At 35.0% G+C, this 72,089-nt stretch overlaps 2 protein-coding genes and 1 pseudogene across 2 annotated transcripts; 2 read left to right on the top strand and 1 right to left on the bottom strand.

Moving 5' to 3' along the window:
- Window positions 1–25,613: 25,613 nt before the first annotated feature.
- Window positions 25,614–28,865, top strand: LOC131177305 (GPN-loop GTPase QQT2-like; annotated as a pseudogene).
- Window positions 28,866–31,834: 2,969 nt separating this feature from the next.
- LOC131177304 (C2 and GRAM domain-containing protein At1g03370-like) lies at window positions 31,835–38,779 on the bottom strand. Its single transcript, XM_058142268.1, has 9 exons — window positions 37,775–38,779; window positions 36,188–37,429; window positions 35,818–36,000; window positions 35,353–35,636; window positions 35,119–35,235; window positions 34,689–34,951; window positions 33,538–33,706; window positions 33,114–33,386; window positions 31,835–32,969 (listed from the first exon to the last, which is right to left on the bottom strand). Exons 1-9 carry the CDS (start codon window positions 38,121–38,123, stop codon window positions 32,778–32,780), a joined length of 3,072 nt encoding a protein of 1,023 aa, XP_057998251.1. The 5' UTR covers window positions 38,124–38,779; the 3' UTR covers window positions 31,835–32,777.
- Window positions 38,780–59,862: 21,083 nt separating this feature from the next.
- LOC131177306 (uncharacterized) lies at window positions 59,863–60,333 on the top strand. Its single transcript, XM_058142270.1, has one exon. The coding sequence runs from the start codon at window positions 59,863–59,865 to the stop codon at window positions 60,331–60,333; it is 471 nt and encodes a 156-aa protein (XP_057998253.1).
- Window positions 60,334–72,089: the final 11,756 nt, after the last annotated feature.

The raw sequence follows: 72,089 nt of genomic DNA, 5'->3' as shown, positions 1-72,089 counted from the left end.
TAATTCCAACAAGTTTTAAATGCAAAATGTGATACATTGGGAGTGTTAAAACCAATACACCTATTTTCTATCCAAAATTCAACATTTTTGTTGACCAATGAAGTGAATAGTGACACCAAAACTTGAAATTCGAGAAATTGAAGAATTCAAAAGTATCAAATGCCCTAGTATACCTAACAAGATTGGTTTGGATAGTTTGGCATGCCAATAGGGTTCAGTTAGCAGTACTGCACATGGCATTATGCCATTCTGTGATTTCATGGCTTTTAGCTATTCTGACCTTGTGTTGATATTTGGCTTTGTGCCTATTGTCATTACAGCTTATTAGCTGCTCATGCACAATGGAGATGCACATGTGACCGATGGTGTGACGGCCCAGGTACTAGATACCCAGCGGTTTACCCGCTTATCCAATTAGCCCCAGTCAAAGATAGGTTACTTGGGCAACCAAATGAATGAAAGTGAACAAAGTTAACGAAATAAATGGATATACAAATACAAAACAAATAAGACATATACATTCAATGCATATTTATTTCTGTTATTTCTTTCTATTTTATTATTTGCACCACTAAGCATTATTGCTTAGCGCGTTGCTTTTGCCACGCGTAGGTTCTGGAGATACTGATCGTGAGCCCAGTAGACCGCAGACTGGGTGAGTTCATCCTGCAGCTCTGCATAGTGTCCGTGTCACCTCACCCTCCACAGTGCATTGGTAGGACACTAGATTTCATTTTGATATTTTGTAACTAATTTTTATTTTCTCATATGTAATTGAACTTATGAAATGTATTTTGATGTTCATGTAAATAATGAGAATTGTGTTTGTGAATGGAAAAGTGAATATTTATCTGTGATTTATACATGATTATCACATGAGACGAATGATTGAGAAATGAAATTGAAAAATGTTGAGATTTTGATATTGGAGTTTGGGATTGATTGAATATGAATATTGGAAGTGTTTTTTTCACAGTTCAAGAACTGCTTTCTCCATTTTTAGCCGCTATTCGAATTTTCTTTAAAATCTTCTAACCTCAATAAATTATAATTTTGAAAAATGGCTCAAAGATATTATATTTCACAAGTTATATTCAAAAGCATGATAAAAGTTAATTAAGGTATAATAGAGTGTGTAATACCGGTGACATTGCTTACTTCAGCATACTATACACGGGTAAGGGGTGTCACATTTAGTGGTATCGAGCACGGTTTAGGCGCTTCGGGCCTAGATTGAGTCCATACCATGCATTGCATTTGTAAGAGTCGAGGTGAAACTAATGCAGATCTGTTTGTCTTTGTTATTTTGAATAGGATATGGACCCTACGCCACAGAGCGCTTGAGGAGGAAGTGGAGAGTCATGCTCCACTGCGCAGCACCGAAGTGGGGTATGGGAGAACCTGCTCACGCCACCTCTACAGCCATGTTTCAAATGGCGAATTCTTGAGACAAATGGTCAGGGTAATGCCAGACCACCACCACCACCTCCACAACCAAAATCACACCGGAAAATTGAGAAAGTTTGGAGATGGATTTCTTTGGCAAGAGAGAAGATGATTATGTTGGCAAAAATTGGTTGAAACAGCAGAGTTTTAAAACAACTCCACTGCACGAGCAAAATTTGGAAGCCAGATTCTGCTGCAAGATGATGCATATGAATGGTGGGACACGGTATCCAGTGAAGTGCAGCCAGAAGTTATAACTTGGGACTTCTTCCTCTCCGAATTTAAGAAGAAAGATGTGGGGAGTGTATACCTGGAAGAGAGAAGACGAGAGTTCATTAACCGAGGCGCAGACACCGCCGGTGGCCGAGTATGAGAAGGAATTTGTCCGATTAAGCCGCTATGGAAGGGAGATAGTTCCTAATGAAGCTGAAAGGTGTAAGAGATTTGAAGAAGGACTAAATGACAATATAAAGATCATGATTACTGCCTTGGGAATCACAGACTTTACCAAGTTAGTGGAAGCTGCAATAAAGGTTGAAAAAGTAAGAATCAGTGAGCAGACTAGAAGGGAGAGACAGCATAAGAGGGGCCTGTGAGTCTAGTTCATCTCCCCGCATTTGGGAAGAAGTTTAAGGGTCCACTGCACAGAGTTCAAAGCCGTCACAAGGTCGTGGTCACCTCAGGGGCCTGTGCCACGCTACCCCTAGATAGGTCGATCCACACCATCAAGTGGGCAGCTCTCCAGTGATGGGGTTCAGTGGACCAGCCCGATCTTCTCGCATGCCCACACCGCTTGAAATGGCATAAGGGGGAGTGTTGGAGAGTGACTGCTGCCTACTTAAGGTGTGGGTCAATAGAGCATCAGTTGAAGAACTGTCCAAGCAGAACTACTACAGCTGCTCCAACACAAGCAGACAGACCTGCTCCTACACCACAAAGGGGTAGGAATCGCAAATCTAACGAGTGGGACCATCACGCAGGCTGCATCCGAGCCAGAGAGGCCGATAGTAGACCACCTGCGAGCTTATGCCACGAGCTCAGAGGAGCAAGATGCCCTGCACGTCATCGCAATACGTTCTCCTCTACAATACATCATTGCATGCATTGGTGGATCCAAGATCTACTCATTCATACATCCGCATCAACTTACCCGTAGAAAGGGGGATACTAGTAGGAGAGTGACCAAGACATATTCGGTCACTAATCCATTGGGCCACAGTGGTAGTGGACAAAGTGTACAAGGGTTGCCCGTTAAGCATCTGGGTATGAATCTTGGCAGACCTAATTGAGTTGCCCTTCCATGAGTTTGACGTGATTTTGGGAATGGACTGGTTTCACGTCATCAGGCAATAGTTGAATACAAATTGAAGAGAATTTCTTTAAAAACTTCTGAAGGTAATGAGATCACCGTGGGGAAAGGGATGCATTTCTTGTCCAATGTCATCTCAAACGCTTGCAAGAAGAATGATGAGAAAAGGTGTGAAGCCTACCTAGCACATGTGGTGGATACTAGGCAAAGCTAAGCCAAACTCCGAGTGACATACCCATGAAGAGACTTCCCGTATTTCCTAAAGAGTTGTCCAGTTTGCCACCGTAAAGGGAAGTTGAATTTGCTATTGAGACAACTGGCATAGCACCCATTTCCATTGCTCCCTTATAGGATGGCACCCATGGAATTGAGGGAGTTGAAAACTCGATTGCAAGAGTTGCTTGATAAGGGGTTCATACGCCCAGTGTGTCACCATGGGGAGCTCAAAGGTCGTTTGTAAAGAAAAAGGATGGGACTTTGAGGCTATGTATCGACACGATGGGCTTGAATAAAGTGACTGTGAAGAACAAATATCCGTTGTTTAGAATTGATGATCTGCTTGATCGATTGAAGGGAGCAGGAGTATTTTCTAAGATTGATCTCGCATTAGGGTATCACGGCTGAGGGTGAAGGATGTAGATGTGCCCAAGACTACATTCAGACCCGTGATGGGCATTATGAGTTTCGTGATGCCCTTTGGCCTAACAAATGCACCAATGGGGCATTTATGGACCTTATGAACCGTATCTTCCATCCATACCTAGATCGGTTCGTAGTGGTCTTTATTGATGATATTCTGGTGTATTCCAAGACCAGGGAAGAACATGATGAGCATTTGAGGATTGTTCTGCAAACCCTGAGAGAAAAGAAGCTGTATGCTAAGTTGTCCAAGTGTGACTTTTGGTTGAATGAGATTGCATTCCTTTGACACATAGTGTCAGCTGATGGGATTAGGGTGCATCCCAAGAAAATAGAAGCTGATGGAATGGAAGCCTCCCAGAATACAACCGAGGTCAAGCTTCTTGGGGCTACCTGGTATTACGTAAGATTTGTGAAGGGATTTTCCTTAATAGCTGCTCCAATGACCAAGTTGTTACACAAGAATGTCGATTTGACCGAATGACAAGTGTCGACTGGCTTTTGAGAAGTTGAAGGCTATGTTAACAGAGGCACCAATGTTAACACAGCCAATGTCAGGAAAGGACTTTGTGGTCTACAGTAATGCCTCTCATAATGGGTTAGGGTGTGTATTGATGCAAGAGGGGAAGGTGGTCACTTATGCTTCCAGACAGCTAAGGCCACATGAACAGAATTACCCTACCCATGATCTAGAGCTTGCAGCAATTATCTTCGTGATCAAGATATGGAGACACTACTTGTATGGTGAAAAGTGCTACATTTACACGGACCACAAAAGCCTGAAATACTTGGCAACCCAGAAGGAGCTCAACCATAGACAGAGGCGATGAATTGAGTTCCTGAAGGACTATGATAGTGTAATTGACTACCCTCCCGGAAGGCAAATGTAGTTGCCGATGCTTTGAGTAGAAAATCCATCACACTTTGAGATCATTGAATGCCCGTCTATCTTTGGTTCGAGATGGAGCTATTTTGGCCGAGTTGCAAGTGAGGCCAAACTCACATGCAGATTTTATATGGGCAGAAAGTAGATGAGAAGCTAATGGCTATTATGAGCAAAATCTCTAAGGGAAAAGCAACTGACTATGAGGTGAAAGCAGATGGGTGTCTCTACTACAAAGGAAGAATATGTGTACCAGATAATGGGGAATTGAAAGCCAGTATTCTGAAAGAGGCACATACCAGTGTTTATGCTATGCACCCAGGAAGTACAAAGATGTATCATGATCTGAAGCTTCAGTATTGGTGGCCTGGTATGAAGAAAGACATAGCTGACTATGTGACTAAAAGTTTGACATGTCAGCAAGTCAAGGCTGAACATCAAGTTCCATCAGGTTTGCTACAGCCTATACGCATACCTGAATGGAAATGGGATCGGGTCACCATGGATTTTGTAAGTGGTCTACCTCTCACCCAGAAGAAACATGATGCAAGATGGGTGATAGTAGATAGATTGACGGTCAAAGACACTTTCTCGCTAATTAGACCGACTACTCACCAAGAAGTTAGCAGAATTGTATATCAGTGAGATAGTTAGACTGCATGGAATTCTACTTTCCATCATATCTGATCGAGACCCAAGGTTTACATCGAGATTTTGGAAGAAGTTGCATGAGTCCTTGGGTACACAACTCCACTTCAGCACAGCTTTTCATCCTCAGACGGATGGGCAATCAGAAAGAGTAATCCAGGTAAACAATTGAATCAATTGAATTAATACAACTATTGAACTAAAATGATAACAATAACATGAAATATATGTCAGGTCCTTGAGGATATGCTGAGGAGTTGTGTCATTGAGTTTGAGGGAAGTTGGGATAGATACCTCCCACTGGCAGAATTTGCATACAACAATAGCTACCAAGCTAGTATCCAAATGGCCCCATATGAAGGCACTGTATGGGAGAAAATGTAGAACTCAGCAGCTGGACTGAATGGGCGAAGTTAAATCGTAGGGCTGCACTGTAAACAGATCGAGGAGAAAGTAAAACTAATCAAAGCCAATCAAGGTTGCCTCGCATGCACAAAATCCTATGCCGACTTGAAAAGAAAAGAAATAGAATATGCGTTGGCGATAAAGTGTTCCTCAAGGTGTCACCGTGGAAAAAGGTCTTGAGGTTTGGTTGAAAAGGTAAGTTGAGCCCTAGGTTCATTGGCCCATATGAAGTCATTGAACGTGTGGGACCAGTAGCCTACAGGCTAGCTTTACCACCAAAGTCCGGACAAGATCCACAATGTGTTCCATGTGTCTATGCTAAGAAGATATCATTCAGATCCTTCACATGTCACCTCCATGGAAGAAATTGAAGTAAAACCGGATTTGACATATGAAGAAGTACCCATACGGATTCTGGCTCGGTAAGTGAAAGAATTGAGGAATAAGCAGATTCCACTGGTGAAAGTGCTTTGGAGGCACCACAACACCGAGGAGGCAACTTGGGAAAGTGAAGAGATGATGAGGCAATAGTTCCCTCAACTGTTTGCATCAGGTAAAATTTCGAGGATGAAATTTAAATTAGAGGAGAAGAGTTGTAACACCCTCCCTGTAGCAACTCCGTACATTCCACTGCTCGGGTGATCGGTGTCGGTCCTGACTAGAACGTCCTAAAAATATTTAAACTAAAGTCAGGAACCATAATTAACTCAAATATTAAAAAGAAAAATTTAGTAAAAATTTTAGAAAATAAAATACAACTACGTCAAATGAGCCGGTGCCCAAGCGATGGGTAACCCAGAGGGAAGTTGCGGTTCTTACAACTAGGAGCCCTAGACCCGGGGAAAAATTCATAAAATAATTTTTGGGACTTCAGAGAAGGGTCATTGAGGTTCCTATGGCATTAGAATGCCAAGAAAATATTTAGAAAAATTTTTCAATCAGACAGACAATTTTGACCCGTAAGTTTAACTGAGGGCATTTTGGTCATTTCGCCTTCAGAGACGATTTTTGGCCGACTTGTCCAGTTGAGTAAATAATTAATATGACATAAAATATGAATAAATATTGCTAAAAATTAAATTGAAAATAAGTAGAGAAGAAAAGAATAGAAAATGAGAAAAAGGGCTCATTTATGACATTATTATGATGTCATTTGAAGTTCCCTCCAATCACAATTAAACAACCAACTAATTAACTAATAAAAAGAGACAAATGTGACCTAAGGAATTAAAAAAATACAGCTGCCTTCTTCTTCCCCAAATGTAGCCGAAATTCATGCCCTAGACCCAACCTCCATTAAAACCTCAAGCAAGCTCCATTTCTCTCTTCTTTTCACCATAAATCTTCCTACTCTATTCACTAAAAACTTATCTATACCTCTTGGGAAGTGTTTGGAAGCCTAGAAAAGGAAAGAAAGTGAAGATTAAACTTGGAAAATTCTGCCCTACAAAAGGTTAGTGCCTATTTATATTTATACTTCTTTTATTCCATATTAAGGACTTAAAATAAGTAAGGAATTGTGAATTAAATGAATGAAATTTATGTATATGTACTCCTTGAATTTCGGCAGCCCTAAGGAAGGGATAAGAGTGATTGTTTTGATGGACTTAGAGTGGACTAAAGATGATGTTTAAGGTATATATACACATGTATAATGAATTGGTGTGCTAACTAGGGTAATTGGTGTAAACCTTGAATTTGAGCTAGGGTTTGGGAGTGAAAATTAGACTTGGCTTATGAAATTGTTAAAGTACATTCTAATGGTCAATTAGTGACCATTTGGGGTAAGTTGACCATAATTTGGAGTGAGCTATAGCATGGCAAACTGAAATGGGTAGGCTGCCTAGTGACAGCAGCAGGGAGGCTATGAGTCCAGCCTGTTTGGACTGTCATATCTTTGGCTGTGTAGGTTCAATTAGTGTTTGGCCAATTGGGCATGAAACTAGACTTATAATGGCACAATTTTGCTGAAGAAACCATGCCCAAAAGACCAAAGCAAGTGGACCAAAAGTTGGCCCCAATCCGGATACCCTGCAAGCAAATTCTGCAGAATGACCAAATGAATAGTAACTATTCATTTGGCCATAACTCACTGTAGAATGGTCCATTTGACCTGAAATTTTTACAGCAACAAGATGAGATATAGACAAACAACTTTCATGAAGAAGCCTATCCCAAATTATGACCAGAACCTATTCAACAAGGCAATGGAAATCACTGTTCATTGTACTGTAGAATTGGTAAATTCTGCATATTGGAAATCCGGCCAGCTGTGGTTTTTGGACCATATCTGGAGCTACAAAACTCCAAATGGAGTGATTCAAAAAAAGAAATTCAACTACACTAAATAAGGAACAACTTTCATGTTTACCATTTCCTCAAATTTCCACTGTAACAGTCCCTAATGGAACAGTAAATTTATGGTACAAAAGCTGAAAATTCTGCCCCTTAGTGCTAAGCTTAAAAATGGATTTGGTGATTAATTCCAACAAGTTTTAAATTCAAAATGTGGTACATTGGGAGTGTTAAAACCAATACACCTATTTTCTATCCAAAAGTCAACATTTTTGTTGATCAATGAAGTGAATAGTGACACCAAAACTTGAAATTCAAAAATTGAAGAATTCAAAAGTATCAAATGCCCTAGTATACCTAACAAGATTGGTTTGGATAGTTTGGCATGCCAATAGGGTTCAATTAGCAGTACTGCACATGGCATTATGCCATTCTGTGATTTCATGGCTTTTAGCCATTCTGACCTTGTGTTGATATTTGGCCTTGTGCCTATTGTCGCAATGGGATTTTGCGGTCGCCCGGACGATCACTCACCGAAGTGGGAAAAAGTGAGGAGTCGCCACCTTAGTTTTGAGGGGAACTAAAGAAAACCCTTCAGGAAGATAAATTAAAAATGAAACCACTTCAAAACAGAGATTCTAGGTTCGGGGTCCGTAAACGGGTGGGGAAGGTGTTAGGCACCCCACCTCGTCCCTTGATAAGGGTAAGTAGATTTAGTTTTGCGTCCTTTGTAGATTAGTTAGGAGGGCTCGGATGGGAATGTTAGTCCTTTTGGTAAAAGGAATGTTTGATTTTTCACTGATTAGGATCACCCAGATACATAAGTAAATGAGACAACCTTAGTGAATTACTTTTGTATGTTAATTTTACTTGAAAAGGAATGTTTTATTTAAAATTTAATTTAGAAGATCGGATAAGAACTCTCTTCCGAACCTCTTTTAGATATTCATTAAAATTTTGGTTGGGGATCGGATAAGGACTCTCTTCCGATCCCTAATAAATATTTATTAGAGATTTTAATTTGAGATCGGATAAGAACTCTCCTCCGACCTCTTTTAAGTATTTATTAAAATTTTAAGCTGAGACCGGATAAGAACTCTCCTCCAATCTCTATTAAGCATTTATTAAAATTTTAAGCTGAGACCGGATAAGAACTCTCCTCCGATCTCTTTTAAATATTTATTAAAAATTTTGAATTGAGGTCGGATAAGAACTCTCCTCCAATCTCTATTAAGTATTTATTAAAATTTTAAGCTGAGACCGGATAAGAACTCTCCTCCGATCTCTTTCGGATTAGTAGGAGCCTGGAAGGGGCTTTGCCGATCTCCCGAATTTCAAGTTCATCTACATGTCACAAGAACCTAAAACTAAGGTTTCTGGCATTCAAAAATGCTGGAGATAAGGTTTCTTGATACCCTATGACTAAATGGGTAATACTAAACTTGATTTACCGACCTTCCATGTAGTCATTTCACGCATACCTATTAATGTCCGATCTGCTCGCCTAGTTTATTTTGGTTTTATTCCTCTTCATGGTATCTTGCCGAATTCTGCTCACGTCACTAATAGTTTGGCTATTTTCTGACGTGTTATTCAAGCTTTCTTTTAAAAGAGACCCTTAAGTTGCAGATACCTATATTTTGCCTGACCACTTACACGCTACTAGGAGCTAAAAGCTCGTATTCAGAAATGACGAAAATTGATGAAATGATGGACCGATCACTAAAGAGATAATTCGAGAGTAACGTTCTTTGAGATTTTTTTGCTTAGAATAAACTTAGAGAAAACCGCGTACGTAAAGAGAACAAAGAAAGTGCGAAAAGTAAACGCAAATACTTAATAAAACAGTAATATGAACTCTTACCTGTGAGGAGCCAAATATATTGAAATAACTGTGAGGTGGTAAATAGTGATGAAGATGGCGGATTGATCAGCCTGAGAGTTGATGTCTGTGAGGAGCCAAATGTATTGAAATAACTATGAGGTGGTAAATAGTGATGAAGATGGCGGATTGATCAGCCTGAGAGTTGATGTCTGTCGTGAAACCGAGAGATGCTTTAGCTAAAAGGTAACCAGGTAAGAACCAGGTGGAAGGAAGTTGAGCTTGAACAGAGGAAAAGAAAGCAGAGATGATGAGAGTATGACCAGATAATGAACAAACTGGAAATGTAGAGTTCCAGTATTCAAAATCTTTTTCAAGAAAACACTCCTGAAAACTAGTTTCAAAAGTCTTTTTAATCACTACAAAACAGCAGAGTAACAAACTGAATGAAGTTTCAGAGTTCCTCCACGATAATAGCAGCCTCTTGTCTATATTTTTTTCCGTCCTTGAACAGTTTTTCATGCAGGTATTTATAGGAATCGGGTGCTCCCCATGAAGGGTCAGGATTTATTTTGAGGGAGATGGAGGGTCAAGATTTTGAAGTACATGATCGGATGTTCAGGAATTAAAGAGAATCAAAACAAATGGCTGAGATCGCTTCTCAGAATATTTGTCCTTTTCCTCTTTTAATCTGACGGTCTTGAATCCTCTTGTCCGGAACGATCTGAGGGCTAAGAGTGAAAAACGCTGGTATTGTCGTCTTCTCTTTTGATCCAAGGGTTCCGGATTCATCCTTACAAGTGAGATCAACGGTGGAGATTGGGATGTACAGGACTGTCATGACATACCCTGGCACCTGTCAGCATTGCGGGCGATTCTTAGGCGTGCGGTGGAGATCTCGTCTGCCACGCTTTAACTACCTCGGCTCTGATTCTGACGACGGTTATTGGGATTTGTCTTATTCTTTTTGTCTTCCGATCCCTCCCCTAGCTCCTATTCCGATCTCTCATGCTGATCTCCTATCTCCCGATCTCTTTTATCCCTTGATCAGTCTGGATTCGGTCCAAGCATTAATTGCATCTCGATTCTCTAAGCGCCGCTTGCTTTCCGCCAAAGAATAAATGCTCATTTTCCCCTATATATACCCCTGTCGACGGAGACATTTTCTTCATCTGACTTTCCTCTCTTCATTTCTTACTTACCTTGTTCTAGCTGCTCCGGTAGAAGTTCTGGCTATAACTGAGGCTTTGATCTTTTTCCGATGGATTTCCTTTCTCACCGACTGAAAATTTACGATCCCGGTGATTGGATGATCCTAATTGACGATGGTGAGAGAACTGGATTTGACCGATCCGTATTGCGGGCCTCGGTTGTACCGATCTCGAGTTGCTCAACTGAGTTCATTCGGCTTCTCATCACATTGAGTGTTCCGACAGCGATTCTGATCCACATTGGGTGTTCCGACAGCGGATGAAGCATCCGGTCGGCAATATCCTTGGGATCGCTTATAACCGATCCTTAGATCTACTGGTGGTATCCTTGGGATCGCTTATAAACCGATCCTTAGATCGCCCTTCAGATAGGATTTTCGCCTCTCAGAGATCGCCCAAATGATGTAATTCTTCAATGTAATCAGATCTCTAGAGATCTCCCAAATGATGTAGTTAGACCTTTATTGTAATCCGATCCCTAGAGATCGCCCAAATGATGTAATCCGATCTCTTGAAAATAAAGACTTTACTTTGTCGGTTATCATCTTATTATTTTGCATTGATTATTTTCCTATCTCGATGTGATTATCCAACTGATTCTTTACGAATGACCCTTAACTATCCTTTATTCAAAATTTTTAACTCATTATGCCGATCTCTAATTAACCGATCTCAGAACATTCGGTTATTTGAGAACAGCTGTCGAGTCCCACCAATCGATGCGCTGCCTAGAACTTCGCGAGCATTAAATGCTCGGACTAGTATAAATAGGGGTGGGAGGGTTAGCCAGTTGTTCTCTCATTCCTTTCTCAGCCTCTTGTTCGCAACTCAAGTTCTCTCCTTTTCTCCAGTTCTTCCGACGATCGACTCGGTAAGGGCTTTAATCCTCTTTTAGTTTAAGTTCTTTGTTTTTTTGAAAATGAGCGTGCCGAAGGTCGAGAGCGCAGCCCTCCTTCCATTCAGTTCTCATGGTCATCGCCCGATGAAGAAGAGGCATCGGGCCCAGCGTGCAACCTAAACCCCTAGGTCTCTCGCCAGTGCCTGGGGTGGGTCAGACCATCAAGGCTTGCACCACCTTCAAGGAGAGAGACCCTTCCTATAGACGAGCTTCCGTCGGTTCTTCGGGAATCCGATCTGCAATCGTTTGTTCAAGAATACAACATTTGTCCTGATTCATATGAGCTGATCAAGTGCAATGGCGATCTTCGGGTCGATCACTCTTTTGAAGAGAATGACATGGTTATGGTGTACGAGGAACAGTTAAAGGCCGGTCTGAGGTTCCCTCTAGACGATTTCTATAAGGAGGTCCTAAAATTTCACCGAGTATCCATTGTTCAAATCCACCCCAACTCGTGGCGGATCTTGGTTGCTTTCCGAGGTCTATGCCGAGCTAAGGGAATCAGACCTACGGCTAAGGTGTTCGCCGAGCTACACAGACTAACTCGCCGAAAGGATGACGAACATCGGTTCTTTCAGCGAAGCCTCATTGCGGACTCTTTTCCGACCGCCTCATCCCTTAAGAATTGGAAGAACCGGTTCTTCATTCTGAGGAGTAAAGATCCGAGCTGCTTTGAGGACTTTCCTCGTAGCTGGTGGTACCAGGGGCCCCTGCTTCCGAAGCACATTACCTTGAGTCAAGAGGAAAGCTCAATAGTGATGGAGCTGAAAAGTCAGGCCGCCACTCTAAAATATTCCTGTCCACATGCGGTGACTGCCGAACTGCACCATTGGACCATGCAACTGATCACCGGCCAAGCTCGCGAACTTCCGCTCTCTGACCTCGGCATTGGTATTTTCTATATCTCAGTTCTCAGGACCTTAGAGATCTCACTAACCTTTTCTTTGTGCAGGTATGGCGGGTGGTGAGGGTTCTAGGAAGCGGAAGAAGGACAAAGAGATCTTCCGGAAAGTAAAGGAGATGAAGCGTTCGGAACGACTTCAAACACCCGGTCACGAACCTGGGGAGATACAAAGAGACCCACCTCAACCTTCGGGTCCGCCGACCACTGAAGCTGTCAGATCTCCTCCTAGATCGGAAGAGCAGCCCCCGCCTCTCTCAGTTATTCCAAGCACGGAAGGGGGGCCTCCTCAAGCTTCTGGGAGGACCTCTTCTCGTGGCGCTCAAATACTGATGGACTGCTTGAAGAATAACCGGACCGTCAGGGAGAACTCCGATTTTGCCAAAGTCCTGGGATCTACCATCTTCTTTCAGGAGGATCGGACAAAGTATCCCGGAGTGGTCTCGATGATATCTTGACTCGAACCATGAGCCTAACGTGGAGTGTCCGTGAACCGGACCATGATTCGGAAAAGATTCAGCGCTGGTAAGGAGGTCGAGAAGAAAAATCAGGAATTGGCTTCCCTCCGATCCCAACTCTCATCCGCCGGATTATATATCTCAAGTCGAGGGACGAAGTACCATGAAGACCGGTGGCCGAAAGGTCTCGTGACTTGGTGAAAGTGAATGGGCTCTCGAGAAGTCCGTGCACTTCGTGCCAACGGCTTCAGTCGCTCAACTTGTAGAGGAGCTTAACGCGAAGGATAAGGAGCTTTCGGAGAAAGACAAAGAGCTTAAGGAAAAGGATGAAGAGATGGTGTCGGGAATAGCCGGAGCCTATGTGAATGCTCATAAGGATCTCTTGGCCGAACTCCAAAAGCGCTATCCTGAAGAGGACTTCTCTTGGATGGACGACCTGGCTCCCGGGGGCGATGGTGAAGATAGTGAGGAGGAGGGCGAGGAAGAGAGAGAGAGTGAGCAGAATGTAAATCAGGCTGGGGGTGATCCCCCAGCCGAATAACTTGTACAAATTATGAAATGAAATGGAATATCTCTTTTGTTCAATGAATGGATGCGATTGGAAAATCTTTGAATTGCCTAAGTATTTGATTGTATGAGCATAGCGAAACATGAACTAAATGCCATTATTAATCTAAGTATAAAAGATCGGAAAGCACAATAAGCATGAGATCGGTGGGGAGAAATGCTGAACGGGACTTGATTAAAATTGAAAATTTAACTTGAACACTTAAGATCGGAACCCTCGTTAAACCGAACCAAAACTTTAGCTCTTAATCTTCCGAAAAGGAGGTCGGCAATAAAACTGGTAGGAAAAGATCTAGTGCCAGTTCATTTTATTTATCAATAGAGATCGGAAAATACTTGACAGGTCCGAAAATTCGACAACGGGTTTGAGAGGTCGGTAAATGATTTGAGAGATCGGCGAGGCTTAATGAATATGAGGACTCAGCATTAATTCAATTCTTTGTGAGGAGAGATCGAAAATGTGACCGCCTATCAAAGAGGGATCGGAAACGTGATTAGCTGTTCAAAGAAGAATTTTTATTGATTCTAGGGATCGGCCAAAATATGGTGTCGACACCTATTGTCATTACAGCTTATTAGCTGTTCTGTTGCACACCGGGAGATGCACATGTGACCGATGGTGTGACGGCCCGAGGTACTAGATACCCAGTGCCAGTTTACCCGTTTATCTAGTCCACTCGTCCAGTATAGATTACTTGGGCAACCAAATGAATGAAAGTGAACAAAGTTAACGAAACAAATGGATATTCAAATACAAAACAAATAAGACATATTCATTCAATGCATATTTATTTATGTTATTTCTTTCTATTTTATTATTTGCACCACTAAGCATTATTGCTTAGCGCGTTGCTTTTACCACGCGTAGGTTCTGGAGATATTGATCGTGAGCCCAGTAGACCGCAGACTGGGTGAGTTCATCCTGCAGCTCTGCATAATGTCCGTGTCACCTCACCCTCCACAGTGCATTGGTAGGACACTAGATTTCATTTTGATATTTTGTAACTAATTTTTATTTTCTCATATGTAATCGAACTTATGAAATGTATTTTGATGTTCATGTAAATAATGAGAATTGTGTTTGTGAATGGAAAAGTGAATGTTTTTCTGTGATTTATACATGATTATCACATGAGACGAATGATTGAGAAATGAAATTGAAAAATGTTGAGATTTTGATATTGGAGTTTGGGATTGATTGAATATGAATATTGGAAGTGTTTTTTTCACAGGTTCCGAAGAACTGTTTTCTCCATTTTTAGCCGGTACTCTGCCGGATTTTCTTTAAAATCTTCGGAACCTCAATAAATTATAATTTTGAAAAATGGCTCAAAGATATTATATTTCATAAGTTATATTCAAAAGCATGATAAAAGTTAATTAAGGTATAATAGAGTGTGCCGGTACACCGTGTGACATTGCTTACTCGGGTATACTGTACACGGGTAAGGGGTGTCACAGAAACACCATGAAGGGGGGTGAAGTTCTAAGCAGGCAGCTATTGGAACCCTTATGCCTTGAAAGAGGGTAATTGTATTATACAGATATTTTTAAGCAGATTTGTATATTATTTCACAGCATTTAGATAAGTAATGTCATGCATAATCATCAATTTCATCAACTTTTATAAATTCCATTGTCAAACTCTAAATTCCATATTTTCTGCATTATTTTAGGTGTTTGGATAAAGTTCCAAGGCATAGGAGTGTAGAAGGGAGCTTAGAGCTTAGAAAGACCAAAGAAAAGAGAAGTGCTGCTAATACACTTTACACAAGTCATGTAATCAAAGCCACAGACTCGCATAACCTACTACCAAGGGAAAACTAAAAGAGTCAAGAAAGAAACACTGTACATAGGCCGTGTACACAGACCCGTGTAAACCATGGAGACCCATGTAAGTCTCTGCCTGGCCAGGATTAAGGAACTCTCTATAAAGCAAAAGAACACAGGTCGTGTACTTGGACCCTTGTAACCAGCAATGCCTCGTGTAATCTTCTGTGCCAATACAAGATGCAGTCTTCAAAGCTCTAGTAAGTTACACAGCCCTGGGCCATGTAGTGATACACGGGCCATGTATCAGCCGACAGCCAGTTTCCTGCTTTGGCTCTAGCTTCAATTTTTGATAGAGATAAGAGACTTCTAATACTTCTAGGACTCTGAAAACCTAAACCTAGGCACTGAATATAAATAGAAGTAGCAGAAAGCAGAGAAAGGGGATCCAGAGCTGAACAATAACACCTTTATCATTTTCTCACAGCCGCCTAGAAGAGTAGTATATCAGTATCAAGGAGGAGCCTTCAGCTGAAGTTCCACAAGATCAAAGCTGCAGATTCTCTTCGATTCTTTTATTCTATTTCTTTAAGCAGACTTTTATTATTCTTTTATTTTATTTTTATTATGTTTGCTGAACTCACCATGAGTGAGTAATTTCCATATTCTGGAATTAAGAAAGTAACACTTGTAATCATTATTATGGACAAATATTGAGTTTTATCTATTAGATTTGAGATTTTTTCTTTGATTTAATTTCTTGTGATCTTAATGCATGTTATGTATTTGTAACACCCTCACTTTAGCAAGTCCGAACATTCTACTATATCGGTGACCAGTGTTAGTCCGGACATTTAGAATATCTGGAACTATATATAGACTAGAGTGAGGAGTCATAAATAACTCAAATAATGGTAAGAAAACCAAGGAAAAAAAATTTAGAAATAAAATACAATGAAGTTAAATGAGCTGGTGTCCTAGCGATGGGTGACCTAACAGGAAGTTGCTGTCTTCACAGCTAGTAGCCCTAAACCAGAGAAAAATTTTGTAAAATAATTTTTGGGACTCCAGAGAAGAGTCATTGAGGTTTCGATGGCATTAGAATGCCAAGAAAATGCTTAGAGAATTTATTCAATTGGTACAGACAATTTTAGCTCATTAAGCTAAACGAATGGCATTTTGGTCATTTCACCTTCAGAGATGATTTTTGGCCAACTTGTCCAATTAAGTAAATAATTTATATGATATAAAATATGAATAAATATTGCTGAAAATTAAATTAAAAATGAGTGGAAAAGAAAAGAAAGGAAAATGAATTAAAATTGGAATTATAACATCATTATGATGTCATTAAGAAGGCCTCCACCAATCAAAACTTAACAACCACATTTAAAACAATTAAAAAGAGGAAAAATGAGTCAAAATTAAGAAAAATTTTCTGGTTCTTCTTCTTCCACCAGCCGATTCCCTCTCTCTTTCCTCTCACCATTTTTGCTCAAACTTCTCACTAAAATTTCTTGATAAATCACCATAAAATCTTAAACTTGCTTCATTAAAACTTCTCCTCACACCTTAAATTACCTTTAGGCAGCAATTTCAAAGAGAAATTAAGAAGATTTATCAAGCTTAGGGAAGCTCTCAAGTGAGGTTAGTGTCAATCCTTTCTTTTTCTCTTTAAATTCTTACTTACACACTTAATTTAAGTTAGAAAATGTAAGAATGGGAAAGGAAATTCACTTGTATGCCTCACCCCATTTTTGGCAGCCATGGACTTATTAGAGTTATAATGATTTTCTTTGATTTAAATGAGTGTATAAGCTACCCTTGATATGAATTTAACGCTTAAAACATTAAATTGTGAGTTTAGTGCAAGAATAGAAAATTTGGAAATTTAGGGTTAGGATTTTGAACCTAAAATTTGGGGGTTGATGCAATTGAGCATGAATTATTATTTTAATGGTCAATTAATGACCATTTGGTGTAGTTTGAACTAAATTTGGAGTGACTTGTGACATTAACTAAGGCAAAGGTTAGGCTGCCTCATAAGTGCATTCTGGACCCTTTGAGTCCAGTGTGCTCTTGAGGCTATAACTCAAGCTATGTCACTCCAATTGTCACACCTTACCCCTCTGTAAGGTATAATATGATCCCGTAAAATACCTAATGAACTATCGAATTTCACCTACCGATAACTCATTAAGTACCCTACAAGGGATTTTAAAACAATTTTCTTATTTTTGACAAGTGGTGAGCATTTTCTAATAAGTACTTAAAACATTTAGTTAAATTAAATCTAGTTGGAAATTTTAACCCATTTTCTTTTTCCGCAAATTTTATAAAAATTTTGACAGAGTTTCCTCTGTATTTTGAGAAAACAGTTCTTCAAATACCTGTAAAAAGCACTTCTAAAAATTTTTCTCAACAACTGCTTCAATTTTATACTCAATCTCAATCAATTTCTCAAATTCACAAGTTCAATAATTCTCAAAATACTGTCAATCAATATCATTCATATTTCATTAGAAACCAAACAATTTAGATACATCATTACAAAATTTACATTAAGAGAATTTCAAACTACAATAAATATTACAACTTTATACAAACTTTGTACAAGCTGCTCAAGACCGATTTTACATGTCCATACAATTACGTGCAATACATACATCAAAATGAATATTTACAGTCAGGGTATAAATTATACCCGATAACTTCTAGCAAGTAGCTCCCCTGTCCTCAGCAGCTCAATCTGCTATTCCTCTAGTCTCTATATCTGCGACAGCATAACAAGCTATCGCTGAGTGGTGAACTCAGTGGTGCACAAACTAATAATTTAAAACTTAATACAATTTATGCTTGACAATTCATAACAAATAGAATTTTAAAATTTCTAAATTCTTCAAAATCCATGACCTTCAGAAATCAACATTTTCATTTATGCAAATTATTCATTCGAATAACATTTTGATCAAATAGTAACTATTTATTTACATTTCTTTTAAATTCCGAGACAATGCAAAAATTTTTGAATCATTAACAAATTATTTATTTCAATCACAATTTATCAAATTATGCATAATTTAAAGGGCGTTGCCAACAATACACACAGTCGAACCCATGACCCAAAATTCGAATAGATGCCGTGTTGTACACCACGACATTTCACATTCTCCCAATAACCGAGGCTAAAAGGGAGAAACAAAGACTAGCTAGTATATATGAGTACTCATTCACATCATTCCCCAACTGGCAAGCCAGAGAGGAAGAAACTCGCCCCATCAAGTGGAGGAGTTATCTCACTAGACAAGCTAATGAGAATTCACAACATATTTTGTCATGTCAACTGTGGTTTCAAATCATATTCAAAATAATTTCTATTTGCAAAGTATTTACAAATCAACATATTTAATCATCATAAATTCATGCTCAAGGTTGGCAACACATCAAACTTAAAATTTACAATCCTCAAAACAATGCAATAAATCCTTAAATGTATAAGAAAATTTATATTCAAATTATACAATTTCATTCAATAAGTTAAAATTCTCAACACAACAAAATCATAAATCATACAATAAATTTATTTCAAATCAATTTGGAATTGAAAAGTAACAAAAGTGTTAGTTGTGCACAAACCTCAAGCGAGTCGCTTCTTGGCCTTGACTCGGTTCCTCGGGTTCTTTTCCAGTATTCTTTCCAACTGAAACACACAATTTTATAGTGTTTCAGTACTAGAACTTAAAATAAATCTAAAATAAATTTAGCTTCACTTTTACCTAGCTCTAACGTGCTAAATTCGATGTTCTTGAACTTTTGTGTTTCGAGTTACTATTCACTACACTATTCAAGTCAAATTGTTGACTTTTTAAGGCTTAATAGGTATGGGAACTTTAACTTCACCCACACACCATATTTTGGTCATTAACTTTGTTGGTTTTGGTCATTTTCTCAAAGCTTAGGTCTTTTAGGCAAAATTGCCAATTTTCGGTTTTGGAGTCCTAAGTTGCACTATTTCATTGGTCCTTTTACTGTTAGAATTTGGCAAACCTTCCTTCATAGAAAATGTTCCTTATTGTCTTAAGTGTATTCTTATTTTTGGATCACCCCAATTGGAGTTTTGTAGCTCAAGTTATGGCCAAAATACGCCATCAAGCACGCAATCGCTCATACTGCTATTTTGGTTCTGGCGGATTTTTTATCCAACTTCGTTCAGTAATTTGATCAAGTTAAGTCCATAATTTGGTCTAATTTCCTTCATACGAAATGTTCTACTATGTCTTAGGTTTCCACCGGTTCAAGAATCGCCTAAATTGGAGTTTTCTAGAGAGAGTTATAGCCATTGGAACTTTACTGTTCAAATGGAAATCTGCAGTTTTGCAGGTTCAGTAACTCAACTTTACTCAATAATTTGATTAGGTTAATGGCATAATTTGGGTTGGTGTTCTTCATAAAAGTTTTACATCTATATCTTATCTAATTACTGGTAAAATTTCAGGTCATTTTGACCTGCCTAGCTCGAGTTATGACCAAATGAACAGTTACTGTTCATTTGGTCAATTTGTGATGTGCATCGCTCTTACTCAACTTTGGTCAATTTGTTCACTAGGTTTTGGTCAGTTTTTGGGCATGGTTCCTTAATGAAAATTGTGTCATTTTATGTCTATTTTCATCCCCAATTGGTGGCATATCAATTGGACTTGTAAAATTTCTGTTTTGGTCCTTCAAAGTTGGCTTGGTCATGCTGCCAGCAGCATGACCATTTACCCTACGAATTTGACTTCACTTCTAATAATTCAAACACAACTCATTTGGTCACAATTGACCATTTTTCACTTCACAATAGGTCAAACATGCCATTTACTCATTTCTTACATTTTTTGTTCACAAACCCTAAGTCCCAAAACCCTAACTTGCTAAATTATTGTATTTAACTACATTTAATGGTTTTAATCCTAATCAATCAACTAAATAAAGCTTCTAAACTCATTTAACTCCATCAAACCATACAAAATCATACTCCCCTTCAACAGGCCGAAATTCAGTTTAGTCCTTCAACAATTGATTTCTCTTCATTTCCTTAGTTTCTAAGTTCATTTAAGTCACTAAACATGCACTTAAAACAGAAAATTAAGAGTTAGAATACCAACCTTTGTGTAGCAATTTCTAACTCCCCTTTTCACCAATTTTCTTTCTTTTTCTTGCTCCTCTATACTCTTCAAGATGCAAGGATGAGGTTTAGTGGAGAATTTTAGGGGAACTTATGGTTAATTTAGGGTGTATAAAGCTTGAGCTAAGAGCTCTAATGGAGGTTTGAGAGTGAGCTTTGGGAGAGGGAAAGAGAGAGTCACGTTTTTTTTTTTATGAAAAAGATGACTTTTAATTATTTTTTTCTTTTCTTTTATTTTATAAACTTGGCTTATGGAAGACCACAAAATGTAATTTAATAAATAATTTAATTAATTCTTTTATGACATCATGCATGAGGTCATGCATGATGTCATCACCCATTTACTTTTCTCATTTTTCTCTTCTTTTTTTTTCATATTTTTCTATTAGTTCTTCAATTTAATTCTCGATTCTGAAATTTTCTTTTCCCCAATTTTATTTGACAGTTAGGTCAGGAGTCAGCTCTCGGTGTCAATTGACCAAATTGCCCCTCGCCGGTTCATCCCGGTTTGCAAATAATCCAATATTTCTTTCGGCTCCCTGACCTAATTATTTGACTGACTTAACAGTTCTTTTTCGTGATTTTCTCTTTCCCACTGTGTTCATGAGGGTCCTAAGGACCGCAGCGTCACTTTTTAAGGTTCGAAATTTGAGTTTAAAACGACTTCGCAGTCGTTCCCGAGACGGTCACCCATCGTTGTGACTCTCAGCTCGTTTAACTTCTTATGTTCTGTTTTTTTTTATTTATACTTAACTAATTGGCAATTACTAATTATTTGTGTTTATGGCTTATTTAGTTGTCTTAAGTATGGTTTTAATCCCCTTAATTGTCCGGACCGACACCGGTCACCGGAATAGTGAAATATACCAGGCTATGCAAATGGGGGTGTTACACCAATTGGTGCAAAGCTAATTAGAGGTGAAACTAGACACATAATGCAACATTTTTTGTGAAGAAACCATACCCAGAAAACTAACTTAGGGTGACCTAAAAATTGACCTAATCTGGATAACACACATTCTGCCCTAGGCAAAATGACTAAATGAACAGTGTTTGTTCATTTAGTCATAACTCAGTGTAGAAAAGTCCAATTGATCTGAAATTTATATCAATGGAAAGCTTAGACAATTTAGGACAACTTTTATGAAGAACACAACTCCAAATTCTGACTAGAACTTAATGAAATTGCCCACCAAAATTAGGACACCAAAACTGCCAGAATGGGATTCTACCCATAAATTCTGGGTAGATACCAATCCGGCCAACCTTTCTAAAATTAGAATAACTTAAGCTAGAAAACTCCAAATGGAGTGATTCAAAAAGAAAATTAAAGAAGACACAATAAGAAATAACTTTGATGAAGAGAATTTTGCCAAATTTCTACTGTAGCAATGAACAATGGAATAATAAACTTAAGGCATGAAATATGAAAATTTTAAATAACACACAATAAGTTTTGAAATGGTATTGGCAATAAACACCAACAATTTTAGAATACAAAATGTGATATATTGGTGATATTAGAACTAATATACCTATTGTCTATGAAAAAGTCAACATTTTAGTTGATTAATAAGATGAATAGTAACTATTAAACTTCAATTGCAAAGAACCTCACATTTAAATTTGTAATATGCCCTAGTACGCCTAGTGTGATTGGTTTGAATAGGTTGACATGCTAATAGAGTTTTGATAGTAATACTGCATATGGCATCATGCTATTCTGTGATTTATGGCTTATGTGGCCATTTCGTGATTTTATGGCTTTTAGCCATTCTGACACTATTGTGATATTTGGCCTTGTGCCCAATTTCTGTGACAGCTTATCAGCTGTTCTGTTGCACACTGGGAGACTCATTGTGATCGATGGTGTGATGGGCCGAGTTACTTGGTACCCAGTGCTAGTTTACCCGTTTATCCAGTCCAGTTAACTAGTATAGGTTACTTGGGCAACCAAAATAAATCTTAATAAATTTTTAATCAAATAATCAATATAAACACTACAGAATTAATAATGCTACAAATAATTACCAGAAACTTATCCGTATGAAATATCAGTATACACTCTGCATGTTTATTTCATTCTAGTTATTTTTATATTATTATTGGCACCACTAAGTAGTATTACTTAGCGTGTTGCTTTTGCCATGTGTAGGTACTGGAGATACGGAGCACGAGCCCAGTAGACCCCAGACTAGGTGAGAGTCAGATATGCTAGTGTCCTGTGCCACCTCTCATCTGCAGTGTATTTTGGTAAGGCACTAGGATTCTCTTTCGTATTTTTATCAATTGTATTTTGTATTTAAATTTTCATGTTATCATGTAAATTATAAACACTTGTATTATTTTATAAATTTGTAAATTAATGAAATTAAGTATTGCCTTTATAAATTTGGGTTCGAATTTAATTATGTATGATATGAATTGAATGAATGAAAATTGTTGAGAAATATTGAGATGATGTTGATTATTTGGAGTTGAGAAAGATTGGGAATATATTTGGAAGTGTTTTCTACAGGTTTCGAAGAATTGTTTTCTCTATTTTTAGCCGACACTCTGTCGAATTTTCTGTAAAATTTTCGAAATCTCAAATTAATTTATAATTTCAATAAATGATATAAATGATATCAATTTCAAAAATTTCACTTAGTGACCCATAAATAAATAAATTAAGAAATGATAAATATCAATGAGATAATATATGGTGTTCTGACACACTGTGTGGCATATCTTGCTCGGCTATACTGCAAACGGGTAAGGGGTGTCATAGTATTGGTACCCACTTAGTATTGATTATAGATATTAATTAAAAAACTAAAAGGTAAAGATTAATATTAGAAAATCAAGATTTTGAATCTAGAAAATCTGACTTAGAGATAAGCTGATAACCTTTGTGGAGTTTCATAATTAATCATAGGTTTTAAAGGGTTTTTATTAGAACCGATCACCTATGAAAGTATAGTTGTAATTGAGACACACCTTAGGCGCCTTGAGAGAGGACCTATGATACTTCAGGATTAATTTCCATCAAGGCAAACGATTCTCAATCCAATGAATAGACAAGACTACATCCATAATAAGATTAAAGTATGCAATCTTAATTCGGTAATTATTTCAAAATAGATTAATCCATTTTAAATTCATTACCCTGTGTAGCCTGGTACGTACTAGTTACATTCCTCGTGGGACGATACTCTACTAACTACTTTATTACTTATTCGTGCACTTGCGGGTTGAAAAAGACCAGCAAACAATCTCTCTCCACTTTCCTGTTCCCATGTCTCAAAATGATAAATTTCCTTAACCTAGCTCGTATCTAATCCTTTATCTGCCTCTCTATCGCATTCATTGATTATCGAAGTGTTAGATGCTTGTGATTCTACATTAACAAGTATTAGGGCCCTGTTTACTTTACAGGACAGCAATTATCTTTTTTTTTTTTTAGGTTTAACATTTTTATATTACAGGCTGCAATTCTATCAAGGGAATTAGTATTTGGTCCTTTCTTTGGAGGAATTTTTTAGGGTATTTTTGACGTTCTGTGACTCCATACCTGTTGTGTTGTTATTTTAATCATGAATTGCTCTTGGGAATTTGAGTGTTTGTAACTAGATTAGCCCAGTGCATTTTGTGGGTAAAGGATATAGAAGTGTGATGAGCATTATTTGGATTTTACTGAAATACCAAACTGAATTGTCCTAATTTGAAAATTTAGTTCTGTTTTTTAAGGAAAATTCGGTTTGGTTGGATTTTATTTTTGTATTAAAAAACTGTGAAAATTGAACTGAAACTTATATGTTAATGTAATTGAAATTATTTTAAATAGAAAACTAAGACACTGCATTTCATTCAGTGAATGCAGCACTAAAATTTCTCCTCCTCTTCTCCTCTGCAGTTTTCTATTCCTATCTCGTGCCACACAATGCTTCTCTTCCTATCTCACATACCTAAGTTGTCCACTTCTCTTCCATGGGCCACCAACTACTAGAAGACTTCCCTTTCTCCTCTTCAATTCCAAGGAGACTTCATGTCAGCCATTATATCAGCTCAAGGTCCATCGCGTTGCCTACTGCCTGTGTTTTGCAACCTCTGACCTTTGTTTCACAAGCCCACGTCCTTTTCTTTGTTGCTTCTTCGCCCCTTTGCAGAACAAACATTACCTGGCCCATTTTCTTATTTCTCTCTTGAAACCTCTCTTTCTCTCTATATATGATTGTTCTCTTTCTGGTGCCAGATTTTCATATACATTTAAGGACTAAGGTACAATATTCTGGTTGATCATCTCAGCTTGATAATTCTGCCACGTGTAGCAATATTTTTTTATAATCTGGTTTGCTTTGTTTAATTTTGGTTAATCATTATCTTTTAATTGATTAGCTTTTGGTTTTGGTTTGAAGGTTTAATCATATAAATTTGTTTAATTTTGGTTTTCTGCAGCCTGATCATATTTTCTAGTTGATCAGTTTTTGGCTTTGCCTCTTGATCTTTTAGTTAATGTCTGCTGGCTTTCGGTGGTTGTCCTTTGGCTTGTTTGATCACCTAAATCCAGAACCAATGAACCAAAGGATGTTAAATTTTACTTCTATGTGTGTGTGTATTTACTTGTATTTCTGTGATATTGATTTCAATTGCTGAGGAATTATAGTATAGAAATAGTGCAGTTTATCACTTGGCCTAACCTAATGCACTTGTTTCAAGTGCTTGTTAATATTCTTTGTTTTATGGGCATCAAAAGTGACCTATTGCCCTTTTTTTTGGTTTCTACCCAGATTTTAGTGACATTGGTTTATGGTTTCCTGCAGTAGTAGGCTTGAACTTGTTGATAGTTGAGCGGTTCTGTAACTCTGCTAAAATGGCTAGTGATTCTGATTTTGACAAAATGAATATTAAAGCTGCTAATGAAGGTTCATCGAAGCAGTTGGATTCAAAGGTATGCTGGGCCTGGGATTGAAAATATCTATTCTTCTTTGTTCTTTATTTTTCATTTATTTAATCTCTGTCCCACTTTCATGTCCTCAGTCTTAACAAAGTAATCAAATATTAACTATAGTGGTTATTAATATTATGGTTAAAAATGGAGTGAAAACCTCACTTCAATATTACTGGACTTTTCTGTTGGGAATCTAGGTTTCTTTTTTCGATATCCAAATTGTGAATAAAATGGGATTTTCTTTTAATATATTTATATCCGGTTCCATAGTCCCTCTTAGCAATACTGAGCTCAGTTTTTTTAATAAATCATCATTAATTTCTCATCTTTCAATTTTGATATGAGGGGAACTGTTGAAGAAAAGGAGAAGCTTACTGAATCATTGGACAAACTAAATATTCAACAATCACCATCTGGACAAGCTGGGTCTTTATCATTAAATTTCAAAAGAAAGCCAGTTGTCATTATTGTTGTAGGGATGGCAGGTAGAGTTAATTGACTGCAAAATATTATTATCATATTTAAGAGATGCGTCTTTCTTAAATGTTGGAAACCATTTATTATATTTGGTTTCAATACTTTCTGCTTCCAACTCCTTTTCCGATTGTAATTGTTAAACGGAATGTGTTACTGAATGAACATCATGAAGATTGAGAATCATTACTTGAATTTGTGCAGAAAGTGGAAAAACAACTTTTCTTCATAGGTTGGTTTGTCACACACAAGCTACAAATATTCGTGGTTATGTACTCAACCTTGATCCTGCTGTGATAACTCTTCCTTTTGGTGCAAACTTTGATATAAGAGATACTGTCTGGTACAAGGAAGTCATGAAGCAGTTTAATCTTGGACCTAACGGGGGAATCCTAACATCTTTAAATTTGTTTGCTACAAAGTTTTATGAGGTGAAACTTTCCTTTCATATTCCTGTTTTAAAATTATTGATTCGACTGTATGTCTGTCTTTAGCTCCATGACAATCTATATTATTTGTTCATTATTGTGTATCTGCTATAATATATTCTCCATGGATATCTCGAGGTTATGTTGGGTTGGCATCTACCTTGTTTAGCGCATGCCTGTCAAAAAAACTGGATAGTCTTGTACCAGATCTTTTTCATTTGGAAAGAGAAATTCAATGCTCTCTCTTGTATTGACACTTTTGGGCGATCATACTGGATTATGTGGCAAATGCCTTTCGTGTTTATGAGGTAGAGCTAGACCTTTCACTGTAAATTATCTACTCTGTACTCTTTTTTTTTTTTTTTTCTTTTTTCGTCTCATATGCTATGCATCCTTATTTTTCTAATTCCCAATTTTAGGTTATTTCAACTATTGAGAGGCGAGCAGATCAACTTGATTATGTTCTAGTGGATACACCTGGACAAATTGAGATATTTACTTGGTCTGCTTCTGGAGCTATTATTACAGAAGCTTTTGCTTCAACTTTTCTGACTATAATTGCTTATGTGGTTGATACACCTTGTTCCTCAAGCCCAACTACTGCATGAGCAATATGCATTATGCTTGTAGCATACTCTACAAGACACGGTTGCCTCTTGTGTTGGCGTTCAACAAGACAGATGTGGCTCACCACCAGTTTGCTTTGGAACTATATACTTTTATAAATATTAGATGGTTATTTGTGAATATTTTATCTTGCTTTTTTAACATCCTTGTGTTACTAAAGTTTAAAGATTTATATCTTTCCTCTTTTTTGATGTATCGTTGTGCCTTCTTAACCATGTTGACCTGAAGGTTTATTCAAATACTCCACACTGTTAAAGTGGTGCCTGTAAAGTCTATTATGTTAAACCCTTAATAGATGAGGGTTATTCTTTGATACTAGAAGATTTTGATTTGCAATTTGAAAGGGTTGCTTCAGGAATTCAATTGTGGTCAGTTTCTCTTTATTTCTAATGACTAATTTTCTCTTTATTTCTCATGGCATTTAGACATTTTCTTCGCTTGTTTGTTTTATTTGCCAGCTTTGCTCTTGTCAAGAAACCACTCATTGCTTAAGCTTGTAAGTTAGACATCCAAGAATAGTTTTATATCTCTAACACATCCAAACACGAATGCCTATTAGGTTTGAAGCGTGAACAAACACAGACCTACTTTGCCTTGTGCTGAAATATTTAATTAATAAATGATGTTGTTAGGGTTCGAACTCTAAACTTTTTGGTCTGAGAGGTTCCGATATCATGTCAAGAAACCACTCAACCTAAAAACTTAGGCTTGTAGGTGAAGACTCCAATAATAGTTTTATATCACTAACAGCTCTTAAATCTGCCTACCCAATTTTAGGTTCTGCTTTGTGTGCGTTGTTTTAAATGCATCATCTTTTAACAACTATGATCTATGCAGTGGATGGAAGATTTTGAAGCCTTGCAAGCGGCAGTCAGCTCAGATCACTCATATACATCCACTTTGACAGCAAGCCTTTCCCTCGTGCTTGATGAATTTTATAAGAATTTAAAATCTGTTGGGGTATCTGCTGTTTCTGGAGCTGGAATGGATGCCTGCTTTAAGGCTATTGAGGCTAGTGCTGAGGAATATATGGAAACTTACAAGTATTGCCTCAATTCATAGATGCCATTCCTTTTCCTTGCAACTAACATGTGTTGCTATTGCCATAATCTGTCTAACTTGTGAAGCTTGATTGTTTAGGGCTGATCTTGATAAGAGACGGGCAGAGAACCAACGTCTGGAGGAAGAATGACGGAGACAGAACAAGGAGAGGTTGAGGAAAGATTTGGAGAAATCTGGGGGAGAAACTGTGGTCCTGAGCACTGGTTTGAAGAACAAAGAAGCCAGGAGAGATATTATGATGGATGAGGAGGAGGAAGATGATGATTTTGAGAGGTTTGAAGAAAAGGAAGAAGATGTTATAGATGAAGACAAAGATGAAGAGGTTGCCAGGTTCTCCTATTAGTGAAGCTGTTTTACAGCCATAAGTTTCTTGAGATCACTTAATACAGGACCTTTGGGAATGGATTATTAGTTTTGCACTAGGATGGCATGACATAATGATGATAGACTACTTCCTTGCTGCTGTTCTTGCCTGACTGTGAATGTACCATGCTCTGAGTTTACATGTGCATTAGTTTTGAGTTGGAACTTGGCAATTATTCACCTTATAATTGGACAATGTGTGCTAATACATTGTGGTATTGCATTGTCCAATTACAGTGCTAGATGTTCGTAGATATTTTATTTGTACAGGATTTAAATTGTAGAGGTGCTTTCTGATGGCTGAAGGAATGTTATCCGATTATTTATTCTGTTTCTGAATGCCATTGGTTGGTACCATGTAATCTCTGTAATTGGAATTTGTGAATTTGCTATCTCTTGGGCTTTTCTGTTGGCAGTGCTATAGAGAAATCGAGAAAAAGTTTTCCCCACGACACTATCCTGAGAGTTGAGTGAGTAGAAAAAAGAGCAGCAGATGTGAAACACTTCTACTTGGGAGATGTGTGTATTAATCAAGATGGAAAATTTTACCGCACGGGTACAATTTAATTTCTTTCTTTCTCATTACATGTTTCAGATGCAAAGAGAAGACTACCCAAAACATTTTTCACATTACATCAGAACCCCAACGCAGTTTGTAAGCACATAGCAAAGCATTTGATTCTCATAATGACTTGACGCATACGATACTGCATATAAAGAACACTTTCAGTTAATTTATCTCTTACAAGATTATCAGAGAAACCTGGACTTTGCAGAGCTGAAACTGCCTGAGAATGGAAAAATTATATCCCACCACGGTGATTTCATGTATACAAATCTACATAGAATGACAAATAAGTAAATGAATTACAAATAAGTGAAAATAGTTACTAAATTTTGAAAATAAAAAAAACTGTTGAGTAATTACTTAGCAATTATAATTTTCAGGGATCCACTTTTATATATATATATATATTTAATCTTTATTGGATTGCCATTCTATGTAAGATATCCTAGTAATCACAGTTATATGATATAATTACTCCTAAGAATGTGTTTTAGAGAGTCTGCAAAACAAAATTTGTTGTTTTTTATTTTTAAGAGTGGGCCCTGATGGGTGTAGACTTGGGTCTAGGATCTACAAATCTATTAAAGTTTGTGATTTTTTTTTCTTCATGAAAATCAAAGTTTTTTTTTTTTTTTGAAAAGTAAATGCTTATTTCATGCGATGTATTGTCTTAAATCATGGAAAAGGAATGACTCCATATTGAAAAGTAAAATTTGTAAAAATTTGTTCTGTGGTCAGGTGATGAACTTATTGATTACGGGAAAAAAACATCCTTTGCCTAATAATCTTTGATGGGTCTATTCAGTGGCGGACCTAGGGAAAATATTTTTCAGGGTCAATATATAAGCAAATTATATGATATATTATTACACTAAAAAATAATACGTTTAAATTTAGGAAGATGAGATGAGACTTTTGTAGGTGAAGGTGTGCAAATACACTCACACTTTCATGGGTAAAGATACACATACGTTTCAAACACACAATAATTTGCTCAATATATAGAGATTAATTAATTTTCTATCAGTAAAAATAAATTCTCTATTAAAAAGAATGATTTAATACTTAAATTTATGAGGGGTTAATTTAAATCGATATATAAATATGTGAGGATGACTTCAGATAAAAGAGAAATCTTTTTCAGAGGAATAGATTTGCCTTTGGACCTATTCTATCCCCTATTTTAAGCAAGGAATATTTTTCAAATTTAGCTCTCATCTTTTATTTTTCAATAAAGTATTAGAGTCTAAATAATCTTCTAGGCCTATTTCAAATCATTTTCAGTTGTTTTTGTTCAAAATGAAGCATGACTTCATCAAACATGTTTTTTTTTTTTTTTACTTCTACTTTCATCCATCTTCAAAGGTGAGACGCTTCGAGATTTTAGCATGTGAAGATAAGCAAGTCTCTAAACTATAAAAATCTTCTTAAAGGGATCCGTCGATGTCTATGAACTTCTGAAATTTTATTCAAAGAACCTAATCAAGTCTTATAACTTCGAAACTTTATTGAGCGGACTTATGCATGTCTATAAACAACATGGACTTAAAAAGATAGGCAAGTCTCTAAACTGCAAAATCTTGTTGAAGAGACCTGTCAATGTCTATAAACTGTTGAAAATTTGCTCAATGGACGTAAGCATGTCCTAAAATTGCAGAATTTTATTGGAAAGACTTATGCATATTCATAAATTGCAAAAGTTTTGAGAGATCGACAAATCTCAAAATTGTAGAACAGATAAAGAAACCAATACGTCTCAAAACTACAAAAAAAAAATATGAAAGGACTTACATGTCTATAAATTGCAAAGAAATTGTTAAAAGAGTTTTTTTTTTTTTTTATGAGGTTACAAGCACAAGAAATAAAATGAAGATACTTGAAGAAACGATGATTAAATTCATAACTCTGGCAAAAATCTTATCAAAGAGAAGTGTTAAAGTTCATGAAATGTTTTTGTCGAAATCAAATGGCTTTCTATGTTTAACCCTTGTTTAATTCAAATTTATCATAGAATTCATTTTATGGAATTCATTCATGATAGAATTGATTTGTAAATGAATTCCTTTGTTTAGTATAATATATATTAAATGTCAAATTTATTTCAAGCAAAATGAATTTTATGTTTGGTATAAATATAGAATAAAAAATATCCTTTTATCCACTATGACTATGCTCAAACTTCCCATTATGATGCAGATAAGCATTGCATATCTACAGTATATCTCTCAAGCATTTCATCAAACATACTCTCTACAATATTTAACTCATCAATTTCTTGCAAACCCCACCAACATAGCATTCCAAGTAATAACATCATAGTTTGAACTCTCAGCGTTACAACAAGAATGCAGCTAACTATTGTTAAGGATATCATGAAAACAATCACAAATCCCAAAGGATGAAGGTATGCCAAAGATTTTCAAAGAACTAGCTACAATGCTGTGGCCAATTCCATGGCCTCATTCTGCGGTGTAGGTGTTTCAACAGCAATTGGTACCTGCTCCATTTTTGTTAAAGTTAGGTGAGAGCATCCTAATAGGAGTATTTTTGTCTAATAAAATTTTTAGCTTTTTAAAATCAAAATTTATTTATAAATTCTATCAAAATGTATAGAAATTTATTATAATGAATTTCATAAAATTCTAAATTTAAATTTATAAATGAATTTTAATTAATATTAAATATGATATTAATGAATTTATAAATGAATTCTGTAATATTTTATAGAATTCATTTATACCAAACATGTTAAGTAAGATTTATAGGAACTTGTCTGTATTTGTCCATTTGAAAGAGAATCCTTAAGTACAGATGCTCTGATTACTAAAAATTAAAACTAATGTTAAAAGTTTAAACATCAAATTAATAAAATTAAAAGTTTTAAGTTAAAATTGAATATGTTCATATTTTTTATTTTTTATTATTTTTTTCTTTTACATTTGGTGTAAATAACAAGAAAGAAGAAAGCTAATTTGATCACTTCATTAGAAAATTTAAAAAATAAAATCCACTAAGAATGCAATCACTCCCTTTCTACTACAGAGAGTTTCCCTTCAACTGGCCAATGCCTCAGCAAAAATCTGCAATTTACAAGAAAATCCAATGAACTACACCACAATGCCAGTAGAGAAGGATCCAATCCAACTCAATTCACTGCCAACCCAACAACAAGAAACACTATAAACAGTTTCCAATCCCACTTCCAAAAGGCATCAATACAAGTACCTAACTAATACATTAACATTGACCCTGGAGCAAGACATAAAATCCATGAGAACTTTTCAACAGATTCAATAAGATGAACAACATTCAATAAGCTGAAGAAAAGTTTTGCATCTATAGGATTTTGTTAGCAGATTTCATCACCAAAATATGTTTCATCCATACACTTGCAGAACTTCCCTAAGCCAAGTTGATTCTGTATTCAGTACATTAACAAACAATATCTGTAATTCTTCTGCCACCACCTAACAAGCCAGTTGGTGAGGAGTTTAATCATTTTGGCACGTTGTAGATATGAAAGAGAAGAAATGGAAGCTCCAATGAATCTATGTACTCAAGAGTACAAGTATTTACAAACGCTTTTGGTCAGAAGATTTCAATCTCCACCAGCAAGGGAAGAAACTGATCTCCTTAAGTTCAATGCTAAATTCCCATGCCACGTTTCCCATTCGAGTTTAAACAAACGTTAGGATTTCTCTGAATAAATTATAGCCTCAAGAGCTATGCAAAAATAATTCTTGAAGGAACATTAACTGTATGCACGATCAAGAAATGTCATACTAACATGAGTGAGCAGGAATCCCTGGAGAAAATGGACACAGAATATTTTTGTAGAAAGCAGAAGTTGGACAATCAACCTGCTCCTTCAAGTCCACAGTGTCAACCTCATGGCAGTGCACATCCCTATCTGTTCAAAAATTCCTTCTCTATAACACTAAAAATCACCTTCAGCCGATCTTCCAAATTTGAGAGAATGTTCTTTGTGATCCTTTTCTGATGCCTAGTGCTTTTCTGCCATGCAATTCCACTGAATACGCGTACATGACAGCCGTTTGGTCTTGAGGGCAAATCCTCAATTTGGTATCTCAAGTGAAGCTGCAGAGGATAAAAGAAGCTCATCAATTACGAGAAAGAAAGAATGACAAATAAATAAATGGGTAAGAGGATCAATAGCACCATTTACAGAGTCAACTCAAGACAAAAACATTTGCAACTCAACAGTTACAATTATACCCATACATTAAAATTGTCACCAAGTGGAACTCCATGGAGGGTTATAACCTCTTCAACCAGCCAGCCTTTACGATCAGATAGGGGGTGTTTCTGCTGTGTACTAGTCACCTCTCCTCCATAACGAGAGATGCGCTGATCAAATCTGTAATACATTTGCCTCTCGTACACATCATCCTTCTCCAATTCCCATTGGGTGTGAGAATAGTTAAGACAACCAGCTTTCTCCATCGCTTTTCGCTCCAACTCACCGCCATTGAACAGCTCCATGAAGAAATTGGTCTATAACACAATAATTACTGTCAAATAAAAAGGACAAATCTGCAAAATATGCAAACTAAGATCCACAATCAATAATTTATATGCATGAGGGTGCCTATGTATGCACGCATGCGCATACACTACGCAGAGAGAGAGAAAGAAAGCAACTTACAGAGACAGAAACACCAGAAGAATAAACCTCAGATAAGTTGACATCCTCAAGACCCAAGAAGGGCCCACTGTCTTCAGTTTGGAGGCTTTTAGCTTCTGATTCTTCTTCAACTATTTGCACCTTTTGTTCAGGAGACAACGATCTGGCCTTCCATAAAGCCATGATTGTCCTACACAGTAGGCAAAAATATTTAAGTGTATTTATACGGATTTCCACCTTTACCTGTCACATAACTCTTGCTAACCATGTAAATATATGCAAGTGACTTGGACATAAGGAGAAAATTTCTTTTAACTAGGAAGAGGAGGGACATCTATGTATGACAACCCCATCATTATCTTCATTTTACACAAGTTGCTAGTACACAAGGTATGATCACAATATGCTTAAAAAAATCATCTTATTGTTGTAAGACCAATAGGGCTCTAGCATGGAGCACTGGTGTAGTCAAACATGCATTAAAATGAACACTCCTGTAATGAAGATGCTAAAAAGATCAGCAAGCAGAGATGTCAAATACATATCAAGAATCAGGTCCACTACCATTTTGAACAGAACATTCCAGTATCAAATTGCTCTGGCACTGAGTTTATGACAAACCCAAAGGAAAATAGAATGGACACCTCAGAGTTCTCATGTTAGCATGTTCAATATCCATGAAAAGAAAATGTCTAGGACTGCTGTAAGAACAACCAGAGAAATAACATGCAGTATGATTAGCCTTTCAAGAGTGCAGGAACTAAACTTGATAATGGAATTGCATAATCAAGAATCAACATGCACTTATCATGAACCTTTAAAGGATGCATAAGACATCAAATCATATTGAGGAGCATGTCCTTTTCCACTTGGAACAAACATTCTTATATCAAATTATCATGGCATACTGTTTATGATAGCCTTAAGTCACCAAAAAAAAAAAAAAAAAGAAAAGCTATGAAATTACTGTATTATCATATATAGCTTCCAAAGATAACCATTGTTACTATGAGTTTTGATATCAAAATACAAAGAATTCGATGGGAAAGACCAAAACACGCATTAATTTTATAAAAACATATTGAGATAACAATATCCAAAAATATTACTTGTTAAATAAAGTAAAATCTACTTCTAGAAAGGTAAAGAACCATTTAACATTATTCATTTACCTATGCGCTACATTGAAAGATACAAAAGACTGGAAGTGGAATTTCAGCCTTCCCTCTTCATCTTGTGTCTTGGCCCCATGTCTGGCTTCCATACCCCTGCCTTGCCAGAGAGTCACAACAATAGTAGGACTACCCATTGATGATAATGTAGGAGGATACACTTGGATATCTTCTATATCCTCCCAAAGGAAGAAAAATTTAGTCTTCTGCCCAAACAAATTTGCATGGAACCCAATTATTCTTGCTGACAAAAATAAACGACCCTGTACAGATACAACATCATGTCAAGAAGCCAAGAAGCAAGCATCATTTTAACTCATAAAAGGCTAAAATCCATTTCAATGTGTACAGTTTAAAGGAATAAAATGACTATCAGAAAAGAAATGGCTCATCAAAAGAATTCATGATGCTAAATGAACACCAACAGCACCTGCAAGAGCATTTTTCGCTTTAGGTGACAGGTGAAATCATTGATGAGAAATTCCTCAGGTGGAAGCCCAAAGAGCTTTTGAAAGGCTGAATTTGTTTGTGGAGAACGCAAATTTATCTACAAAAAATTTCTCTAAGAAATTAAAAAAATATAAAATACAAGGGGAAAAAAAAAGATACAACACATAACCCATTCACAATGTGAATTTCCAATGCAGAATAGCCAGCAATGTACCTTCTTCCCCACCTCTTTCTCCATCTTATTCAAGTACTCTTTAACAACATTACTACCTCTTGTGTTATTCAAGAAAATTCTTAGATGCAGCTTAGACTGACATGCTTGTGCTAACTTTCCTCGAAGAGGAACCCACACATCAGCAAGATCAGAAACATTTGATTTCACAAAATTAATTTCAGCATGTCCCAAAGACGCTGCTTCATCAAAAGGCCCATCAAAATCATAAACTTCCACATCCAGCACAGAAGGAGGCTCATCCATTGCATCAAATTCAAATATTTCTGCAAAGACCAAGAATGTTCATCAAGATGACTACTCAACAGACAATTTGCATCATGTTTATCACCAAATTTAAAAGTGCTTCTATATAAAGATTGCACGATTCACACAAGTAGAGAATACATTTGACCAATAATTCTTTGCTTTGAATGAGAAAAACTGACAAAGCACAATATAATTCACCATTCCACAGAGGATCAGATTTCTGGAACTTAATTGAGCTGGTTCTAGTTTTCCCATTACAGGTGAATACCACATATGGATCACAAAAGCCACTTGAATCAACAGCTGCCAAATTACTTCCCTCAAGCAAGGCAACAGTAAGCAGCCACCCATCCCCTTGTGCTTTGACTCCATGATCACTTCCTACAAAAATAAATAAATAAATTCACATCAAGTTTGTTTAATTCATTCCTACACAGCCTCAAGAATGCATTAACAATATAAACATACACCTCAGACTCCCAGCTAGAGGCAGACAATAAACTAGAATAGTTCACGTAATAGTTTGTTTGCACTTGTTGATAAGGCGTTTGTTGGGTGTGAAGATTACCTTTTTGCACTCTGGCCTGCATGAAACGAGAAATTAACCCTAGCACCCTTTCACATTGAAGAACCAGGACACCACACACAATGAGTTCACCAATTGAATCTGGTAAATCAAGTCCCACAAACTCAAGCCCTTGAATTGGGCTGGAAGGGCATAGCCAGATATGGAAAAATACATACAATCCAATAAAAACTGTGGTCACTACAGTAAAGTTAGCAAAATATTGTACAGCCAGTTTGCAATCTGACTGGGGTTCAGCCTGCAATGAAGCCAAAACTTGTTCCTTAGTGGATCCTGTCTCCTTCAAATCAACTGGCTTAACATTTTGAGATAATAAAGACGCAAACTGTTCGAAGCTATCTTTTAGACCTTGTTTTGCTCCATTTTCTATCATCCCTTTCATCATGGTGCTCTGCAAAAAATTCATTCTCCAGGATATTACCAAATGTGAAGTTTGTTCTCCCGAAGGCAGCTCAGGGCCAGGTGTAATGCAGTACAGCAATTCAGTTTTAAAGGTGCTCCCATATACAATATCTGGAGTGCTCACACTCACTAAAATAGCAAAAACCTTTCCATCAGCTTTTAGATATGTATGTTCCTCAGTGGCTTTCACAGCCCTAATTAATTTGGTTGCAGCCTTAATATAAGTAACAACTCTTTTCAAGTTCTCACCACCATTCTCAAATTTCCAAGTACCAAATTGTTGCTCTGTATTCCCTTGAAGATCTGCCAATGATCTTGGAAAACTTGAATCAGGTGAAAAGAGTAGAAAATTTAAATCTTGGGGAGCAATCATATATAACTGGTCTACAAGGACCCCTCCTGGTAGATTGCTTGGAATTTCATTTCCCATATCTTTTGATTCCATTGTTCTCATGATTTCTACAAAGTCACCAGGAGACAAGGGATCATTCGACTCGTCATCACAAACCTCAGGACCAACAGTTTCAGGTGGCTCTGAATTGTCAATGCCTCTATCACCAGCAGTTGGTGCTGTATCTGAATTTTTATTGAACATTTGAACAATTCTGGCGGCAAAATTTTTTTGTGCACCAGACTTTTCCTCTTTAGAGGGCGCAACCTCCTCAGATCTCCCCGGAGAGGATGAGTTTGAGGGCCCACTAGATGACCTAGAAGGAGCTTCCGTTACTAAATCTGCATCCTTTATCAATCCATGATCACCATTATGGTTCAGGTCAACAAACACATTATTTTGAGAAAAACATATACCTAAAAGAATTTCACCTGTCAAAGAAAAAGGAGGGGAAAAAAAATCAATCAGTATATTTTGTGGCACATCAACGTTGCCAATACAACAATTGAGGTAAATAATGCTACTTGAACTCTTGAATTTCACCACACAAACAAATCCTACAATCAGAATCTTGTACACGCAACTACATTAAAACTCCTATATCAAAACCAGGACACTGAACTCAGTTGGTAACAAGAGTTTATTGTGGATGCATAGCAATGGAAAGTAAATATAAACCCAAACAGGAAAAGAAAAAAAATTAATAATAAATCAAACGTACAATTGGGAAAAACAACGAATTAACAAACAAGAAAATAAAAGTTAAACAAACATACCACAGTCCCTGTTCTTGGACTTCTTGTTTCTCGGTTGCAGAGCGTACCAAGCAGTGCCAAGAGACTTACTATCCGAATCAAAAATTAGCGACACTGGCACTTTAAGTTGCCCGATAAAGTCATCATTGAAGTACTTGTCCTCATCTAACACAGAGAATACAAGCTCCTCGTTCAAGTCCTCAACCTTAAAACAGAATTCCTCTCCCCAATTCGGATTCAAGTTCTTCTTTACCACTTTGGTCTTGAACTTCTGCTTTCCCAGCTGCACTCTCACATAGGGATCACTTGACCCATTTAGATCCATTGCTGGCAAATTTCTTGCCTCTATTACCCGAACCAGAAGCCTCATTTCTCCAAGAACAAACGCAAAAAGCTCAACCTCACTTGAAAATAAATTAAACCAACTAAATCTTTAGAACCCAAAACAGAATAATAATATCAAAATCGACCCGTTTCTTATATTTTCTATTCAAAAGAATCAATCAAACAACAGCAATAGACAAAACCCGTTTGGGAAGTTAGCTTTGACAAAGACAAACACAGCTTGATATTACAAGAGAGATGAAGAAAAGGGTATTATGGGATCATAATTGCATAATCAACAACTCCCTGATCTAATAAGGATATTTAAAGAAAGGGTTCGCTTTATTTGTAATCAAGAGTATAATTAAATTAAATTTTGATAAAAGAAGGGAACTTTACAAAATGAATGGAAATTGAGAAAAGAAGCAGAATCAAAACAAGCGTATGGGAGAAAGTATTTTGATTTAGAAGGGGAAAAAACACAGGAAAAGATTGCAGAATTGAAAGAAAAAGAATTGAAAAATATGAAATGATTAAGAAAGAGTGAGAGAGGAATTTGAAAGCTGAAAGACTTTTCATTCCATTTATTTTTGGTTTATTCAGACTCTTTAATAATTTTCAAAATGGCCACCGCGCATATGATGTTAGACTTTCTGACTCTTACAGAGGTTGCACTGTTGGTGACTTGAAAAAGTAGTAGAAGTCCACGGACAAATTGGAGCGCTCAGAGCCTGGTGTTTTGAAACCCACATTTAAAGGTAATTCATTTCTATTATTAATCTATTTATTTTTATTTATTTTTATTATTAATCTGTATTGGTGATTTTATTTATTAATAAAAAAATATATTATTTTAAATATTTACTTTTTAAAATAAATATCATTTTAAATAATTTTTTAAATTATATTTAATTAAAATTAAATTTTAATAATTTCTAATTAATATATTTAATATTATCTAACTTGGAATTAAAGTTTTATTATTGTTGTTGTCTAACTTGTGAAAATACTTTGTTCATGAACATATTTATGTAAAATGATATTTATTTTATAAAGCTTAGTGTATATTATTATAATATTTTATAAGATAATAAAATAAATATTATTTTTAAAATTAAATTAATAATAATAAGTTGAATTATTTAAATTTAACAATACAAAATATAACCTTATATCTCAAAAAAAACCTAAAAAAAATAGTGGTTGGATTAATCGATTAAAATTAATATATAATATATATTGACAATATTTTAAATATTAAAAAAATAAATAGATATATACTTAAGTAGATAAAATAAACCATGATCCCTTTCTTCTAATCAAAACGGATTGCCCTCTTTCCTAATCTATAAATCTATATAATTACATTAAAAAATAATTAAATTTTTAATATTATATATATATATATCACTTAAAAAATTTTATCATGTAACATTTTTTTATTATCTTTATTTTTAAATTTGTCTATAAAAATTAACTTATTATATTAAATATTAATTTTATTTAAATATTTTTAAATTTCGATTATTAAAATTTTACCTTGGCTATTATAATTAAATTTTTTTAATATATTTTTTAAGAACTTTAAAATTAAATTTTATTAAGTATTTTAAGAAAAATAGTAATAAATTTTATAATTTTAAGTATTTTTATGAATATAAAAAAATATTTATATTTGATAATAAGTAGAGTTACTTTTAAAATAGGATTAAAATTTTAATTTACATTAGTTATATTAGTTAATATAATTATTTTTATAAATAAAATAAATACATAAGGATATTTTTTTTCGTTTACAAGTTTACCCCTTATTCGTGTTATATATTTAAAATTAATTAGTAGTGATTCTATGTAGGTTATTCTATATGGAATAGAGGTGAGCATTCGGTTCAAATAGAATCGAATTAAATTGTGAAAATTGAATTACATATTTTAGAAATCGAACCGAACCAAAATTGATGAAAAATTAAATCAAACTGAACCGCTCTATTTCGGTTCGGTTTGATTCAAACCGATCGGTTTTGATTTTTAATTAATTTTTTAATTTAGACTTGATTTTCAAGTTATTTGGTTTAATTTTGTTTTTGGTTTGAACCTAATAACCATTAATCAATGAAATTAAATAATTTATATATATAATTAAATATAATTCATAAATTCCTCATAAAAATAAATCAATTCAAAAATCGATTCGGTTCAATTTGAATATATAAAATTACTATTCAGTTCAGTTCGGTTTAACAAATTTTTTTCTCTTTAAAATCAAATCGAACCAATTAAAATTTAAAATCAAACCAATTAAACCGAATTAATTCAATTTGATTCGATTTTTCGGTTTGAACTAAAATCTGCTCACCCCTAACATGAAATGATAAACTAATTATATAATAACAAATCAATAATGGTGGGTCTTATAAAACCTTTTTTCTATTAAAAAAATTAAAACTATTTTGTACATCTAGTTGCCACATTATAATTAGTTTGTCATTTTAAATATTAATCTACAAGAAATAGCAAACATATAAAATAATTTCTCCTCCCATATAGATTTCCGACCAACTCCTCATTTAGTTGATGGGAACCATTACTTGTACGTGGATCCAAAGAGGGGAGGTTTTGAACTTTATGCGATGCGAAGCGTTTATTTTATTTTATTTTACTAGGAATATTTATTAATTATTTAATTTTAATTAAAATTAATTTTTTTTACTATATTTAAATTTTTTATTATATTTATATTTATATAAATCTCCTATATAATAATTATCTTATTATAATTAATTATCCCCTATTATATTCAAATTTTGTAATTTTATTTGTTGCTTCAATTTTTAATAAAATTTTTTTTGCTCACTTTTATCTCTTTTTCATTGAGGTTTTGTATTAAATCTTTGTTATTATTTGGAGATTAGTTTTTGTTCCAATCTCTATACACCACACGCTGTGTCATTATGGCTTCCACCAATTGAAATGGGGCCACTATCTTTCCAATCGTACATTTGGCTATTGTTTAGAGTTTGCTTACAAAGACTTTTTGAAGTTAAGAAGAGTAGGGTCATTGCATTTAATTAAGGCTGCCTATTTTGACAATATGGTCATTCATGGCTGCTTCTTCAGTCGTCATAATGCGATATGCTGATTTAGGTGGGTTTAGGTGGTTAGGGTTTAATGAGAGAAGTGGGAGGCCAATGGTTCTGTATAGAGAAGAGAGCACTATGGATTTACTTGCAAGGTTACTGTTATAAAAGGAAATGGAGAGGACTAATAAGTGTTAGGATAGTGGTAAGATCCATTACACTCCTTCAATCCTTGGAAAGAGCATTGTTGAGAAGGGCAGCCATTATCTCTTCGAAGGGAATAAGAAGAAAAACAGAGAAAGTAGTCAAATCTATGTTTCAATGCTTGTGCTAGAATAGAACAAGACTCCAGATTTTCACAACCAATATTATTAATTTATAGTCATGTGACATTGATATGGTGTAAATTTCTAATTAAAAAAAAATAAATGATATGATAATTATCTAATCCAATGTTTTATTATGATTCCATTCCCATCTAAGAATCCATGAAAACTGCAAATTCAAATTCAAATTAATTTATTCAACTTAAATTCTTTGGACACAAAACAATTCACTATCAATTTTAATCTGCACAAAATTTAAAATAATCAAATTAATTACTTACCTTTTTCCTATGTGCAAATATAAACTATTAAAATTGATTTAATAGACTTTGTGCATTTACTAAAATTCATTTAATACACCTTCATCTCTTTCCGTACTAGTGGAATGTATTTGACATTAAAATTTTAATTCTCCATGTTAATGTTGGATGTAGCTTTTTCCCCGAGCAAAATGCCTAATGTTTAGTTAAGGTTCGATACTCTCGATCAAGAAATTAATGTGACTTGAGCCCTGTAAGTGTTCTAGTCAGTGAGGCAAATTTAGAACGAATCTTCTACATGCTTGAAGAACTTCTTGATGATTTAGGCCCTTTAGATACTCACGCAACATCCTTTATTTATAGATTTGTACCTACCTTTATACAGTTAGATATAAAATTATCTATTTTTGAAACAATAATAAAATTATTAGATCTTTTTGCTCCTTATTGCCATGGATGAAAAATTGGACTATGTGGGAGAGCTGGAGTGAGTAAAATAATACTTATTATAGAATTAATCAATAATATTGCAAAAGTTCATGGGAGTATATCCGTATTAAGCGGAGTGGCTGAACTTACTTGTGAAAGAAATGATCTTTACATGAAAATGAAAGAATCTAGAGTAATTAATGAAAAAAATATTATAGAATTCCTTACCGTGAGACCAAATTGGTTATTGGCCGGTCAAAATTGTAACAAGTGTGCCAAAAGCTATTCCTATAATAGGATTACCTTTGGTTGAGTTATTACACAAAATCTAGTGTACGACAATCCACTTTGACTCGTTTTTATAGTTTATATGCATTTGTATTACATCTTCTTACCATTATATTTGTGTTAATACACTTTTCAATGACATGTAAGGAGTGTATTTCAAGCCCTTTATAGAATATAATAGAGAATATAGATTTAGATATTTCTAATCAATCATTGATCATTTGGGGGAGGAAGAATAGTATTTCATTGCTATAAATATGGATAATTGAAAAGAATAAGACATGTATTTGTGTATTTCCCTTCAATATCAAAAAATTGTGTTTTTTATTTGACAGGAATAGTTGAAGTGAATTCTTCTTAGAGAAAAATGGATTATGGGAGTGTGTGACTTAGACTTTTGATTTGGCCATCAAATATTACTCCAACCATTGCATAAGCCCTGTACAAAGGGCAAGCTGGTTTACTTGAAGAGAATATTTTCTATGATAAGATCCAATCATGTTGTGCATGAACAGGTTTCGTAAAACCCAGTGAAATAAGTGATATGGTAAAATTTATATTTTATTTTAGTTATTTTACTTGTTTATACTTAGTTTTATTTCATTTATTTAACATTTACTCAATTACTATTGCTTAATACTTTATAGTATGAAAATTCAATCATTTTCTCTATATTGACCTGATTTATGATACTATCGAAGTGAAGTGAAATAATGAATCAAAAGAATGACATATATTAGTAATAAGTAAATCCTTTGTATATAAAAAGTTTCAATATTTTTTGAGATAAAAGGTCAATTGAAAGGTCTGAGACAATCCAAAAAATGCTTGATCATGATCTCCTATTAGCCCTACTTTCCACCTAAAAAGAGAATATTTTGTTACAATAGAAGAAGAAGTGACTAGATTATTCAAGAATTAAAGTCAATTCGCTTTATAAAAAGGATATATTAATGAACTTCTATGAAATGGCTTCATGGGATTCAACCAATCATGTTGACTGTGAGATATAATTGAGAAATAGGATTCCATGATGCATATTTGCACTCATTAGAAAAACCAAATTAACGTTTCATTTGAAGATAAACCTAAAAATCATTATGACTTGACTCAAAATTATCCGTTTGAGTTTATTTAATTAATTAAAATTTTCTCATTCTCTAAATTCTCTCCCTCCTCTCTCTCTTTCTTGCTTTTGTGAGCACTTTGGGGTTACCCTTCCCCTTTTTCTTTTTGCATTTTTTTTTTCCAATAATCTCCAAATCTATATTATTTTGAAATAGATCTTTGTGTATCCTCAGTGTAATCTTGTAGATAGATTTGAGTTTTATATCCTCTTTTATGAGGATTTATTGTCTCATCTTCTAAGAGGATTTGATATTTTCTCAGGATTTGTTGTTTCCTCCATTAGAAGGATATGTTTTTTTTTTTTTTAATCATGGAGTTATTAGGTATTTTGTTTTGTTGTTTGGATAGAAGTATAATAATAGATGATATCAAAATTTAATCTTCATGAGGATATCAAAATTTAATTTTCATGAGGATATCAAAATTTGATGGTTTTCAGATTGGGCTCATAAAAAAACTGTAAAGTCAAACAGTGGTAGATTATCATCGAAAGCAACGTGCTTCCCACCGAATAGCCAAATCAAATGCTCTGGGAATACAATTAGGTTCTTCAAATTAAGATAATTGTTATTATGCTTTGTGTAGTGGTTTATCTTAAATTTTTTTAATGCAAAATTATAATAATATGAAATTCGATACTTTAAATTTGTATTCAATATCCATTTAATGAGAGTTCCATCTTTTATTTTCTAAAAAAAATGAATTTTGACTTAAAAAATAAATAAATACTTTTTTGGAAAAACATAACATTTTGACTCCAAACAACCCACAACTTATAAATTAACTTAATTTAATTTAAAATTTTTTTATGTAAAGTGATTTAGGGTAGTTTGTATCATTTTTATTTTTTGAATTGTTTCTCATTGCTGATTTTATTTTAATTTTTTATTTAGAATACATTAGCCTTTTTCGTTAAACTCAAAAATCAATAATATTAATATTATTTGCTTCTATCTTTTTCATGTACAATCTCATTACCTTAATTAGTGTATTGCAGTTTTGTTAAAATATTTTCTATTAATATCGTAAAATATAAAATATTTATTTATTATGTAAAAATACTTTTTTTTTTCTAAAAGCATGAAATTATTAGACTTTTTTAATGAACAACAATAATTGCTTTATTATTTTATAACTATATTATTAAAATATTTTAATTATTTCCTTTTTTTAAGGAATTTTATTATTTTCTCATTTCAAAATTAAAATAAATAATATAATGTAATAAATCAATAATTTTATTTTTATTTTAATAATATAATAAATAATATAATATATTAAATTAATAATTATATATTTATTTTAATAATAAAATAAATAATATAATATAATATAATAAATTCATAATTTTATATTTATTTCAATAATAAAATAAATTATATGATATATATTCTTATTAGTAATTTTACATATCAACAACAGCAACAACTAAATATAGTTTTACTAAATATACTAAATACTTAACACAAACCAGCTATTATAAGCTAACAGTAATAGTTATCAGCCACATCTAATAGCTAAACCAAAGAGGTCTTTAACGGGTAATCCAAAATCATTAACAATCTAAGACTGTCCTATCTAAACTCAATTTAAAACAGAGAGGACTTAGAATGATTTAACTCAAAATAATTCAAATTAAATGATCCAAATTTAAATTTTCCAAATTTATTTGGGGATGACAACAGGTCAGGTATTTTTAAGTACCTGATCAAACTCTATTAGGATGAGTTTGAATAACATAATCAGGTTTAGAACGAGTTTGAATTTGAAAAATAATACACATATCAAGTTCGTGTTGGATTTAATTTTTATACTTTGAGTTTCCTCGCAATCCATTTAATTAATTAATTAAATAATATATATATATATATATATATTTTTTTTTTATCACAACATTTATAAATTTTTATATACTATATTTAAATAAATAAAATTTAAATATTTTATAAATTATTAAATTTTAAAATATAAATTATTAATAAAAAATAATTTCTAAGTATTAAAAATAATAATTAATTTTTTTAAAAAATAATAATTAAATTTATATTTAAATATTTAAAATAAAAATTAAATTAAAAATAATTTTTGTGGGTACTCTGCTCAACCCCATTATGATACCTAAATCCGTTTACTATCTCCCATTAAATTGAACGTTGCCCATTATATATAATTGCTTTAACGGGAATGACTTTTATTGTAAAAGTTTTAATTTGGCTGATTTTTCTTATCCGATTGGGTTGGGTATCCTAACTGTGCGAGTTGGATTGAATATAGCCATAAGATACCAATTTGATCTGCGAACACTTCTATTTCAAGTGAATTAAAAATTTAATGGATCACTTCTATAATTAAGTGAAAACTAGTCTTTTTGCTTGCACATTATATAAATTATTTATTTTTATTTAATAAAATAATTTAATTAATTAAATAATATTCTTTTTAAAATACCTTCATTTAATTAAGTGACACGCTCGTGTAAATTCATTTTCATTTTTAAGGTTTAGTGCATATATGCATATATATTGAAAATAATTCACTCTTTTTTTAATTTAATAAAAATACTGTTAAAAATGATTAATTTTTAGAGAGTTTATGATCAGTGGAAATTTAAATTTTTAAACTTTTGAAAAATATAATAAAAATAATTTTAAATAATTATTAATATTTTCGTATGAGATATGATTTTAATAGTTAAAATTAAAAGAAATTTAGATGAAAAATTCATTTTTAATGTGATAAAATTTTTTGCCAAGTAAAAATGGACACAGACGAAAATATACCACACCTCAAAATCATGACATAGTTAAGTATTATATAATAAAATATAAAAATAAAAATTGTGTCACATGACTTTTTTTATACATCCTTATTTAATTAAGTGGCACAATCCTGTAAAGTTTGAGATGTGTGTGTGCGCGAGAGAGCGAGAGAGATTAAAAGAATTATCTACAAATTGAACAGTGTTTTACATATCAATTAAATATTTCAACCTTAAATCAAATGAATAATTCTGAATTACATAGAAAGATATTGACTATAGATTTTACTTTCTTTTAAACATTTTTAATTTAAAAAGGTAAATAAATAATAAGATATTATTACAATAATATAAAAGTTTTAGATATTAATTTGGTAAAGGATGATTATCTCTGAAGAATGCTTTATTAGGTCATCTCAGGAACAGTGGATTTGCACCTTTCTATATAAAAGTCGATTTTACCTTTAAGTGGAATGCACTTTTGTCGTCCTATGAAAGAATGCAATCAAAGCAACACAATCTTTATAGAACATATTTTTTTGAATTTTTTTTTATATAATTTATTATAATTAAAATTTAAATTTAAAATCTTATAATTTTAAATATGACTTCCATACTATTAAATTAAAATTTATTGATATTTTGAAATTTTAGGATTATGATCTTAAATTTTCTTTGATTAGACTTTCTTTTTTTCTTAGTTTCTCAAGACAAAATTATGACTTAGCGTTCTCACATGCTCAATGTGTGCTTTTCGTCACCATCGTGCTTGGCTTGGATTGGCATTGGCAATTGTTTTGCCATTTTCTTGTGTGCTAGAGTTCTTTTAGTTGAAACTGAAGCAATCTAGATTGTGAATGGGTGTTACATGAGTGGTTGGTTGCTTCTTGTGTTTTTCTATGGGTAATTATCACATGTGGTTACTCAATTTTATGAGTGTTTTTATAAAACTCACTAAATTTTAATTTTTTCATAAAACTCACTGAACTTCAATTTGATTTTATAAAAGTCACTATAACAAAAAATTAAAGATTTTTAGGTTAACCTGCTGACATATCAATTATTTTATAAATAAAATTACTTAACTAGTAATTGCTAGTAGAGAAGAAATAGAGAAAGGGGAGGGAATTGATGGCGAGAAGGGCAACTGAATGCATTTTATATATCCTATTTTTTTTAAGAAACTAATAAAATAAGGTAATTTATTTATTAAATAGTTGACAGGTTAGTAGGTTAATATAGAAACTTCTAATTTTCAGTCACATTGACTTTTATGAAATCAAATTAAAATTTAGTAAGTTTATTGAAAAAAATTAAAATTCGTTGATTATAAAGTTGAGTGACCGCGTGTGATATTTATCCCTTTTTCTATGTATATCATGTGGTCATGTGGGTATTGCTAGAATTGGGATGATATTGATGAAGACATGTGAGATGAAGTGGAATTTGAGGAAAAAGTGAGAGAAGAAGAGAGAGAAAGTGTAGAAAGAGAGAAAAAGTTACCACATCAATTGGGTAATAGAAAAACTTACATTTTTAAGTAAGAATGATTTTGATGTGAACTAAATCAAAATTAAAATGAAAATTGAAATTTAATGACAATTATATGTTCAAAGACTGCAAGTGAAATTCATGAGTGAAAGTTGAGGTACCAGATCATTCTCTTCACTCAATTATGATGACCATTCATGAGAACACCTCTAATAAAATTAGGATTCTTACAAATATTAACCATGTACCAAAAACCCAAATTCCAAAATTAGTATTTTTTTTAATTTATTATTTTAATTTTGATTCTTGATCAACTTTTAAAAATTAATTGGTAAATATAATTTTTGTAAATATAAAGTTAAATGCAAAAATCAAACATAGAAATGCACTTTTGAGTTTTCCTGCACTCACTCGACGAGATAAATCATGAAAGTTTATGTAAAGTTAACTCAAACATTACTTAGCAACAACTGTAAAAGAATACAATGAATGTGATATGAACCGTAAATGAAATTAAGAGAGATGATAGAGAAAAGATTCAAAGAGAAAGAAGAAAGAGAATTCTGGAGAGAGAAACGAAAGATGACTTCTTTATTCATATCCCATTAGTAGTACAATTCAGTTCTTCCATACAATTATATATTCCTAACAACTATAACTACTTCTAGCTCATTGTAACTAATTAAAAGAGCTTCTCTCCATTGTTGTTATTCTCTAATTGTTGAAGAAATAGAATTAGTTCAGGTGGCTACAAACCGCTGGCTTCTTACCTTCCCCATACACCACCATTTTATTTTTCCCTTATTTCCTATGCTACTACTCAATATGCACCACTTTATTAATTATACTTTTCTCTTCATCTCTTTAATTATATTTCCGCTTTATTAAAAGTGCAGTGCACCTTATTACTTCATTCGCATCATTACTCCCCCCTTTAAGAATACGTACAGGCCTATGTATCATTCGCTGGGGAAGTATACTACCAATAGATCAATAATTGTGTTGATGCAGCATTGTGTCACTTAACCATTCCATGATCAAGTAGAACAAACATGGCAAAATGCAAGAGAGGAGGCAAAGAGGACGATGCTTTAATTGAAATAGAAGCCAGCTTAAGAAGTAAAACATGGAAGACATTGTGGATTTATGAATCAAAAGGCAGCTAGAGCTTATAAGTGACCTTCCTTACCTTATCAATAATTAGAAATGGCCCAAAATACTTAGGTTCTAGTTTAAGGTTTCCCTTATGCACCAAAGTTTGCATGTGTGGCTGAAATTTCACAAACACTGTGTCCCCATTCTCAAATGATCTATTAATCGATTCAATCATATTTCGATCAACTTATTACTTTATATTGTTCATTGTCTTCGTCAAGTGATGTTTAAGTAGAGAAGTAGTAGCTTTCTTATTATGATTACAAATGCCTACTACAACAACACTTGTCAAATAAGTCTTTAAAGTCCTATTAATAACTTCAATATAAAGTCTGACTATCTATCTAAGAGTGGAAAGTAGTAGAATAATGCATTCCAACTCCCTGTAAGGCAAATAATTCTAGCAAAAAATGACTCAAAAATGAGATCCCTATTAGAAGTGATCATCCATAGCATGCCATGAAGTTTATACACCCATCCATAAACTCCTGAGCCAATACTGAGCATTATAGGGATGAGCAGAGTCAGTTTGAAAACCTAGGGCTAAGATCAAGTGTCATAAATACTCAAGTTTTGGCACAATTGAAAGAACATTAGATTTTCTTAGCCAAGAACTGATGCCTTCTCATTTATTGCAACATTGCTGCCAAATGGAAAATGATGGTCTGTATTAGTACTACTATACACTAAAATGTCATCAAAGAACACTAGCACAAATTTCCTTAAGTATGTCTTGAGAACATCAATCACTAAAGTTTGAAAGTTCAAGGGTGCATTGGTTAAGCCAAATGGCATAACCGGGAACTCATAATGGCCCTAATGAGTTTTGAAAGTTATTTTATGTATGTTTGGTTCACTCATATGTATTTTCCAATATTCAGACCTTAAAATCAGCTTAGATATGACATTAGCATGCCATAATTCATCAAGTAGCTATTCAATGACAAGCATGGGAAACCTATCATTGATGATGAGTGAGTTAGGGGACATGTAGTCAATACACATTCACAAGGTTCCATCTTTATTTTTCACTAATACCCCTAAGCTAGAATATGGGCTATTCCTATGTTGTATTACTTTAGCACCCATCATTTCTTTTACCATCTTCTCAATAACATCTTTTTGACATGTAACATATTGTAAGGACATGCATTAATAGGTTATGCCCCATTTTTTATTTTAATTTGATGATCATGTCTCCTCTTTGGCGACAACCTTTTTGGTCCTCAAAGATGTCAAAATATTGAAGCAACGAATGCTTAAGCTTTGGCCATTCCTATTATACAAAAACAATCATTAAATAGAAAGAGACTTGAGGCACCACCAATTTTATTGTAGCTAATTGATAATGTTTATGAACTAGTGTATTCAATTCTGTATCATTTATCACCTTGAAATCTTCCATACTCTCACCATTTAACTCATGTGTTTTATTATGCAAACTAAACCTCATGTGAAGATTTCTAAAATTCCAAGAAATCTCCCCTAATGTAGCCAACCAATGAACGTCTGAAATCAAGTCATAATTATCCAATGGTAACACAAAGACTTCAGTTTCAAAATTATGATTTTGCATTTTCCAATAAAATGTTTTACACGGTATTGGCATTAAAGTTTATGACCATTTGCTACCTCCACCAAGGCTCCATTACTCTTCTCTATTGGGCAATCTACCTTTTTAACAACCTGAATAGTAAGGAAGTTATGTGCTCCTAGTACCAATCAAAATTTGGACTTGAAGATTCTTATAATTCCCTCGAATGCACATGGTTTGAACTCCTTGAGCACTTTTAATAGCATTCAAAGATAGTTACAGCTCTTGTGATGGTATCTCTTCCTCTGGACATATATCTTCCTCACCTCCTTCATCCTTATCCACTTATAGATGTATCATAAAATCTTGTCATTTTTTGCATTTATGCCTAAGAGAAAACTTTTTATCACAGCAAAAGCATAACCCTTATTCTTTCTCTCAATTTAACTCCTTACTAGTCAATTTTCGTGCAGGTCTAGTTCTATTACTTAGTAATTTGGAAATGTTTGGTGTAGGCAATAACCTAGTATCCTTTGATACATTACCTTTTGATCCTCTAAACATGTTTTATACTGATGGACTAGGCATTGTATTGACAGATTTATAAAGAGTATAAGGGAATAAAAAAGAAAAAGGTTTAACCGGTGGTTTACATTTGTTTTGCAAAGTTGTTACAGTTATTTCCTATAACCCAACCCAAGAGTATGCCTCTGACAGTTTTGAGGCTTAAACATTCATGCAAGCATTTGCAATTCATCTACTAACACCGACAAAAAGAAACTTAAAGCTTAGTCCTCTTTTATTCTTGCCTTAGGGTATAACATATCAACAACATCTAGATAACTTTGTAGAGAGTTTGCTTATCATCGAAAACTTGTGCCCCATATTAAGATATAAGCTTTTGTACATAACCTTCCTAACTAAAATAAGCATTTGGACCTTTAATCCTCATGTAACCCTGATGCCATTAGATTGCCTTCCCTTCTAAGTATAAAGCCACTACCTAAACTCTATTCTTAGAAAGTGTATTAATGACCTCAAAATAGTATTATGCTTTTACCAACCACGCCTTTAGGTCATCACCACAAAAATAAAGGAAATGAACCCTAGGAAGCTAACTATAAGATCTAACAATGTTGCTGGAATTGTGACTTGAATTTATAGAGAGATAAGCATTGACTATTGGAATTTATGGAGCACTAATTAAATTCTTTGATATCGGTACGTCTTGGAGCTTTGTAAAGCTTTTATTGCTTCTGACCTTTGCAATGCTTAACTTCTATTGTAAGTTATTGAAAGTTTTATATAAAGGAGAGATAACCCTTTGCATGAAAAAGTAACCATTTTGAGTGATACACTTTGAGAGATTTTGGTGTATTTGTGTTTTCTCTTGCTTTTATGCTACTTTTTTAGTTTATTAGTGGATTTTCTGGTCCCATTCGCCCATAGATGTAGGCTCATACTAAACCACGTAAATTCTGTGTTTTCTTTTTTTTTTTTATCGCATTCATTTAGCGCAGATAAATATTTTTATTCAATCGGCTCATCTTTTCCCTTGCAAACTAGTATCAGAGCTATTCTAATATTTATTAAGTTCTAGTTATGGCACTGACAAAATTTGATATTGAGAAGTATGATCACAACATTAGTTTTACTCTTTGGCTAATTAAGATGAAATCGATTCTGATGTAGAACTGGTTGCATAAAGTATTATTAGGCAAGGATCAGTTACTGATCATGATGATAGATGATCAGAAGCAAGAGTTAGAAGATAAAGCCTTAATTGCCATTTAGTTACATCTTTCAAATGAGGTTTTATAAGAAGTCATCTGTGAAAAGTTTACCAAAGACTTGTGGGAGAAACTTGAGTCTCTGTACATGATGAAAAACCTCACTAGCAAATTGGTTGCAAAGCATAGCATGTACATGCTCACTGTGGTAGAAGGTACATCTATAAAATCACACCTTGATGAATTTAATTCCATTCTTATAGATTTTGAAAATTTTAATATTAAGTATGAAGAAAAAGACAAAGCTCTTATGTTGTTGTAGCCTTTACCTCCATCTTTGAAGAATTTCAAAGAGACTTTGATCTACAATTAAAAAAAAAAAAAAAACTCTTAGTGTAAAGGAGGTTAAAAAGTGTTTATTTCCAAAAGACCTTATTGATAAAGAGCTTTCCAATGACAAGAATAATCTAGTAGAGTGCCTAATTATCAAAGGAAGGTACACTTCTAAAGATTCTAGCAGTAGTGGTCAATTTAGATCTGAATCAAAGTTTAGACACAACAATCTGACTTGTAATTATTGCAAGAAGAAAGGGCACATCAAAGCTGAATGCTTTAAGCTTCATAACAAGAATAAAGAATGAAATCAGAAAAATGAGGAGAACCCTATCGAAGCTAGTGTAGTAAGAACAAGGAAGAATTTGATGTCTACACCGTGACTGAAAATAGAGCCAGTTCTAGGCAAGGTTGGATCTTAGGTTCTGCTTGCCCATATCATATATGTCTCGACAGAGATTGGCTTTCCACTTATGAACCTATAGATAGAGATGTTGCATTGATGGGCAATGATCATCCTTGTAAAGTTGATGGTATTGGTATTATCAAAATTAAGATGCATGATAGTGTGGTCATAACATTGACTGAGGTACAACATGTACCAAATATGAAGAAGAGTTGTGTATCTTTATCTACTTTATACAATAATGGTTGTAGTTTTTCTAGTGGAGGTGGACTTTTAAAGGTTTTAAAGGGAGTTCTTATTGTAATGAAGGTCAAAAAAATTGATAGATTATATGTGCTTCAAGAATCTACTTTCACAGGCATGCTGTAATTTTTTCTTCCATTTTAAATTCAGATGTGACCAAGTTATGGCACATGAGGCTAGGACACATGAGTGAGAAAGCTTGATAATGTTGAGCAAAAGGGGTCTTCTTTGTGGCCAAAGCACATCCAAATTGGAGTTTGTGAGCATTGTGTTTTTGGCAAGCACAAAAGAGTTAGTTTCAATATAGGAATTCACAAAACTAAAGGCACTTTGGATTACATCCATTCAGACCTTTGGGGACCTACATGTGTTCCTTTAAAAGTTGGTGCTCGGTACATGTTTACTCTCTTTGATGACTACTCGAAGAAGGTGTGGGTTTTTCTTAAGCATAAAAATGATGCTTTTATCACATTCAACCAATGGAAGGCTTTGGTTGAGAAGTAGACAAGTAAGAATATTAAACACCTTTGATACTGGGTTAGAGTTCTGTAGTAGTGAGTTCAAAAAAATTTTATAAGGATAAAGGCATTATGAGGTACCTTATAGTTAGAGAAACTCCACAGTAGAATGGTGTAGCCAAGCATATGAACAGAACTTTGTTAGAGAAAGTCTATTGCATGTTGTCAAATTCTGGCTTATCATAGGACTTCTATTTAGAAATAGCTTTTACACTTACTATTTAGTAAACCGTTCTCCATATGCATCAATTGGTTGTAAAACTCCAAAAGAGTTATGGTCTTGAAACCCTGCTAATTATTTTGATTTGAGGGTATTTGGGTGTGCCATTTATATTCATGTTAATAATGGGAAATTAGAACCTAGATCTAAAAAGAGCATATTTATTGGTTACCCTCCTGGTGTAAAAGGATATAAAATTTGATATCCTGATCCTAAGTCACCTAAGTCTATTATTAGTAGGGACATTTTAATGAATTTGCCATGCTTCACTCAAGAAAGGAGTCTTGTGATTCTTTTGAAATAGGTGTGCAGAACTCAAACAAGCAGGTGGAGGTTGAGATTAAGGTGGAGAATGCATCTTCATAGAATAATACTTTAGAGTGAAGCCCAATTTAGTTCCTACTTCTACAAAAGTAGAAAAATTTTTTAGATATTGAAATGGAAAAGTACTCTATTGCTAGAAACAAGCCACAGAGAGAGAAAGGGAAGCCTCAAAGATTTGCAGATTATGTTACTTTTGCTTGTGTTCCTCATAAGAAATAGAAGGAATGGGTGATCCTTCCACATATTCAGAAACTGTTTCTTGTGATGATTCTACTTAGTGGTTGCTTGCTATGTCAGAGGAGGAGGAATCTCACTATAAAAAAAGAACATGGGAATTGGTGAGACCCCCTAAAGATAAAAAGAATGTTGGCTGCAAATGAGTCTTCAAGAAGAAAAATGGCATTCCAGGTGTTGTAGATATAAGGTACAAGGCTCGATTTGTTGCTAAGGGTTATAATCAAGTACAAGGACTTGCTTTTAGTGATGTTTTCTCACTTATTGTTAAACATAGCTCTATTCTTGCCTTGCTTGCTTTAGTTGCTATACATGATTAATTTGGAACAATTGGATGTTTAGACTGCCTTCATGCATGGTGAACATAAGGAGAAAATTTACATGTAACAACCTGAGGGTTTTGAAGATAAGGAGAAAATTTACATGTAACAACCTGAGGGTTTTGAAGTTAAAGGCAAGGAAGACCATGTTTGCTTATTGAAGAAGCTATTGTATGGCTTGAAGTAGTCTCCTTGACAGTGGTACAAGTGGTTTGATTCCTTTATGGTTAGGTAGGGCTATTCTAGGAACTGATATGATAGCAGTGTGTTTTTCAAAAAAGCTTGGTAATGGCTCCTTTATTTATTTGTTGCTTTATGTTGATAATATGCTCATTGGTGCCAAGGATCTATTTGAAATGAACAAGCTAAAAGAAGGGTTAAGTGGTGAATTTGAGATGAAAGATTTAGGAGCAACAAAGAAAATTCTTGGTGTAGAGATTCAGCAAAACAAGACTGCAAGTAAACTTTATTTAACTATGAGGATTTTTTTTTTAAAAGTTTTGGAGTGTCACCACAATTTGAAAAAGATATTGAGTACATGTCTCATGTTCCTTGCTTTAGTGTTGTTAGTAGTATTATGTATGCTATGGTTTGCACTTGCCCTAACATTACACATGCAGTCAGTGTTGTTAGTAGATATATGTCCAATACTAGTAAAGAGCACTGGCGGGCTATGAAATGGATTTTTGAGATATTTATGGGGGTACTAGTAACAATTGTTTGGAATTTGGAAGGACTAAGAGCAATGTGGTTGGATATGTTGATTCAAATTATGCAGGAGATCTTGACAAAAGAATATCCATTATAGGTTATGTATTTGCAAAAGAATATTCATTATAGGTTATGTATTTGCCCTTGGAGATTGTGCTATGAATTGGAAAGCTATTTTATAGTCTACAGTTGCATTATCCACTACAGAAGCAGAGTACATGGCAATGGTTGAAGCTGTTGATACACTTGTATTATATATATGTTTTTAAGCATAATTGTACACTATTTCGTAGCATTTAGATAGGTAATTGCATGCTTCTTTGGTTATTTCATTAGTTTTCATAAAATTCATTAATGCATACTAAAATCTATATTTTTTGCATGTTTTAGGTGTTTTGAAGGAAATTTAAGGCATAGGAGCAAAGAAAGGAGCTTGAAAGAACCTAAGGAGTAAGGCAAGCTGCTGATGCACTTTACACAGGTTGTGTAAACTCAGACTTAGACCCGTGTAACTTCCTACCTGGTGAAACCTGAAGAAGTGCAGAAAAGCCAAAGTACACGGTCCGTGTAAGCGTAAGAGACCCGTGTAACTTTCTGTCACCAAGGCTTGAAGAACCAAGTAGTACATTCATAAGTACACAGGCCATGTAAGTAGACCCGTGTAAACCTTCAAAGGCCCATGTAACTTACTACCTCTATCCGAGAGGAAGCCAACATGCTCCAGTATCTTACACGCCCTAGGCTGTGTAGTGACACATGGGCCGTGTATTACAATTCAACCATTTTTCTTTAATATGACTCCAACTCCTATTTTGGCATACTAAATAGACTTCTAATGCCTCTGGGACTCAAAAGCTTAATCCTAGGACGCCTAATATAAATAAGAGCCAGCAGAAAATGAAGAAGGGCTTTTTAGAAAGCTTTTTAGAAGAGACACACAGACACAAAAGGGGAAAGATTTGAAAGAAGCATTCCTAAGGAACCCTAGCCGTCTTAATGAATTATTATATCAGCTCCAAGGATAGACTTCTAAGCCAAAGTTTCACAAGATCACAGCTGTAAAATCTTCCCTTGGTTCTTTTATTCTTATTCTTCAGATTGGTTTCATGTGCTTTTATTTTTATTTCATTATGCTTGTCGAACTCACCATGAGTGAGTAACTCCTTAAATTCTGAAATTAAGAAAGTAACATTCTTGACTTTTGTTATGGATATATAGTGATTTTTATTTAAAGGAATTGAGTTTTGTTCTTTGATTCAATATCTTGTGCTCTTATTGCATGCTATGTGTTGGTACCCACTTAGTCATGATCTAATATACTAATTGATGAACTGAGAGGTAAAGGTTAGTATTGGAAAATTCAGGTTTTGACCCTACAAAGTCTGACCTAGAGATAAGCTGACAACCTTTGTGGAATTCTAAGAATTAATCATAGATCTCAAAGGATTTTGATTAGGACTAATCACCAATGAAAATAGGGTTTAGATCTAATTAAAATACACCTTAGATACCTTCAGAGAGGATCTAGGATGCCTTAGGATTATTTTGCATCAAGGAAAAACACTCACTCCATTGATAAAGCAAGATTAAAACAATAATAAGGTCAAGGTGTAAAATATGAAATTCCAGAATTGTTCACATAATTAGGGATGAGCATTCGGTTTGAACTAAACCGAACCGAATCAAACCGGATTAAATTATAAAAATTGAATTTTAAATTTTAGAAACCGAACCAAATCAAACCGAAATAGGTGAAAAATCAAATCAAACCGAATCGCTCTATTTTGGTTTGGTTCAATTTAAATCGATCGGTTTTGATTTTTGATTGATTTTTTAATTTAGACTTGATTTTCAAGTTATTTGGTCTAATTTTGACTTTAGTTTGAACCTAATAACAATTAATCAATGAAATTAAACAATTAATATATATATAATTAAATATAATTCATAAATTTCCCATAAAAATAAATCAATTCAAAAATCAATTCGGTTCGATTTGGTTCCATTTGAATATATAAATTATTATTCGGTTCGGTTTGGTTTAACCGATTTTTTTCTCTTCAAAACTAAACAGAACCCAAATAACTGAAATTTTTATAATGTAAAACTAAACTGAACTGATTGAATTTTAAAACCGAATCGATTGAATCGAATTAACTTGGTTCGATTCGATTTTTTGGTTTGAACCGAATTCTACTTAGCCCTACAGATAATTAAAATCCTCCTTAAGCTCTCGAATTTACTCTCTTTAATTTTTAATTGTCACTCTGTCTTAGCTAGAATTCTCTCTCACAACTTTTGATAGTTTAAACAGTTAAAATTGCTGTGTAGTTTAGAACTTACATCTTTAACTCCTCGTGGGAACAATACTCTATTCATTACTTTATTACTTGTTAGCGATCCGTGCACTTGTGGTGATTGTAAAACCTGCAAACAAGTTTTTGGCGCCGTTGCTGGGGAGTTTAGTAATATTAAATGATAGGCAATTTAGCTGATTTAAACATTTTTTTTTTGTTCTTTTAGTTTGACTTTTTCTTCTTTCAGGTGCAGAAAACTAGTACATGACCAGAACAACCAAACCTGAAGAAGAATTGCTAGAATTGGATCCTAAAATAGACAAAACTCTGAGAACTATCAGGAGAGGAAGAAGAAAACAAGAGCCAGAACCTGAACCTGAAACTGTAGAAGGTCCAATTTTGGCTGATAACAACAATAACTGGAAAAGATCTCTGAGAGACTACGAAGCCCCTAATATTCAAGGATACCATTCCAGCATCACTAGGCCCATAATCAATGCCAATAATTTTGAACTTAAACCAGCATGGCTCCAGATAATCCAGCAAACTCAGTTTGGAGGCTCACTTATGGAGGATCCACACTATCACATATAGCGCTTCCTCGCTCTATGCGATACCTTCAAGATGAATGGAGTCTCTGACCAAGCCATTCGACTCCGAGTATTCCCATTCTCATTAAGAGATAAAGCAAGGAAGTGGCTGCTCTTCCAACCAGCTGGTACTTTCACTAATTGGGAAGGGCTCTCACAAGCCTTCCTGGCAAGGTACTTTCCACCTGCTAAAATAGCAAAATTGAGATTAGAACTGAACACCTTTAGGTAAAAGAAAGGGGAATCACTCTATGACGCATAGGAGAGATACAAAGACCTTCAAAGGGAATGTCTCCACCATGGCATAGAAGATTAGCTCCTTGTCCAGAATTTCTATAATGGTTTGCTACCATCCATAAGGAATTCAATAGATTTAGCTACAGGAGGAGACCATATAGAGAAAACGGTAGCCGAAGCTTTGGAATTACTAGAAAGGGTCACGTACCATAATTTTCAGTGGTCAAATGAAAGGGGAGATGCAAGAAAAGCAGCAGGAGTACTAGAACTGGATGCCCTCAGTATGATTAATGCCCAGTTTGACCAACTCACTAAAAGACTTAACAGAATGCAGGCTAATGTAATAGAAGCCAATAATCAATTCTACAATAGCTGTGGAGGAGGTCATATAACTTCAGAATGCAGTCTCTACAGTGAGCCTTCCACAGAGTAACTGAACTATGTGAACAATGGAGGAAACTTCAATAAGAGGCAGGTTAATAACCCATATTCCAATACATAAAACCCTAGATGGAGGAACTACCCAAACTTCTCATGGTCCAACTCGCAGAATCCTCAGAACCAACCCATAAACAAATAGCAAGGATATAGGCCAGCACCACCAGGTTTACAGAATAGAGGACAGAATTTGATGCGGTAACAACCACCACTCCCTCAACCTCAACAGGCAGAATCAAAGTTGACCATATAATCCATGATGAAAAGTTTTTTAGTAGCACAGTAATAGCAAAATGAGATGATCAAGCAGCTGGCCTCTAGAGTAGATCAACTAGCCACCCACAATAAAATACTCGACGATCAGATGGCTCAGCAGGCTAGCTCTTCAAATAAATAGGGTGGCAAATTACCAAGTCAATCTGAAATGAATACCAAGGAACATTGCAAAGCTATCACATTGAGGAGTGGGAGAACACTACAAGATCCAAAAGAAAAGTAAAAACAGAATGAGGAAACCCCTCAAAACCCAAACATCCAAGAAGAGGAAGAAGAGAAGCAAACTAAGGAAAACAAGGAAGAGGAGGAAAAGAGGATAAAGAAACTGCCAAAACCTTACTAGCCCTCTTTACCTTTTCTCAGAGATTTTAGAAAACTAAATAGGATAAGCAATTTGGCAAGTTTTTAGAAGTTTTGCAGAAGCTCTATATCAATATTCCCTTTACAGAAGCATTATCTCAGATGCCCTCCTACACAAAATTTCTAAAGGAAATCCTTTCAAAGGAAAGGAGATTGGAGGACTATGAGACAATTGCTCTAACTGAAAAATGTAGTGCCATCCTACAAAACAAGTTACCTCCTAAATTGAAAGATCCTGGAAGCTTCTCCATACTATGCTTGATAGGCAACATGAACATTGACAAAGCCCTCTATGACCTTAGAGCCAGTGTGAGCCTAATGCCCTTGTCTATATGTCAGAAACTGAATGTGGGGGAACTAAGACCCACTACTATTTCCTTGCAACTAATGGATAGATCTGTTAAGTACCCAGTTGACATCCTAGAAAACATCCCCATCAAAGTGGGAAAATTTTTTATTCCAGCAGATTTTATTGTCCTGGAGATGGAAGAAGATATCCAAATTCTTATTATCTTGGGAAGACCCTTCTTGGCAACTACTGATGCAATCATAGATGTCAAAATGGGAGTCTAACACTCAAAGTCTGGGATGAAGAAGTAGAATTCAACCTGTTTTAAGTACTGAAGCAAAAACCTAAATCTAATGAGTGTTTAAGGATTGACATCATATACAAGTTAGTGGAGGAAGAATTTCAAAAGAGATATCCTGAAGATCCTCTTAAATCTTGTATGGTGCATAACTACACAGTGGAGAATGAGAACAAAGAAATTGCAGCATATGTAGAAATTCTTGAAGCTAATCCACCTCTACCTATGGCCCAAGCACTTATGGTGGAAAATCTGCAAAAAGAGCAACCCAAGAATGACCCTCATGAAGAAACAAAACTGGTAGAATTAAAACCTCTTCCTTCTATACTGTGGTATGCATTTTTGGACTCTGATTTTAAACATTCCGTCATTATAAATGCTAGCCTGAATTCTTCAAAAGAGAGAAAACTCTTAGGGGTACTTAGGACCTCTAGTAAATCTATAGGGTACACCATAGAGGAATTCAAGGGAATCAACCCTTCCATTTGTATGCATAGAATACCTATGAATGAGAACAGTAAACCCACCATTAAACGCCAAAGAAGACTAAACCCTAACATGAAAGAAGTAGTGAAAAAGAAAATTTTGAAATTATTAGATACAGGTATTATATACCCAATATCTGATAGCAAATGGATTAGTCCAGTACATGTAGTACCTAAGAAGGGTGAGACAACTGTGATTAAAAATAACAATGATGAACTAATCCCTACTAGGGTAGTCACTGGTTGGTGAATGTGCATTGATTATAGAAAATTGAATGGTGCCACCAAGAAAGACCATTTTCCTCTTCCATTTATAGATCAAATGTTAGAAAGGCTAACTAAACATTCCTATTTCTGTTATTTGGATGGGTATTCTGGATTCTTCTAAATCGCTATTCATCCTAAGGACCAAGAAAAGACCATATTCACTTGTCCTTATAGAATATTTGCATATGGAAGAATGTCTTTTGATCTTTGTAATGCTCTTGTAACTTTTCAAAGATGTATGATGGTCATTTTTTTATTATTATGTTGAAAATATAATGGGAGTTTTTATGGATGACTTTTCTATTTATAGAACCAGCTTTGATGAATGTTTGACTAATCTTTCTAAAGTAATTCAAAGACGTAAAGAGTCAAATCTAGTTCTTAATTGGGAAAATTATCATTTCATAGTAAGAGAGGGCATAGTCCTTGGGCACCTAATCTCAGAAAAGGGAATAGAAGTGGACAAGGTAAAGGTAGAGGTCATTGAAAAAATACCACCACTTTCATCGGTCAAGGAAGTGCGAAGCTTTCTGGGGCATGTAGGCTTTTATAGAAGATTTATCAAAGATTTCTCCAAAATATCTAAACCATTAACAAATTTGTTAAATCAGAATGTCCCTTTTGACTTTGATGGAAGTTGTCTTGTTGCATTTTACACGATAAAAAAAGCCCTCATCTCAGCACCAATAATGCAACCACCAAATTGAGAGCTGCCATTTGAGATAATGTCCGATGCAAGTGATTATGCAGTAGGGGTGGTTCTTGGATAGAAGAAAGACAAGAAATTTTACACCATCTACTTAGCGAGCAAAACACTTGATGAGGCACAAGTCAACTACGCAACCACAGAAAAAGAATTTCTACCTATTGTGTTTACAGTTGAGAAGTTTAGATTTTACTTGGCTGGCTCTAGAGTTGTCATTTACACAGATCACGCTACCATTAGGTACCTCCTGAATAAGAAAGAAGCAAAACCAAGGTTGATCAGATAGATTCTACTTTTGCAAGAATTTGACCTCGAAGTTAAGGATAGAAAAGGAACCAAGAATGTAGTAGCTGACCATCTATCCAGGCTCAAGTGAAAGGAACATGGGGACAGCTTGCATGACCTGCCAATTAATGATTCCTTTCCACATGAAAATTTGTTTGTAATCTCCCAAACCCTTTGGTATGCTAATTTTGTTAATTACCTTGTCTGCAGGGTTTTACCACCCAACTTGTCCTACTAGCAAAGGAAGAAATTTCTACATGATGTGAGATATTACACATGGCAAGAACCCCTGCTGTATAAAAGATGTAATGATGGATTAACAAGAAGATGCATACCAGAGGAGGAAGTGAAGAGTATCCTACAACACTGCCACTCATCACCTTATGGAGGACACCTTAGTACAACAAAAACAACAGCCAAAATTTTACAAGTAGGGTTCTACTGGCCAAATCTGTTCAAAGATGTATGATCCTTTATGCTGATATGTGATTAATGCCAAAGAACAGGAAACATCTCAAGAAGGAACGAAATGCCACTACACGGTATACTTGAAATAGAGCTATTTGATGTTTGGGGAGTAGACTTCATAGGTCCATTCCCATCTTCATTCGAAAACAAGTATATTTTGGTTGGTGTTGAATATGTGTCAAAATGGGTGGAAGCAATAGCCATGCCAACAAACGGTGCTAGAGTGGTAACTAAATTTCTCAAAAAGTACATCTTCATAAGATGTGGCACCCCAAGGGCAATTATCAGCAATGGAGGAAGTCACTTCTATAATAAGCAATTTGAGACATTACTAAAGAAGTATGGAGTGACTCATAAGGCATCAATACCTTATCACCCTCAAACCAGTGGTCAAGCGAAAGTTTTAAAAAAGGAATTAAAGCAAATCCTTGAGAAAATAGTCAATCGCTCAAGGAAGGACTGGTCCTCAAAATTAGATAATGCATTGTGAGCCTACCGCACTGCATACAAGACTCCTATTGAAACTACTCCCTTTCGCTTGGTTTATGGGAAATCATGTCACCTCTCAGTAGAGCTCGAACATAAGGCCTATTGGGCAATTCAAACCATAAATTTTGACCTGAAAGCTGCTGGAGAGAAAAGACTTTTGCAGCTCGATAAACTAGAAGAAATCAGACAAGATGCCTATGAGAATACTAAGATCTTTAAGGACAGGACCAAAAGATGGCACGACAGGCACATAATCAAGAAGGAAATCAAAGAAGGAGACCTCGTTTACTATTCAACTCAAGACTAAAGCTCTTCCCAGGAAAGCTACAGTCAAGATGGTCTAGACCCTTCAAGGTCACTAAAAACTTCCCTCATGGAGTGGTAGAAATATGGAGTGAATCCTCTGGTATCTTCATGTAACACCCCTAAGTTCGGTAGTGCGTTCTACTGCTCCAGTGACCAGTGTTGTCCGGACAGCTAAGATGCCTAGAACCGTACCTTGATATGAGAGAGGAGACATAAATATTGAAATACAAGAAAAGAAAATACAAGAAAAACAAAGGAAAAATCATAGCAAAGAAATGTAACCGAGTAAGTGAGCCGGGAAACCTAACGATGGGTGACCGCACTGGGAAGTCACGGCGTGGACCGTTGACTGGCCTGGATCATGAGGAACCACTGGAAAACATTTTTAGGACATAAATAGACCCTTGTTGAAGAATAAATCTCATTAGAAAGAACAAAGAAAAATTAAATAATTAGTACAAAGAAAAGTGAGAAATCGAAAAACAGACAAAATACGGTGTTACCGAAAAATCGGGAACGTAACCCGAACAAGGGCATTATGGTCATTTAACATCCCAAAGTTTCTTTTGACCTAAATATCCATTAAAAATAATTAATATTACACTTGGAAAATAAAATGAAAAATTAGTTTAGTGGTACCTAATACAAATAACTAAAATCAAGGGCTTAATGTGGGATTAAGTGAAAGTTTACCTTAAAATATGATTTAAATTGTTTAGTGGTCCACTAAGAACATTAAAATGGTTAAATATATTCATTAGTGGGCAGATTCTTCCCACTCAAAAGGGTCATCTTCTTCATTCCATAACCCATGCCGAATTGAAGAGGAAAAGAAATCCTCCATAGCCATTTTTCATGCAAGCTTTCTTATCTCCCCATTTTCAACTCCAATCCCTTAAGTAGCTTTACGAAAAATGGTCTACACATCACAAGGAAGATATTGATACCAATTTTGAGAAGTTTGGTGAAGGTTTAGCAAGTTACAATTAAAGGTAAGTTTGCATTTTTGAGAATTCCTTTGTTAAATTTTGTGTGCATGTTATGGGTGTTAGTTTTGTGAAGGAAATTTTAGAGTTTAACTAGTTATTGAAATAGCCATTTTGGACAGCCATGGAGTCATGCATTTGATGAATTATTATGCATATAATTGATGAGGAATAATGTTGATCATGGTGGTTTAATATCCTAATGAATTATTTCAAATATATATGGTGATTTATGCACTTGGATGGGAATTGGTAAATTGTAGGGCACTTTGATGTTGAAGGACAAATTTGGCAGCCTTGGGGACACTTGAATAAATGTGTATATTCATGGGAGTGTTGGCAGAATTGTGGCATTATGGAATGAAGGATATTTGTATGAAATTATTGTGTAAAGTGTATGTGAGAATTAGTGGTGTTTAGGTGTGCATGTAATGGTATTGAGATATTGTAAATGTGAATTATATTTGGTGTGTTGAGGGTAATGGTAATCTGCCCAAAATAATGTTAATGTAAAGTAGATTATACTGTGGTTAATGTACCAAAACAGATTGGTAGGGAAGTGAACCAAATTGCAAGGTATATGTGTGTTTGAAGTGGGGTGTGAAATGCATATTGAGGGCGTGTACATTTTAGCCCATAACCTGAAATGTGTAACCTCAATTGGTATGAGACCATTTTGAGGTGAAACTAGGCACAAAATGTGCCAACTTTCATTGAGAAACCATACCAAAATTCTGCTTGCAAGGTGATGTGAAAAATGACCAATTCGGATTAGGTACACTTGAGATCTAAAGCGACCATTTGGGCGGTGAGTATTTAGGCCATACCTCACTCAAAGCAGTCCAATTGACCTGAAATTTTAACCATGAATAGACCCATACCTACAAGTCTTATGAAGACACAAAAACCCAGAAATGACCAGAAGCAAGTCAAAAAGCTTGCACAAGTTCGGGTCCAAAAACTGGCCGAACCAGAGTTGACCAAATTGACCTAAAATTGACCTAAAATGGTACCATTTGACCAGCAATAGTATAATGACCATAACTCGGTCTACTTAACTCGGATTGACCTAAAATTTTTCCCCGCGTGCAATAAGACATAGATCTACAAGTGTGTAGTTTCAATGAGACCAAAACCGAGGAACTAGGCCGTCCGGCTAGGTCAAACCAAAGGTCCCGAATCCAAAGAATTTGCATTAAAGTGCACTAAGCAAGGAAATGACTTTGGTAAAACATACCAAACCTAAAACCCTATCGAATGTGACATATTAACGACACTAAAACCTAATTTACCTAAAACGCAACGAGGGTCGGTATATTAGGTGATTAAGTGAATAATTGAGTTCAGTGCATTATTTACCAAACACCATCGATAGAGACAGTTTAATTTAGCACTGAAACACTTCAAATTGTGTTTCTCAGTTAACAAGGACTCAGCAAAAGGGAAGGAAACACTGAGTCCAGACCAGGGGGACAGTCATCAGAGGTTTGTGCACAACGGCTATTGCTTTTGAATTTTTCAATTGAAATAAATATTGAATATTTGTATATTATTGTTTTAATTTGTGTTTGTGCACAACGAATATTTCTTTTGAATTTTTCAATTGAAATAAATATTGACTATTTGTACATTATTGTTTTAAATTGTGGAAATGTCTTTGAATGGATATTTATTGCTTGAAAAGCATTGTAAATGATTTGAAACTGTGAGAAATTGTTTGAATGATATTGATGGATAATCATTGCTTAAAAAGCATTGTAAATGGTTTGAAATTGTGGAAAAATCAGTTTAGTGTGATTTGTGAAAATTGAAGTTAATTATGAATTGTGTTGCCATTTTGTGAATGAAATTATGACTTTGGAAATTTATTGGATTCTCACGAATCATTTGAATAAAATGTTTGGAATTGATTTTGTGTTCACACTTAGCATGACAGTATCGTATCATTCCTTCTCCATTTATGGGGTTGTGATCGTTTATTTTCCTTCTCCATTTATGGAGTCGTGATCGTTTATTTTTCCCTCTCTGGTTTACCAGTTGAGGTGATCGGATGAGTACTCATTATATAGCTAGCTCCCCTTCCTCATTGATTTCGATTAGTGAGGTTGTGATTGCTTTGTCGTGGTGTACAACACGGCATTGATCGGAAATTTGTGTCATGGCTTAAGTTGTGAATGAATTGGCAACACTGTATTCTTAAATTATTCGACTAAATTGCATTATTATGTATTGTGAGATTGTGAAATTGATTTAAATTCTCATTGACATATACTGTCTTTTGAATTCAAACATGATCTGACTTATGGAAAATTATTGTGATATTGACAAATGGAGTTTAAATTCTTGTTGACATTTATTGTCTTGAATTTAACTATGATTTTAAGTATCCACTATTTACATGACTTATGAATTGTGATTTGAAATTGTATTTGGTTAATGTTGTGCACCACTGAGACATTGTCTCAGCGATAGCTTTTTAATTGCTGTCGCAGGTAGAGAGACAGACAGGGCAGCAGACTAGGCTGCATATACCTCCAGCGAGAGATTTTTCGGGTATAATGAGTATACCAATACTTTGCATTTTGTACTGTAATGTATGACACTGTATGTACATATTGTTTTGGTTTTGAGCAGTTGTAAATTAAATTGTACCTTGAAGTTGTAAAATAATTATGAGCTGTTTTGACTTGTAAAAGCTGTATTATATTTCCTTATCTCAGACTTTGAAAAATTTCTATGAAATTGAGTTGATAAATTGTTGTGTTGAGAAATATATTGTGTTGAGAAAAATGTGGAGTTGAGATTTGGAAAATTATTGAAGTGCTTTTTTTTACAGGTTTTCTGAAGAACTGTTTTATCCAAAATACAGATGGCACTCTGCCAAAATTTTTACAGAAATTCCAAATAAACCAAATGAGTTAGTTATTTCACTTCAGTTCACCAAAGTCTTTAACACCTGTAAATAGTGCTCACCACTGCAAAAGAAGTAAGAAAAGTTTTTAAAATCCCTTGTAGTGTATTTAATGGGTTATCAGTAGACGGAGTTGGTAATTCATTAGGTATACTACGGGATCATGTTATGCCTTACAGAGGGGTAGGGTGTGACACTTCAAGGTTAATAGGCAGAGATTAAAGCTATACTTTTCAGGAGACACAATTGAGAAAGGATTCACGCAATCCTTCAGCAATCCTCCTATGCAATCATGAAGCTGAATACAGTCGAGCTAATAACTATAAACAAGCGCTACTTGGGAGGCAATCTAAGATTTTTACGTTTTCTTTACATTTTAAGTTCCTTTTCTTTATGTTCTTTCTTGTTTTGTAGGCACCCCACTCTTTACATTGCACAAAGGATAAGAGGAACATAGAGAAGGAGAGGAAATCACCAAGTCTAATCCACGCAAGAGAGGGAAACCACAAACAGGGGAGTATTCCATTGCTAACTACAAATTGCATTAAATTCTTTCACATGAATTAAGTTAGCATAACATTCTGGAGAGTTTGGACAAGAAATTTCCCTTAAAGAGCAAAATAATTTTTGCCCAAAAAGTTACACAGGCCAGGCCATGTAATGGTACACACCCCATGTAACATTCTGGACTGTTAAAATTCACAGAAATAAGGACTCCAGAAAGTTACATAGGTCATCCCATGTGAATATACACGGGCCATGTAACCAAAGAACCTAACAATCAAGGTTGGGACGACCAAGGACAGAAACTTACACAGGCCTTGTTTCTCAGTACATGGGCTCGTGTAAAATAGGAAATAAATGGATTCTTCGATAGAAAATTACACCAGTCACCCCGCGTACCAGTACAAAACTCGTGTACTTACTGAGAAAAAGGAACAAGTAGGACAAAAGATTGCACGGGTTGGGCCGTGTAATGATACACAAACCCGTGTAAAATGTCATTGATTACACACTGAAGAGGCAGGAAAGCAATTCCAAACACCACCTTCACCCTTTTAAATGCCCTTTAATGGTTACCTACCCCTTCAACTCCTACAAATACCTCTCTTCCCAAAGGTTTCCTCATAATTCTCCCCTCTAATCTTGATTCCCCTCTCCAAACCCAAGAAATCTCTTCATCCCTTCATCTCTCATGGCACCAACCAAGAGAGCAATAGGACAAGTTAGCTCCTCATCATGAGAAGGGCGCGATTCACCATCCCCACCCTCTTAACCTCTACCCCAGTGCCCCAGAACTCACCAAGCACCACCACAAAAAGCTGCAACCATAGCCTCCATAACCCCAAAGACCACCAACACCAGAATTCTTCATTGCCTGGCCCTTCCGAAACACCGAGCACTGAGACTTATGTGCCAGGCTCAATAACCACAAAATTTCATCTACAAAGTATATGGATACTGCTCTATTAGAGAAATTGGGGCTGAAAGCAGAGGTTGACATTCTCCTTGATAGTATAGGGTGGACTCGCTTGTCCAAATCCGCTACCCCCCTATAGGGACACCACCTTGGAGTTCCTGGGAAGTTTCCAAGCAAACCTTTGGGCAACTGACAGAGGTGACAAGGGGAGGATCACTATCTACCTCCTGGGGGTCAACCGTGTCTTAAACATGGACGAATTCAATGCCATATTTGGTTTTGACAGTTCGGGACACTAGGAAATCCCACAAAATAGAATGATACACAACAGTGTCAAGTTCTGGAGAACCATTATGCCTAATTCAAAAATCTACAACTCCAGCAGATCAAAATCTAGTGGATTGGAAAGCCTCGCCCTGCGCTATATGCACCAATTCATCGCCCACACCATAATGGGACGAGGCGATAGTTTAGGTGTGATCAACGCCAATGAACTATTCTTCCTATGGTGCATGGTGACTGGCCAACGTTGCAGCACCAGCTACTTCTTTTGCAACCACTTTCACCGGATATCCTACCAAGCAACTGACAATATTGTCGTAGGAGGCCTGATCACTACCATCACTGTCCACTTCGGATATGTGCCTGCCAATGTCCATTTGTGCCCCATCACTGTTGCCTACAGGATTGACTAGACTATCTGCGTTTCCATGGGGATATGCAGAGTAGTAAGAGACCAGTGCCTTTTGATAAATGCTAAGGGGAATGTCATTCCTCAAGTAGTACCAAGAGGGAGAGAAAGAGGCGAATCTTCTAGTGCAGCACTGCAGTAGCAGGAACAGAAGGAACCAGACCCTATCTTGTAAGTATCCCCAGCCAAAGTCCCTCCCTACACACCACCCCCCACCAACCCCGTGCTTGCATTCCTACAAAGGATGGAGGCCACCATTGATGCTCGGATGACGACATTGGAGACCACCTTTGAAGACTAGCTACGCTTAGTCGAAGAAAGTCTTCAAGAGGCACATAACAAATTGGACATGATATTAGAGCACCATGACACAAACGACCCTTCCTCACCTTCTGAGACTTTTTAGTCAATAGGACCATAGACAGGCCTTTCTTTTTGATATATTATACTAACATTGAACTTAATTTTGGCATCTAGGTCCATGACTATTCCATTCTTATTTTTCTTTGCCCTCTTTACTACTAAATAAATGATCTTTTCTGCATAATTTGTTTACTTTGTTTGCCATTGAGGACAATGCCAATTCTGAGTTTGGGGGTGCACTCATGCATTTATAGATTTATATAACGCATTTCATTACTTAATTATATCCATATTATACTTGTGTATCAAAAATCCAGAAATTTTTGCAAATTTTCAAAATTCTAAAATTTTCAAAAGACTTTTAAACTTAGAGTTATAATCAAAATTTTAATGAGCTAATGATTGAACTCCCTAGGATTGAGGAATGAATGTATCCGGATAGGCAAAAAGGCCTTAATATGTTGTTTATGAAAGGCCAGTTCACCTACGTGGAGTTAAACTAGTTAAACCCCTTCATAGTTATTAATTTTGTCACATTGAACTTACAAAATGAGGAGAAAATTTTTGAAATACAAACAAACCTAAAAATGCCTCACCAGCTCTAGAACATGTCTCTTAGACCTATCAAGGTGAAATCCTAGCACATACTTGATAAAGAGATGATTAAGGCATTCCTTGACCTTAACCACCCTTAATTAAAATATATATCCTTTGTAGCCAATTTGAAACTTATATCTATCCCTTAGAATTTATTGCTTACCCTCATGCATAGATGCTATCCTCATATTTGCACTCCTTAGAACCCTTCATTGGTAACCAAGTTATTATCCCTTTAACCCCATTACAACCCTTTTAAAGACCTTTTGATCTTTTGAAAAGTGTATGCTACATTAGTGGAGATAGGAAATTGAGACATGCCTATGGAGTTGGAATTTAATCAAACTCACCACAATCATATTCAATAGAGGCAAACTTGGGGGGGTGAGTGTTTCTTAAGTTTATCCTGATGAAACAAGCTATTTGTGACTTATTAATAACCTTGCATGGATGAATAATTAATTGAAGCTCCATGAAGGAGATGAGGCTCTAAGCAGGCAGCTATTGAAGTCTATATGCCTTGAAGGAGGGAAATTGGTATGAATGGTGGAAGGGGTTCAATTGTATGCAAGTTGGAATTTTGGTTATATCCCTAAGTTTCCCCCTAAAAAGTATTTCAAAAAGAGTTTTAAATTTGCTTGAGGATAAGCAAAAGTTTGAGTTTGGGGGTGTTTGATACACTTATATTATATAGATATTTTTAAGCATAATTGTACACCATTTCATAGCATTTAGATAGGTAATTGTATGCTTATTTGGTTATTTCATTAGTTTTCATAAAAGTTATTAATGCATATTAAAATTTATGCTTTCTGCTTGTTTTAGGTGCTCTGAAGGAAATTTAAGACATAGGAGCAAAGAAAGGAGCTTGGAAGAACCTAGGGAACAAGGCAAGCTGCTAATGCACCTTACATGGGTCGTGTAAACTCAGAACCAGACTTGTATAACTTCCTGCCTAGTGAAACTTGAAGAAGTGTAGAAAAGCCAAAGTACACAGGCTGTGTAACATAGGCCGTGTAAACCTAAGAGACCCGTGTAACTTTTTGTCGCCAAAGCCTGAAGAAGCAAGCAAAGAATGCATAGTACACGGGTCATGTAACAAGACCCGTGTAAACCTCCAAGGCCCATGTAACTTACTGCCTTCCATCCGACAGAAGCCTTTGACTCCAGGAACTTACACGCCCCAAGCCGTGTAGTGACACACAGGCCATGTAGTGACACACAGGCCATGTACTACATTCTAGCAACTTTCTAAATCCGATTCCAACTCCTATTTTGGCAACACTAACTAGACTTCTAACGCCCTTGGGACTCTAAAGCTTAACCCTAGGACACCCAACATAAATAGGAGCTAGTAGAAAATGAAAAGAGAGTTTTTTCGAAAGCTTTTTAGAGAGCTTTGAAGATACACACACATAAAAAGGGAGAGTTTTGAAAGAAGCCTTCCTAAGGAACCTTAGCCATCTTGAAAAAGGGTTTACACCAATGCCAAGGATAGACTTCTCAGCCAAAGTTTCATAAGATCACAGCTGCAGAATCTTCCCTCGGTTCTTTTGTTCTTATTCTTTGGATTGGTTTTCATGTGCTTTTATTTTTACTTCATCATGTTTGTCAAACTCACCATGAGTGAGTAGTTCCTTAAATTCTGGAATTAAGAAAGTAGCTCTCTTAACTCTTGTCATAGATATATATTGAGTTTTATTTAATGGAATTGGGTTTTATTCTTTGATTCAATCTCTTATGTTCTTAATGCATGCTATGCGTTGGT

Source organism: Hevea brasiliensis, unplaced genomic scaffold, assembly GCF_030052815.1.
Source record: "Hevea brasiliensis isolate MT/VB/25A 57/8 unplaced genomic scaffold, ASM3005281v1 Scaf399, whole genome shotgun sequence".
Lineage (NCBI taxonomy): Eukaryota > Viridiplantae > Streptophyta > Magnoliopsida > Malpighiales > Euphorbiaceae > Hevea > Hevea brasiliensis.
Note: the sequence above shows the minus strand (reverse complement) of the source record. Positions and strands in the feature narration are given on the sequence as shown.

Excerpts from the sequence above, each read along its gene's own strand:
- LOC131177304 (XM_058142268.1), bottom strand. The coding sequence starts at position 38,123 with ATGAGGCTTCTGGTTCGGGTAATAGAGGCAAGAAATTTGCCAGCAATG. Across the intron at positions 37,430-37,774 it reads GTCCAAGAACAGGGACTGTG|GTGAAATTCTTTTAGGTATA; the intron begins GTATGTTTGTTT and ends TTTCTTTGACAG. Across the intron at positions 33,707-34,688 it reads TCTTTCAATGTAGCGCATAG|GACAATCATGGCTTTATGGA; the intron begins GTAAATGAATAA and ends CCTACTGTGTAG.
- LOC131177306 (XM_058142270.1), top strand. The coding sequence starts at position 59,863 with ATGCCCTCCTACACAAAATTTCTAAAGGAAATCCTTTCAAAGGAAAGG.